At 43.7% G+C, this 72,089-nt stretch overlaps 3 protein-coding genes across 3 annotated transcripts in view; 1 reads left to right on the top strand and 2 right to left on the bottom strand.

Moving 5' to 3' along the window:
* LOC138592585 (protein FAM124A) overlaps positions 1-2,644 on the bottom strand; it is an 8,928-nt gene extending 6,284 nt beyond the window's left edge. Inside the window, exons 1-3 of the mRNA XM_069663416.1 lie at positions 2,616-2,644; positions 2,350-2,510; positions 1,120-1,886 (exon numbers count right to left, since the gene is read on the bottom strand). Of these exons, the coding sequence (XP_069519517.1) occupies positions 1,120-1,886; positions 2,350-2,510; positions 2,616-2,644 (957 nt within the window). The remainder of the gene's footprint in view (positions 1-1,119; positions 1,887-2,349; positions 2,511-2,615) is intronic.
* Positions 2,645-24,009: 21,365 nt separating this feature from the next.
* tsn (translin) lies at positions 24,010-27,527 on the top strand. The gene is made up of 6 exons (XM_069663811.1): positions 24,010-24,163; positions 24,910-25,003; positions 25,106-25,202; positions 25,332-25,447; positions 25,535-25,614; positions 25,927-27,527. The coding sequence occupies exons 1-6, from the start codon at positions 24,098-24,100 to the stop codon at positions 26,155-26,157; spliced, it is 684 nt and encodes a 227-aa protein (XP_069519912.1). The 5' UTR covers positions 24,010-24,097; the 3' UTR covers positions 26,158-27,527.
* A 3,859-nt stretch (positions 27,528-31,386) lies between these two features.
* On the bottom strand, positions 31,387-51,805 carry arhgef49 (Rho guanine nucleotide exchange factor 49). Its single transcript, XM_069663415.1, has 7 exons — positions 50,707-51,805; positions 50,151-50,604; positions 38,841-39,033; positions 37,276-37,483; positions 34,157-34,737; positions 32,912-33,057; positions 31,387-32,611 (listed from the first exon to the last, which is right to left on the bottom strand). Exons 1-7 carry the CDS (start codon positions 51,803-51,805, stop codon positions 31,777-31,779), a joined length of 3,516 nt encoding a protein of 1,171 aa, XP_069519516.1. The 3' UTR covers positions 31,387-31,776.
* Positions 51,806-72,089: the final 20,284 nt, after the last annotated feature.

The following is a 72,089-nucleotide window of genomic DNA, read 5'->3' as shown; positions in this document are numbered from 1 at the left end:
ATAATAGAACTTAAAGTACTTCCAGTATTTTTAAAACACTAGTTTGACATTTTTGGAAATAGCTTACTTGCTTTCTGGCAAACAGTTGCATGAGAAGATTTACACCGCTTTGATATTTGGCCGAAGCTCCATGTTTCCTCCTGTTTCCAGTCTGTGGGTTAAGACAGACTTGCAGCAGATCAGGGATTTCTGGCACAACTTAACCTACTTCCAAGGTGCATTAAGTAGCCTGTAGATGTCAGAACTCTTCGTATACAGGGAACTTTTCTTGTTATTGCTAAGCTCAGGGGCTGGCTGTGGCTTTAAATGAACCGTACAGACTTTTTATTGAAAGCTTTATTGACAGAAACGAACAGGAAGCCAATTTAAATTTCTCAACATGAGAGAAAACGATTCTCCTCCTGTAAACCACCGTGCATTACGTCTGTGTAATGCAGTGTGTCGCGGTGCTAAAGAGCACATGACCTCAGGCCAGGTGGCAGTTTAGCATCATGCATATGTTCCATTGTCATGACAGATTAGCTCATTGTTTCCCTCAGTGCTGTTCCAATCCCAGTAATGGACTGCTGCTTAATCTGCTTTAATCTGCCACGGCCTGGACACATATCGGCTCTGAAAGTGATACCCTCCACACGAGAATACGTGTGTGTGTGTGTGTGTGTGTGTGTCCTGATTTTAGTGTTCATTCTCACTCGTTTTCTAGCAGCGTACATCTTCAGGTTCTCATTGCAGAACAGATGTGGTCATGCTAACCTCTTACAGTCTGGATGAAGGATAAATGTGAGCTGATGGACACATTTATGATTGTAGGGATTGATTTAAGGGGGCTACAAATTAAGGGGGCTTATTGCTTCTATGTCTGCCGTATGAGTTTGTTATTTCTGGCTGAAGAATCTGTTTTACATCCCTCTCTGAAGCACTTTTTTTCTTTGCTTCTGTTATTCCAACACCCAAGACACTCTTCCCTCTGCTTTTCTTATACACAATTACAAATCCAATTATAGACTGAAACGTCCTTCATTCTGGGGGTAATCGTCCTGCAATTTAGTGGCTGCAGCTTCACAGATATATCTTGTTAAAGTGCACCTTAGCAAAGGTACCAACAGAAAGCTCTCTCACCTGCAGTAGGATCTTATTCCCATCGTAGTCCTCCGTCTGCCAGCGAACCTCGCTGATCGGGCTGCAGGTGTGAGGCAGCAGAGGCACCAGCGCCCCCACATCTCGTACTCTCACCTCCATCACCGCTGACTCCATCACCACCGGACTCTCGCCTCTCGGCAGCCTCTTAAACGACAGCTGGATCTCCATCTCCGGGTTGGAATAGATCACGAAGAAGCAAAAGTCCTCCTTCTTCTGCGCCACCCTCCGTTGGAGCAGCAGCCTGTAAAGCCGCACCATGTCCACATAGTTTTCATGTCTGCAGTAAACGGTAAATCGCACGATTTCTTTCCCATAATGGACCTGACGCACGGCCCAGAGTGGCGTCCCAGGAGACAGAGTGAAGAAGTCCTGACTGCATGGCGTCAGCGGTAGCATCCGGCGGCCATTGCTGACTCTTTCGGTGTGGTGGTAGCGCCACGGCGGCTTCTGCAGAGCGCGGTGCAGCATGAGAATCTGCTCCTCCCCTCCGTACCCCTCCTGGAGGAAGAGGATGACCGCTAGAGCCGGCTGGCAGACGTCACTCTCAAAGCCGTTTTGGTGATGCTTCGGCCGGGGCCGTTGTGAGACGGAGGCCCGCTCTGAGACCCGGAAGAGCTGCAGCTCAGGATGAACCCACGCCAGCACGGCATCTGCAGCACGTTGCAGGAACTTGCCTTGGCCGGGGTCGGCGATGAGGTGGACGCTGACGAGGAAGGGATCCTGGAGCTCGCCCATGGATAAGTCACCTCCACATACAGCAGAAGCAAGACAAGAGAGAGCAAGAGGGGAAAGGGGAGAAGACATGGAGAGGAAGGTATAAAATTACAAATATATATAAAAATACACCATTTTTCCTGTCAAGAAAAAATGTAAATTAGGTTAAAAGACAACTAGAGCTTTATCCGTTCCACGCCACACTACACTCCTATATCAGCGAACATGAGTCTCATGTTTTACCATGCATGCCAGCTGTCGACAATACCTTCTAACATTGCCAGCAGACTACTTTCGTAGTGTAAATCAAACGTCAAAGATTCGTCCAAAATTAACATGATTACGAGGCATAGTTTCTAAAACATTTCCCCCTTTTTTTACCTCTTTGTTCAAGTTTTCCTATCCGTTCTCCTTCCCACATATCTCCCACTCCCATCCCTCTCCATTTCACTCATCCAGATCTAACTCCATCTTTCCCCCAGTTTCTCTGTTTACTTTTCTCCCCCCTCTTCTCTGCGTCGGACCCATGTGGAGCCGAGGCTCCTCTGTGCAGGCTCATTAGAGCCATTAGGAGGTCATTACTGAAGCCCAGAGGAATGTTCCAGACCACAGCAGGAGCGATGCATTCAGGTGTAACCTCCCCCTGAACCCCTGACCTGGAAACACGGGCACAGGTACGACAAAAACAACCACTGAAATGTCTCCAAACCACATATTAGCCAGTGTTTATACTCCTTCATGTAACATATACACACTCCTACTGTATCTCTTCATCTCCATGTTCCCCCATTTGTATTTTGGAGTGCTTTTCTTAGAGGCGTTATGTGACGTCTCGGGGGACTTGTCCCATTTTGTCTCTTGTTTTCTGCCACTTTGGGAAAGGGCACACAGTCGGGCACACAGTCTACTTGTCTCTGGCACAGCAGAACCTTTAGTTGGTGCCAGATTCCCTCCGTGGAACAGAGGGGCCAAACAGGGACAGGTTCACTCTCATGTGTCCCACTGGCCTTTTGCTAAAGGACAGATTCATTTGACCAAAGAGGTGACATTTTGTAAATGTTAAGATCCGTTTACAAGGAAACATTGCTTAAAGGTGGCTGTTAGAGGTGGACTGACTCAGGCACCTCAGGGACACACAGGGCAGACTGCATGGTTTGATCAAATTATAGTTTAAATTAAGCTGTGTGTTAGAAAGTATACATCTGCAGAGAACATTCAACATTCCCCAAATTGTATTCCTTAAGGTTTAATTGACATGATTAAAAAGTCCTAAGGATATTCTTGTATCCAAATCTACTGACGGTGACAAAACAAATATCGTCATCGGCTTTCGAGGGACTCCCTGACAAAGGCTTGATGCAGAGACGTGCAAGTTTGTTATAAGGTCTACCATTAACAGTGTTGTGACCAAGTCATCTTAGCTGAAGTCTCAAGCAAGTCTCGAGTCATTTTTTCTTGGGCAAGTCAGGTCATTTTTTTCCACCCAAGATGCAGCACTCTTACCTGTAGTGTCCGGTCTTTATAATGAGAAGAGACAAGGTGTTAGCAGCTCGTCTAATAATGATATTATTGGCCAATGTATATAACCTGTTCAAAAAGTATGACAATGAATTGTATCTGTGTTATCTTGGCACAGACGCAGCCATGATGATGGTCTGCTCTGAGACCGTATTGAGTAGTAACGAGTACGACTGATGAGAGTTCTCTTTGGGGGCTTTGATGTTGCCATAGTGAGGAGTTTGACTGACAGCCAGTCCTACAATCATGACAATCACATACCGGGGAGCTTTTTGAGTCGTCCAATCATGACTCCCAGTTTGCGCTGTGTACATACTTGATAGTTAGACAGAAACTTGACAACATTGAATTTTATCATTTTATATTTAACAGCTAACATTCAAACTTATGAACACACGCAAGTCATCCCAGTCATCATGCCTCAAGTCAAGTCGAGTCTCAAGTCATTTATTTTTTGTCAAGTCAAGTCGCAAGTCATCAAAACAGTGACTCGAGTCGACTCGAAGCCGGAGTTGACAGTTGACTTCAGTTGACATCAGCGTACTGCTGATGTACAACATCCTTGCATGTAAACCTAACTAGATTCGATAAGGTTATTTGATTGGGATCAGATTCATTAGACTGATATAGATTCTCCTTCGATAAAATGCCATCAAACTGCAGCCCTGACCTGAAGTGTCCTCATGTGGCTCAGTTTGTCTAATGGGATAAATAAAGCAGGCTCAGGACAGATCCACAGCAGGTTTAAGATTGATGCCAAGCAGCGGACGTCCTTACAAACACAAACACACACACACACTCGCGCAGCCTGATCCCATTAGATTCAGCGTCTGTCTCCCTGATATGTAGTTGCCATACATGACGGCAAACAAAGGGATGAGAGGGATCTCAAAGGGATTTGACTCTCAAGCCCATTGTGCTGCATACAACCAGCTTGATTTCTCTGCAGGAACTCCTACGTACTTCTCACAGTGTCCTTTTTCAGGAGTCAGAGCCTGAAATGAGCCCAACAGGAGCAGAGACCTTCACCACGAACTGTCCGACTTACGTCTCATTATAATTGATGATAAACAATAAAGCCTGTTTTGTCTTACTTTTCCATGTCCTTCTCTTACCTGCCCTCCGTCTCCTCTCTAAAGTTTTTGGATCAAATTCAAAGATGAAAGAGGATTTTAAGTTTTGGCAGGGATCAAAACCACAGACACAGAGGGCCTCACATCCATTCTGTCTGATTGCATTAGAATCAGTATGTATCTCCTGGGCATCTAACTGAGGTCAAGAACAAAACCAAAGTTTCAAACACGTAGATGATTGGTATCCACTAGGGCTGCACAATAAATCGCAATTTCATCGCTATCGCAGATTAAGTAGTTACAATGTTGGATGTCCAGACTTAACGTGGGTGAAGTTTCAAATCTGTAGGTAAAAGTATGTTGGAGTAACTCCAGGCTTCTCAGCTCAGTCTGCAGGCTGCTGTGAATGCCAGGTTTCACTTTGTGATGTCACAATGTGCAGCCTCAGCAAGCTTCAGAGAGCTGGCCAATCAGAAAAAAGCAGGCTTGTAGGGGCGGGGTTTCTTAAAGGGACAGAGCTGACTGAGTCGTTTCAGGCGGAGGCTGTATGAGGGCCTGCACAGAGCACCAGTGTGCTGTAAATTATGCTAAGCTACTCCACAGGAATCACTGTATGAGGGCACTGCACTTTGTGAGCTGGCCAAATAGAAGAAAGCGCTCTTGTAGGGGCGGGGTTTCTTAAAGGGACAGAGCCGACTGAGTCGTTTCAGGCGGAGGCTGTATGAGGGCCTGCACAGAGCACCAGCGTGAGTTTGTTTAACAGTAAATTATGCTAAGCTACTCCAGAGGTATCAGAGTGAAATGTGAAGCTTGAAATTAGCATAATACCCCCCTTTAATATTGGTTGATTTATCGCACCTCATATCATTATCACAATATAGAACATAATCTACATATTGAGCAGGCGTAAGGAGGCGTTCATTTAACTTTATATTAATTGTGATAGACTAAGTTTGTGATGCATCTTACAAGGAGATGTTTCTGTTACTCAGCTTCCCCTCATTGATATATTTGGGCTGAACAAAGCACTTGGAACTGAAACATTATATTCTTTGCAAGAGACAGAATTTATTGAAGAAATGTCAGATTCGTTTTGGCTCCATTTTTATTTATTTGGTCTTTCCCCAAACCTCTGCTTTCTTGGCCTGTCAGTTATTTCCATGCACTTTAACTTGGAGGCCTTTAGATCTTTGCCAGACCTTTTGCAGGAAAGAATGTATTTCTAGTGGAGCTACCCTCGGTAGATAAAAGGTTAAACAACAAACGCAGGAATCTTTTTAAAGGTCAAAAACCTCAAGTCTCGTAAGTCATGCAGTATGGGTTATGTGTGAGACATACAGAAGGCTGAGTAGCTCACTATCTGCTTTTATGAAATCTAAATCCAGGGGCGCCGGTTTAGCTCAGTCGGTAGTGCAGGTGCCCCATGTACAGAGCCCTCTGATTCACGGCTCTTTGGTGAATGTCTACCCCGCTCTGTCCTCCCCATGTGTCCTGTCAATCTTCAGTTATCCTATCAATAAAGGCAAAAATACCCCCAAAATTTAAGAGGATTCAAAGATGCATCTGCCACAAATTCAGCATAAAATTCACCCAGGAGCCACATACATTTAAGGTGATGCTTTCCTCTTGCAATAATGACTAATGTGAATCTGTCACAGAGCAGAATAAATTAGAGATTAAGTCACCCCAATCCTGTGAGGGGAACGAAGGGGGTTTGTGTGTAAGGCTCTGAGGAGTGTGTCTCTAAGCTCTTAATCCACTCGAGGCTTCAGGCTGAAGCTGATGTTCTGACTCGACTGCCTACATCGACGCTTCAGCGATCCTCAACGCACACAAAATCAATTTGCACATTTATAGACAGGCCCGTCTTTTCTAATAAACCCAGACTTTTACCTTAACTCTGTGCTTAAGTGCTAACCGGCAGCACATGCTCGCATGCAGCCATATGCACCGATGACGACGTGAGATAAAACAACACGCCTTATAGCGGCCCCTGCACATATGAGAGCGATTAGCAGCAAACTCAACTAAGGTCTTTGGGTGTGTTTGCTGTATATGTGTGTGTATAAGTACTGCAGTCACAGCTTTAGCTAGCTTGGCCCTCAGTGTGAGTCAAAACAACTGAAGGAGGAAATTCAAGACAGGGGCCCCTTTTTGTCGTCTGGTAAAAAGAAAGATGTAAGTTCCAACCTCCGTACGTCAGGTTGACTGGTGCCAAGGAAATTAAAATGTAAAGTCATGACTGCAATATTTATGTTCTGCATGTTCAGTAAAACCATAACTACTTACATTAACTTAAGAGGTCAAACACAGGACTTTTACTCTGAGTCGGATGGTGCACATTACCTTTGTTACCTGAATTTATACGCAAACAGTACATGGGACCTGTTGCTTTGTTAAAGCAGAGTGTTATATCTACAACTTCTTGGCCACTTGGGGCAGCAGTTTACAGTTAGAGAAGGAAACTTGTTTGGATTAATGTTTACGACCACCTGGTGAATTTAAATCCAGTATTCTCCTTTTGCTCTGTTTTTGGTCTCCACCAACTTCTGAGGGAATTATCTCGCTTTATATCTAAACGCTCCGCTATGTTCACAAGCTGGTCCCTAAGTGTGTCTAGCGGCTCGTTGGTGCAGAGCAGATTGATCACAGGAGGTCTGTATATAAGGTTACCACGAGGTCTGTCAGCCATTTTTCACAAGTTAGTTAGTTAGCTAGCTACTTAGCAGCTACATGCCATTCTAAAGCCAACTGAATCAGACAATAGAATAATAGAAACCAGCGACCTCCCAACTATGATGTAATCCTGCTGGTTTAAAAGGCTTTCAACCACAATTGGTATCATTGCAGCATTGTCTCTAACAGGCAGCTTTCTTTATGTGGGCCTTTATTAGATAGGACAGCTGAAGAGAGACAGAAAATATTGGGAGAAGAGAGAGATGACATGCAGCACAGGGTAGAGTTTGCAGCTGCTGCATCAAAGACTATAGCCTCTGTATATGCGATGCCTGCTCTACCCACTGAGCTAAACCAGCGCCCACATTATCGAGGTTTTGTATATCTCTGTAATGCCGCACAGTGTTAAAGCCCCCCTCCAGTGAAAATGTTTAACCTTGTAAACACCTCCATGTGGTGTCAAGACATATCAGGGACAACATCAGCAGTCATCTCCACAGCTGGGCCTGTCTGCTTTTAAACTGCAGTGTACCGAGGACAGGCTACATTTTTTCAGATTGGCAGGTTTGTGATGTCACAAACCTAAGGAGCCAATCCCGTTAATGGACGGGGTGATGCATATCATTATGTGTAACCTATGGCAACCACTTTAGCTATGCGCGAGCCAGCTGTAACTTTCATCGTAATTTTTGCAAACTCACTACTGACTACTAACGTTAACGTTACTACTACTGATTACTACATTTCAAGCTAGCTAAGTTTAACAAGTTGCCACTAAACGATGGCAGAGATGTGTTTTGTTTTCACAACAGAGGGGGCGGTTGTAAATTTGCATAGTGGGCGGGGCCTATGCAGGTTCAGGAATTTTTAACGAGGGAGAAGGAGGAGATGCCTCAGGAGGATTTTTACAAGGTGTTTTTTTTTTTTACAAATGTATTTTACAGAAAAAAGTCACAATTTATTATTTCAAGCAGAACATTTTATATGTCTTAAAACATGACTGGAGCTGCTCTTTAAGAATGTTATTGATAACATTTTGTCTGGCCTTGAAATGAAAACCATTTTCTGATGCATCAAAAAATATGATAGATGATAGATAGATAATAGATATTTAAATCACTACGACAAATGTGCACCAACAACATGACTAACAGCTTTAACGACTGACTACTAGTTCTCTCAGGAAACGTCAGGGGCAGCCTTTGTTTGGTCTTTTCACTGTATTTAGTGACAAGAAAAATGTAGACTGACTCAGTGATGTCCTTTAAGCAGTTTTCATGACACACTCTGACACATACACTGCCAACACTCAGGTCACACAGATGACAAAAGCGACTCGGTCAAAACTCCGGGCCAGTATTTTCTGGCTACAAACTGCTGCTGCTTTCAAACATCAACATTAGATAGATTACGGCAGATTGTTGTAGGGAAAGATTAGAAGGGAAGGCTTAGCGAGGAGACCAAAGCAAGTCCACAGAGCTGGTCCAAGTTCAAGCACGTCATGTGACCTTAACGTCCGAACAGACTTTAGACGAGGCTGCTCGGCTTAGCAGAGGGCAAGAGGCTGAAAAAGTGCTGATGCTGTTACCCTATTTAACTCGAATACAGACCCATGAGCAGCAGCAACACAACAGAACAGATTATTAATTACCGGGAACCAAGTGGAACCTCTAACTTCAACCCCACAGTCTTTGTTTCTTTAAAACCGAAGGCGCTGGAGAGCAGGGAAGTATTTCACAGACTGCACTTCATGTGAACTCAGTAAGCACTCCCTCAAAAACTCATTACAATAAAGGACCAACAACAAGACTGACAAATGACTTCAATTAAACCATTTACAAACAGCTGACGGCAGCATATTCAACTGCGATCGCAGATTGTATTCCAACGTTCGTTCTATAGACGCACATGTGGTAATACTTAACCCAAGCTGCCTTATGGGACAGCCTGAATCTCATAGCCCACGTTCAACCAGGGAGAAAGCAACAGTAGTGTGTGTGTCTTTGTGTGTGTGAAAGTGCAGTTACGGGTGGTCCCCGTTCCTTCAGGTGCTATTCAAACTGAGTTTGCTGAAAGTGCCTTGGCTGACATCACTGCGAGTGGTCTGGCATGGGAAAGGACACTCAGCACTCAGGAGACGGGTGCGTCATCCTCTTACAGAGCGTCTGAGTGTGAAAGTGCTGATGAAAGGCAAAGAGGTTGTAAACACTCAGATCTCACTTTAACAGGTAATGTACAAAACATACTCAAGATGCAGTAGAAATATAAGGCAGAACTAAATCTGACACCGACATTTAAAATTTGACTGTAAAAAATACACACTGTCCAACTTGCAGAAAATATTTATTTGCTTGCTCATTCTAGTTTAGTTATGTTGTTGATTTGTATTTTGATATGTTGTATATCTTGTTTCCATGAGTTCTTATTGTTTAGTTTGTATATTGTGTTCCTGTCTTGGTTAGTTGTGCATTTCATTTAGAGAATTTCCTGTTTTATTTTATTTTATTCTTGTCTTGTTTTACTTACTTCCTTTGTTCTGCTTCCCGCCTTTTAGATTGTGTGCCCTGCCCTCACCTGTGTTAATTAGTCTCACCTGTCCCTGATTACCCTGTGTGTATTTAGTCTCTGTGTTCCTACCCTTCTGTGCCAGTTCACTGTCGTCCTTCCTGTGGAGTCTACGTCTGTGACCTGTACTTTGTTCCTTGTGTTTCTACTCTGGATATTCTTCGTGCTTTCCCTGACTCCTCGTGTTCCCTTAGATTACCTGTTCCCTGGTTTTGTATTTTTTGCCTTTTGTTTATTAAATCACATCTAAGTCTGCATCTGGGTCCTCAACCTTCTTGTTTAAAATCCAAACCTTGACATGACCTTCATCAGGCAAACCTGAAGATCGAGCACCGAAACGTTGCAAGCAAATAAATGTATTTTCTGCAAGTTGGACAGTGATTTATGTTCTAAAACTGAATTTACAACTGTGTTTTAACGGATACTTTAAAAGCCTGTTAGCCAGAGTTTACCCATCATGCCTCAGTACCTCAGTACCCATCAGTATGATTTCACTTGACCGAGAACCAATGGTATATTTTAAAGGTAAACTCAAAGCACTTTTACATGTCACAGTCACCCATTCACACACTGATAGAAAAGGCTGCTAAAGGCTGCCAATCAATCAGGATCTAATCATTAATGCACATTCATTAATGATTAGTGAATTAGGACGGCTTTGGCTCGGTGGTAGAGTCGGTCGTCTTTCAATTGGAAGGTTGGTGGTTCGATCCCCAGCTCCCTCAGTATACATGTCGATGTAGGGACCCCAAATTGGTCCCAGTGGCATAAGACAACAGTGTATGACTGTGATGGACAGTCGGGCACTCTACGTAGCAGCCTCTGCCATCAGAGAGTGAACGTGTGAATGTGACATGTAGTGTAAAAGCGCTTGGACTAGAACAAGCACAGCCCATTTACCATTCATACACTGATGGCTCTGCCTTCGGGAGCAATTTGGGTTCAGTGTCTTGCCAAAGGACACTTTGACATGTGGACTGTAGCGGTCAGGGATTGAACCACCAACCTTCCGATTGGGAGACGACCAACTCTACCAATGAGCCACAGCTGTCCCATTAGCATCCAGCAACTACCAATGCTAATCAATTAACCAAACAGTAATGTAAAAATAACTGGGTTAAAACACCCTTAGCACTTGTTTAAGTTGACCCAGTATTGTGCCACTGCTATACTGACCTACATTAAGCTGGAAAATCTCTGGAACGGGTGCTATCAACGGGTGCAGGCTACAACATACCAGATCATTAAACATCAGATAAACCTCTGTGATTGGCCTGCCCTGAATACGGACGGATGTAATTATGAACAGGACAGTGACCAGACACGTCTGCTAAAGAGGAAGTAAAACACAAGCTCAAACTTTTGAACACTGGATTGATTTTTTTAACCTAATTATTTTTAGTGAGCAGCTGTTGGGTGCTTTCTAAAAAAAAAGTACATACATGTTGATGCTACTGTACGATGAGGGCTAGCCACCACCTAAGAAACAGATTGTGATTCGCCATTTGAGAATCGGAATCAGACTTTATTAAAGTCGAGCTGAAACGGCATTTCGAGAGTATCTAGCTTCCGTATCGTGACGTATTTCCGAGTGAAACAGGACGTGCAGGCGGGACATATCATTAGAGGGATTTGATTTGATCGTTGAGAAGTGGGCGTAGACAGACGTTCTCCACAGCGCAGTAGCTAGCTAACTGACCGAGCGTTCTTGGTGCTCTTCGGCTAAATGTTGCAGATTGATTGGTTGAAATTGTTTGGTGCTAACTTACGTAAGCATGCGTGAAATTTAGTTTTACCGGACGAACAAATGATTGGATTTTGATATAAGAATACGAAGAAATTAATTTTCTGTAATTTTTTTGGCCTATATTGTCAAATAGATGCACAATATTATCGGGGATGTGATCTAAAAGGATTAAAAAGACATTTTTCATTTCACCTCGACTTTAACACCCAAGGGAGAAATAATGTCAGAGATTTTTTACAGGAGGACAAGACATCACATCACATACCAAACTGTTTAATTGTTTGAGTTGCCAGGATGCTATTAAAAGGTGAAATCCAGCAAGTAATGCTAAATCAATAAAACAAATCTATAACACCTAAATGTTTGTCAGTTTCTACTTGTCTGTCTATCTGTCTGGCTGCAGATATAAGAGTCTGCATGATTTTCAGCAGCTCTGAGCGCCGCATGAAACCACATCACACCTCAAACGATTTCAGGGAAGGAAGTGAAACTTTACAGGCTCCTGCGCTGTCACCGGTAAGTATTTAATCCACTGCCAGATGAAGAACAGCCATGGACACATTTTGGAGAGTAGGTTCAGAGTGGCTTGTATACACACGTGCTCCTGGTTCTGCTAATCTGCTGCCCGTCTGAGCTGAAATAACAAGAGCAGAGGCCTCAGGCAGGACTGCATGACCGGGCGGTATGAGGGTTTCACTTTGTGGTAAAGACTCATCATTAGGTCGCTGATGGTTTGAACACACTACAACAAGCAGGCACAGATGTACGACAAAAGGCCCAGTCTACTCTAGTGTACTTAAACTTTCATGATGCTGGTGGTCGACGGTCAACTATGATGAATGGTGTCACTCTGCTTACTGAGGGATTAAATTCAGAGTTCCTGTTGGTTATTCTATCTAATTGATATTTGTGATGTCACAAAGTGCAGCCTCAGCAGGCTGTGGAGAGCTGGCCAATCAGAAGAAAGTGCGCTTATAGGGGCGGGGTTTCTTAAAGGGACAGAGCTAACTGAGTCGTATGAGGGCCTGCACAGAGCACCAGTGTGAGAAAAAGTTTTTTTAACTGTAAATTATGCTAAGCTACTCCACAGGTATCACAGGGTGAAATATGACGCTTTAAATTAGCATAATACCCCCCCTTTAAAATGACTCCAAATAAGTCTGATCAGACAAAAAGTAAACATGACTATTAATCCAACAAAGCATACCTTTTTGAAACTCTATGCCTCTGACTCAAATGGATCGATACACAAAAAGTATTTAGGTTGGATCACCTGGCAAAGCTTAGGCACACATGTAGGTAAACACGTGTACAAATACGTTTTCTCAGAGCGGAAACATCTGCTGGTGACAGACTGATCAACCTGCTCCTCTCAGGCTTTTGTTAGACAACAATCAATCCTGTGTGGACGTCTGTGGTATAAAAGACCCACTGAGCTGTTCAATATTCTGATGCAAGTTTATTTTATTCACCGTCTTGGAAACCTTCCCTTCATTCCTGATGTCTTTCTCAGGAAGAAACGATTTCACGGGCTTTGTTTTGCTTACCATTACATTAAAATTTGGACGTCCTGAAACCGTCTCGTGTTTTCTTTTCATCTTTCATCCAAGGTTTTCTCTCTTTGGATTCTAGCAGCGGTGTAAATTTTCAAGAGTCCACATCTGCAAGTAATAAATTCATCTATAGTATTTTTTTTCCCCTGCCAATTATGTGTGACAAGTCATGCATGAGTGTTTACGTCTCTGACGGTATATTTGTGTCTGTGCTCGGCGTCTTTCTGTTGTTACAGTCTGACCTCTGTGTAGTTTACACTCCCCCCCTTCTGGCCCCAAAACATTCATTTCTGTGGCAGCCGACCCCCTCTGTGTTACATACATGTACACACATGCAGAATAGCATTGGGGGCAGGGTCACGGGTCACTCAGCCTCAATGGACACTCATCTGCTGTGACCAATAGAGAGTGAGGTCATGTGATTAAGTGTTTTGGGCGGGACTCAGCCGAAGCCTCTTGAATCAAAACCTATTTACCTTCTATTGAACTCTCAGAGACGCTGCCGACAGCAGCTGCAGACGGAATAAAAGACACATTATCGTATAGTTTCTCATCAGTGTGGCACTCTCCATTTCCTAACTCGAGCTCTGGGTGATTAAAAATGTTGGAACCATGTTTCTTGCACTTGTTTTTAAAGTTCCTTGTCTGTACTTTAAATAAGTGAGTTGCTCTAATAAACCTAAATGTATTCATGTTTTAATTGGGTTTTCAGTAATATGGTTATGGGCTTACAAAAGCCTTGAAACAAGAAATAATCACCTTAAAGTGCACCAGTGGAGGTCCACGGTAGCAAACAGTAACAGACTCACCATCATAAACAACTGGCATATTTATACCTCTGGTTTCTGTTACACAGGACCGACAGCAGAGTATGACTTAGGTCAGACTGACGTTGGTGGTTAAGCCCAATATCAGTCTGTCTGCAGGGGGCTTAAGGCTGGTCTGAGCTGAGGTCAAAGGGCAGTCGTTGAGACCACCTGTATAAACATGAGTATAACATTACCAAGGCCCTTATGCTTTTCTTCTAGAGTTTTGAAATTATTATGGTGCTGCACAATTGCTGCACTGGAAAGGGTAACACTATCGACGGTCTGGGAGAGTTAGGAATTGAACCAGCAATCCCCGATGCAAGGCACAGGTGCTCTGTCCATTGAGCTAACTGGATACACTTCCTTAAAGCTCCTGTGAGGACTTTTTCACTGCTTATGAAACGGTCTGAAGTTAATACTGATGCCTCTATATGAGCTACACAAGCAAACCAGACCATCAGCGACAACAGTGATTATTTCTATATAGTTATTTTTAATGCCTGAAACCGCTGGCAGGGGGGGGTAGGTGTCAGATGAAGGGATTAACTTCCAGGGAAAACTTTAAAGTAAGTGATACATATGACTGTTTGTTAAAAAACACCACTTAAGCATGTACAGGACAAAATCAGCAAAGCGATAAGAGGTACGGCTTTGTCCACAGGGGGCGCCAAAATCAACACAAACAGAAAGTTCCTCACAGCAGCTTTAAAGTGTTTGTTTTATGAGTGTTAGTATCTGACGTTAACTTTTCCATAAAATTTGAAAATATTAGGAGCAAAAAAATCCAATAAAATTAGGTGTTTCTTATTCGTCCAGGTGAGTATTAATATCTGGACTTGATTTGAGAACGATAGGTCACATGACATGGATATATATATATGCATGCACACACACGCACACTGTGAACAGAAAACAGCAGCCACACACGGCGCTGAGATGGATGACTTCTCTGTATTGTCCGTGAACATCTTGGGATAATCTGTCACCAAAGCAGTTAGCATCCATCTGTCGGTCTGATCATTAGTGTGAGACTCGCTTTGACAAATTAACGGAGGCTGTTTCTTTCTTTTTTTTTACTAGTCGGTGTCTAAGAACTAGTTTAAAGATCTAGCACATCTTGGAGACTGATTTTCAATCATTTCAGAGACCCCGAGTATCCTGCCATGACCTCAAACTTTTACACTAAACTTTTGTTTATTTCTGTAGATCTTTAATGGGTAATAAAGGTTTGGCTTACAGCAAGTCCCTTAGCGTTCTCAGTAAATTAGAGTCTCTTCTCTTTTCTCTTCTGCTGCAGCAGAAAGCCATTAACGAAAGCTTTGAAGGCATTTTAGAAGCAGATTTGAGCGACTCAGCGTTGGCAACGCTTTTGCAGACGCAGCAAAATGCAGCAATATCTAATCGTGAAATATAATAATGATATACATGTGCATGGCAGCATTATGATAAGACGTTTTTAACAGGTGTGGGAACAAGTGACTTCAAAGAGATAATACATGACAAGAGGTGCTACACCAGAAAAGAGTATTATTGCACTCACAACTGGAAAAAGAGTTACTTCTCAAAGGCTGTATTTAAAATGTTTCTCTCAGCATCCTTAAATCACCAAAGTTGCTGTTGTGTTTGTTGTGCTTACAGTGTTTAAAAATCACATTTTAAATAAGACTAGGTCAAAACCTCGTATGTGGCTGACCGCATCAGGTCAATGTGCGCTTTTGTGGGCGATGTGTTACAAGGACTGTCCTTATGAGGCCGATGACAACGTGTTTGAAAGCAGGTGCACGCTGCGGACGTAGGTGAGGACAGTGGACGAGCAGCGGAGAAGCAGCCCCTCCTACACTCTGAACACAGTATCCAGAGCTGTATAGACAGAGAGTTGCGTCAGTGGAGGTTCAATATGCTCCATGAGCCGCGCAACTCTCTCTCTCTCTACAGCTCTGAAAGTACCGTCACTCACTCACTCATTCACTCACTCACATACAGACCCATGTGTTGGGCTGACCCCGGCGGTCTTGACTGCACTGTGTCGTTCCCAACACAGCGACCCAGTAGCTCTGTTATAATCCACAGACTACACAGCGAGCCGTTTTCATTGAAACACATTAACAAAAGAAGATGTTGACAGTGTGTAGTGTAATTTTATCCCAGTTAATCTATATCCTGGGATATGGATTAACTGGGATTAACTGGAAAGTTCAGACAGATATTCCAAAACCATGACAGAAAACAAGCATCTGAATTACTAGATAGCATTAAAAGTGAAAAAATACAGGCCACCGTTGAGCTCAATCGTGTCCGACATACAGAGAATACAGTAGTCGATGGCCACGTGTCATCCCCACTCTCTCTTCCCCTGCCTCTGACACTATCCACTGTCCTCTCTCTCTAAATAAAAGACCAATAAATTAAATGAAAACATACATCATATGTATATTGTTTAAGTGTGAAACATTCCTTTAAATCACAATCACAAAAAGGCTTTAATGTGGTCAAATTTCAAAGTGTTACGTTAGACATTAACTGCTAAAGTCGCATAACACAGAAAGGTTGTTGCAATGGTTTCCAGTATAGGGCATGGTTAACTGTTTAGCTACATTCAGGTTTTTGTTATACCAGCAGACAGGCAGGCAGATGCAGGCAGCACACATTTCTAACTCCTATGAAGTACCCAAGTACCGTGATTCTATTCCAGTTGTGTCTTTGTAACTGTCGTCACACTTTCCCTTGTTTTTAAAGTTTTCGTTTGTGTCTGTGCACGTTTTCTCCCTACCCTGACCTCCAGTTGTGACAGAGACAATAGTGGGCAGAAGTTCCTCTGATACCGGAAAGACACAGGAAACATGATGGGAAAAATCAAACCAGACTGTGCAGGATCACCGTGCGTGCATTTTGTGTGAGCATGTGGTCCGACAGTCCCTGACTTTCGGGGTGAGGTGATGGTGGGATAACGCAGCTTCCTGCAGACGAGATTAATGGGCTAATAATGGATATAATCCTCCCATTGTGAAAGGCCTGGCAGGCAGACTGGAGAGAGGTCGTGACCTCTGCAAACATGTTTCTAGCTACTCAGACGCTGTGTTTACAAGAGCACAAGATGGGGTTACTCAGCAGCAAGTGGCGACCTCCTAGTTCAAGCACTTTTGGCACTGATGTCGTAGCTGATGTGTGGCTCATAACGTGTATTTAGGAAGCTGTTTTCCAGGGGCTAGTACTGCCCCAACAAGAGGGATGTTTCTTTGTTTGAGCAGGGACGATGCGCAAAGAACATTAACCTTAATAAAACAAGGAAAGATGTATTGCATCGGGTTTTAGGAAATTGCTATTTTCCGCTCGTAGTCCCTGGGCAGGTAAGTAAAATAATAGTGCACAGTGTCAGAGTAAATGTATGCTAAAGTGGAAGGAAGAAGAATAGCTGTGAAAAATCTGCTGTAGGCCATATGGACCACTGAATAAACAGAAACAGACACACGCCTCCCCTGAGACTGGATTTCTTTTGTCAGTGTGTATAAACGAGATAACCTCTGGGCCTGAGCTGTGTGTGTTTAAGTCACTGTTAGCAAAGTGTCACGTCAGAATTGGTTTACTTACTGCTCGTTGAAGATAAGGGACTGTAATCAGACCTGCAGAGGATGAGAAAGAGGGAGAGGAGTGATGAGGATGGGAGCGAGGGGGGAAGAGAAACAGAGACAGGAGTTTATGTTACAGTATGAAAAACAATCGACATGATTTGGACGAGGACACGCTCCTATTTCAAATAAAGCGCTGACATCTGGCTGAACAGCAGGAGAGGTCTAAATGGAAAGGTCACAGACATTTCATAGGTTTCTGCACACAGGGGACATTTACTCATGTACTTGTTCAAAATATATTTATAGAGGAAAATCAGGTTGTTTCACTTTTTTAAAATAGAATAAGACTGCCCAAGAATATGTAAAGACCTTAAAATTGGCCCCATTTACCAACAATGATATTAAATACATTTCTGAATGCAGGACATTAAAATCACGCACAGCAGGGAGGTGATTAGCCTAGCTTAGCAGAAAGACTGGAATGGTTGAAGCAGTTAGCCTGGCTACTTTTAGAGACATAAAAAAAGGCCCCTTCCAATAACCTGCGAGGCTCACACGTTCACATGATGCATCTTGTTTTGTTTAATCGGTTTAAAAAGAGAAGCAGGATGACTATTGTGGGGTTAAATGGAGAGGTACATGTTGTAACTTCTTGAATGTAGCATAACCTAATCTGCTGTTTGTTATGTGAAAGCTAAGGCACAAAACCATTAAACATGTTAGCATTCCTGTAAGTGTAGGTCAAACAAACAAGATAAAGTAAATCACGTAGGTGTTGGTAAATATATTTGTGGTCTAAGGACAGAATAAAACAAGATGTTTGCCTGCTTCTAAACTGTATGCTAAGCTAGGCTAATCACGGTAGTGGTTGTCGCCATATATATTGTAGGTATAAGTTTTATTCATGTTATTTCTAAGAATTCGTTTTAGTCATTTCATGCTAATGAAATATCCACAAGTAACTTAAGCTAACGTAACGTTTACTTGCTAACTTATATTAGATTTGCAGACTACTTGCACAGCTGCTGTAGCTAACGTTTGTGGAGCTAATTCAGTTGTTAGCTAGCCCGGCTAGCTGTTGTCGTGGTCAAAACTTACAAGGAAAAACTTGTCAAACTATTTCTCAAAGTAAAGGGATCTTACTTTTTCCTCTTCTGGCATCACACACACACGGACACGCAGAAAATCTCCTTCAGGAAATGAACGTGTCCTATCTTACACTCCCATCTTTCCGCTCTGACAGAAGCACAATTAGATTTCCGCTAATCAGATCTCCTTGGATTAGAGAAAATGTCTGACATTTCGCGTAATTAAACTAAAATTTGCGTGTGAACAAACAAGAGGCATGTGTGTTCCCATACAAGAAGCCTGATTTAGGAGGGAACCTTCATCCTACACATGCTAGTCCCTTAACAGTCCATGAAAACTTCATACCTCATGTCTACTACATCACCTGAGATTATTAGTCCCACAGGAGTCAGCTGACAACCAGAGAACACTGTTCCTCCTCACATACCCTCCTGTCTGTAAACTAATAAGGCCTCTGGAGCTGCAGGACAGCAGGAAGCAGAGGAGCGAGTCTGTTTCCTGCAGCAGGACGTTATTAATCTAACTAACGGGCATTAGCGGTGTACAGAAAGGAATGGATGGGAAGCAGAGAAAGGTAGAAGATGATGGGGTACTGCAGAGGGGAAAATGTTGGCGTAGGAAGCGAGAGACAAGAGAAATATACAGAGATTATAAACGACAGAAGGTTCAAGACAAAGGACACAGAGAGAAAGTTATAGACTTGTCCCTGCATGAAGAGAAAAATGACAAAATGTGGAAAAAGGATGAGAAAAACTTTCTCTTAATGGCTCTATAGAGAAGAGCTGGAGGCAGTTGCAAGTCTGTTTTGATGGCTCCCTAAGGGTGTGTGTGTGTGTGTGTGTGTATTTGGCAGCAGCAGTGCCGGTTAGCATCTCGTCTGGCGTTCCCAGTCTGGCCACGCTGCCTCGCTTCATCTCCGTCCAGAGACAATAAACAGAAAGCGAAGCGAAGACAGGCAGCAGCCCCGGTCATGCACACAAGGTCTGACTGAAGAGCGACCTGATGTGCTTTAAAGTAACTCTACAGAGCTCGTTGGACATTAACAGATTCAGGGGTCTCTTATTTGATAGTGTTGGGAAGAGGGATGCATGGAGGAAGAAAACAGGGAGAGGAGAGAGAAAACCGAGCCAAAACTCTTACGGCGATAAATCCTGAAAGTTATGACTCTTCCAAACAATGATTCATACGAGCATTTTATGGCCTGTCACCTCCAGAGCTAAGGTCTCATTATGTTGGGGTCACAGTTTAAGAAACCAATGCTGACTGATTGTAGGAGATAAAACGTGAACTACAGTTTTTCCCGTTGAAATCAGAATCTTTGCATGCCTAACCAAATACCATCCAACCCGACCTCCTCCATCCTTTGTAAGACTATTTCACCCTCATGCTACTTCCACTTGGACAGCCATTATTTACACAACCACAAAAAGAGTTTATCATCAGGAATACTTAACGCTGTATTGAAGGGCTATTCAATTACAAATTCAATTGGGCCAGATTTTAAAACCAGACATTTTCAGCATTTCAGCAGCTTATTTAAAGGCCTTTTATTTTAGCAAACACAAAGGAATGTAGTAAATAAAAACAGTTTATTTTTACACTTTTGAAAAGAAAAAAATGTAATTAGTTAGTTGCCTCAATGTGGTGCCTCCGAATAGTATGTTCTTTAACTACTGCAACGCACTCATTGCAAATAAAACACATCGGTTTGGCGTTTGAAGATGGCGGTAAAGTATTTTCCCGTCCAGGCTGGGTTAAAGCGACGGTTTTCATTTGTTGACAGGGACATGTTTTCATCAGCAAACTTGCCTGTACCTGTCAATAGCCAAATGTTTTGAACAGCTACTATTGGGAGCGAATCGTGTCACATGAGAAAGTGTTGATTTGTGAAAGATATCCTGATTGGCAGACACTGACAGCGTCCTGACAGCTACGGATTTTAGACCGCGCTTGCAGTGCTGTAACTTTTTCAGCTACACAATAACAAAGATATTGACAAATCAGTTTTATATCAGCGGGACTGTTGTTAAGGGACTGTTGTTAAGGCAACCACCGAATCATTAGCTGTCATTAACCTAACCGTTATTTTGTAAACTGACAGAAGGCCCGCCTCTTCTTTTATCTGATTGGACAATGAGAAAAAACACCCAAATAATGTTGGGCGCTTTTTTCAACTTGAGGCACTCAAAGCGTTTCTTCAAAAACGCAAGGCGCACAGAGCGGAAAAATGCGTCCCTCTCATGGAAAACAATGACAAAAAAGTTGCTCCCAGCTGCTACAATGCCTTCTGTCTGATCGGGCCCTTACTCAGGTTGTGTACGGAGGGTTGATCAAAGCATGTCTGCTGAAAAACAGCTTTCCCTGTGAATGGGGATATATTTCAAAGCTTCTGTTTTTGCCTCTTTGTGGAAAAAACAAATCTGCTCACACGATCCAAACCACAAACCGATATCAAGCCCTCAAAGAAATTCTGCAAGGCCTTCAGGGGGCGATAAAGTGTTCGTTAACAATGCGTCAAAGGGAAAGTCTTCAAAAGTATAAATATTTATGATGTAAAACTTGCATTGTAATAAAAGCAGAAGGAGGAAAGTATCTGTTTTGGGAAAGCCTTAGCAAAACATTTTATATACAGATGCCAAAAAGTCAACTGCAGTTGCAGTTTGTGGTGGCAGGCAGATTCTAAATGGCTTTAAAAACACTACAACAAAACTATTCTACACATCCTTGTCCTTACAGTAGAGTAACGCCACTATGAAGTCTGATAATTGTGACTGGAGCACAGATGATAACGGATGTTAGATGCAGAGAGCAGAATGAAAAACACACAGTGGATGTGGGAGCAGGACAGGAAGCGGAGTGAGGCAGAAGAGGTGGAGGACGTGACCTGATGGAGGCGGTGGCTCTCTGGTTATCAGCTCCCTGCTTTTCCTCTCACAGCAGAGTTTTAGACGGGGGTCTCTGCTGCTTTTCCCATGACACACACGCTCTCTCTCTCTCACACACACATTACGTTGTTTGGTTCCAGTTCACGGCTAATGAAACAGCACGGCCGCAGGTGACTCTGACAAGACAGGCATTGTTGTACCGTTGTCAGGTTACTTTTCCCAGCTTACAAAATGTCAAGATAAGACCGGAGGACTTATGTTTTTCTTTTTAATGATTAGTCTACTCTGTAAAATTACCTGTCTGTGTTTGCTCTATCTAATGATACTGTTTTAATATTATATGCTCCAATATGAAATTGAAATCTAAAAGCACAAAAAGATGTATATGTGCATTTAGATCTGGGCCATTTAGACTTTTCTTTACTGAACAATTTGTTAAAATAAAAAAGGCTCATATCTAAATTGTTGCCCGTCCTGCAGCTGACCAGATTTGTCATGAGATAAAGGATTGTCACTAAAACACACACAAGCACAGGTCCATCACTACTACACAGCACAACATCCAGCAGTGACGTACCGCAGGAGAAACTGAGGCTCATCGTTGTCTAATGGCTGAAAACAGAGGGAACAATACATTCATTTAACTCCCTGTTGTCAAAACATTCTTGAATTAAGCTCCAGCTACAGTCCAGCTGCACTCTCATCAGGGTTAGTGATTAAGATTAACTTTCCACTAAAGAATTAGGATCACACCTCCTACATTTGTCCTCAAGGCATTATTAAATACTGACAACAAGGATGCAGTCCAAGAGTATCAGCATGAATAAATAATAATGAAAATAATATACTTATTATAACAAAATATATTACCTCCAATGTTTGACTGAAATAAATAAGCCTTGATGTTTAACCTTACGTCCATCAAATAAAAAAAAAAGTATAATAGAGCTTCCACTATTCCTTAAATATAGATTACATAACGCCCTGTTGTCTGTTTTGTTTTACGCGAGTTCACAGAAGTTTGGTTTCGTTAAGATTTGTTGCACCAAACTTCATCTAAAAAACGTCAATTTATAGCTGTCTTGCCTATTTGACAAGGTACGATTCTTGTAACACAACGTATTACATTAACCAACGTTTGCTATAATTCGGCACATCTGTTTGAGGATTTTAGTGTCTGATGTGATTTTCCATCCAAAAAATGCAATTATTCGAAATTAAATTACCTTATTTCTCCTAATGCTTCATCAAACACAGAAACATCCATGGATAGCTTTTGCAAATACTCTTCATTTTCAAAAGTTAAATTTCATGAAAAGTAGCCTTACAGTCACATTTAAGGAGGTTTTCAGGACCAGCCACATCTCAGTATGATTTCTGCTACACTCACCCTCCGGTCTCGGCTCCTGAATCCACACAGTCATCTTCTGCTGAGGTTTTCTCCATCTCACAGTATTAGAAGCACAGCAGTTAGCAGCATTGTTTCAAAGTCCCAGTGTCACGAATAAAACAGGGCATTCATAAACGGTACGGTTTAGTTAAGAAAGCCAAAGCTGTATGAACGAGCAGACAGTTTGTACGACTCGGCTCGTACCTCCTGACTTGCAATGAGAAGTCTGGTTGGAGCAACAAGCGGCTGACTGACTGTTTTACTGCGTCAGTTGCGCTCCATGGTGATGCCTTCTAAAACCGTCGGAATTCTGAGAACTACTGTGGAGCGAACATGGACTGGAAAGGTAAATCAGACTTTGGTTGTTTGATTTGGATTGTAAAAAGGAAAAAACAAACTGTATTTCACAAACTATGGATGATAATATAAATGATGAGTTTATAAGCCGAGAAAGCAAGAGCAGGCCTACTAGAATTAATACTCTAGTAAAACACGGTTGTTGTAAAAAATAATACCTAGTTTAAAGTAAAATTACTTTTCCTTTCTGTGGTTTCATTCTAAACCTTTGTAACTATGTAACAGATGGAACTTGAAATGCAGTGAAGTACCATTTTTAAATGTTTCTTATGCAATCGTAACATTCGGGATTGTAAAACATATCCTCAAATAACTATTTTTGGATATACGGTTTTATTTTTGGCATGGCTATTTTCGAGCAGCACTTGAAGGTAACATTACCAACTATTCTGTTTTGCCTCCATCAACAGGGTAAATGAGATAATGCAGGACGTCTGTTCTCGAGAATAAACAAGGCAGGCAAAAGGATCATCAAATGTAATTAAAAAAATGTTTCACGACTATTGGCCTTTTTTTTTTTACATGTTTAAAACATAAAAATAACCCTTCTTTAAAGAGGTAGCCATAAGTTGTACATACGTATTTATACAACACGTTTGTTATAAATGAAAATGAGAAATAATGCATTATTTTAGGGATAACAGACTTAAAGGTACAGCAAAGCTGTGTTATAAAAAAAAGTTATTTGACGATTTATGGAAATTCTTTTGGATTTGTTTTAGATATACAGCTGTAATTATCTACAATGTATTAATATTAGTAGAAGAAGTAGTAGAAGTACTTGTTCATGATGAATACATTATGTTTATCTTTCACTTTTAGAGTTTAAGCAACCTTTTTAGCAGAAAGTTAGAAATGACAACATAACGGCTACTTGATGACGTCAACTCACCGCGCCACCCAGAGCACGGAGAGGCGGAGGGGACGGTTCTCGTGCACGTTGGTGTTTTTATGAATTAGCAGCGTACGGTTCATCATCAGTATCATCCGGATAGCTCAACTCTGATCAGAAATGTCAGTCACCGAAATGTTCAGTTATATTCAGGGCTTCCTGAGCGCCGACCAGGATGTCCGAGAGGTATGAATGAAGATCCCGCTACACAGCTGCAAGCCTGCTACCAGCATTAGCTCATAGACAGTAGCTTGTAGCTAACCAGAGCCGAAATCTTGTCATCACATTTAATATTTTTAGGCCATAAACCAAGCTGTAATGACAGAACTCTGGTTAATGAAGCGACGGTTTGTCCAATAAATGTCAACGATAACTACCTGTCTTGCAGTAGTTTACTCTGGGTGATAATAATGCATAAATGATTTGTCACTTTTAATAATATATAAAGTACTTTTCACTGTGCTGTCCGTTATTTTTGATCTACGCGCTTTACGTGAACGCGGCGTTCGGATTCCTGCTACACCAAACTTCATATAAAAAATGACACATTTTACGCTGTCTTTCTAATATGATAAACTGAAGCTTAATTTTTGCTAAATTTCTTACCTTACGTACACTCACTTAAATTTGGCATACAAAGATATCAAGATCCCTTCACATGTATTGTTAGCCATCAGAAAACAACTACTTCTACTCTGATGTACTGTATTGGTGATACTACTTAAGCAATTCAATGCAATATAAAATAACTAAATTGCATTGGCTTCATTTGAACTCAATAGGGCAGGCGTAACTAATCTATTAAAATTGTGGCGTTATAAGTGGCTTGTAAAGCTTATTTTTATATGTTTACAGTTTTGAAGGTATTTCTGTTTTTTTAAATAAAGGTTATTGAATGAAGTTCTTGTACTAAGAGAACACTTTGTTTCCAGGACATCCGTAAAGTGGTCCAGACATTGGAGCAGACAGCCAGAGAAATACTAACAGTTCTCCAAAGTGTCCACCAACCATCTGGATTCAAAGAAAGTGAGTGTGTTACTCATTACGCACTTTTTGGACGGCTGCTGAAAGACGTTTTCTCTCCATATTTAGACTTTTCTCCTAAATAATGCATTCCTCTTCCTTTAGTTCCCAGCAAATGTGCAAAGGCGCGCGAGTTGTTCTGCACAGTCAGGACACAATTAGCAGACCTCAAAACTAAATTTCCTGTGGAGCAGTATTACAGGTAGGAGCCACGTTTCATGTCATATCACGTCATTTAAACTGTTTTAATTGTTAATGCTGAGAATAGATCAAGCCTGTAAGTAAGTCGATTGATCTCTTATTTGATCTGTTTGATCTTTGTTAATCTTAGGTTCCATGAACACTGGAGGTTTGTCCTGCAGCGCCTGGCTTTCTTAGCAGCCTTTGTTGTCTACCTGGAGAGTGAAGCTCTTGTGACTCGGGAGGAAGTGGCCCAAATACTCGGAAGTAGGTATCAGTTTGTATATGACTGTTACTTAAGAAAACCACTTTAATTCCTTTTTTTTTACCCCCTCTTCCCTCTTCAACCTACAGTTGAGGTGGTGCGAGAGAAAGGCTTTCACCTGGATGTAGAGGACTACCTGGCAGGTGTGCTGATCATGGCGAGTGAACTGGTGAGTCTGTTGTATGATACAGTGATACATCAACGCTATACTAAGGCTAGAACATTACCTACGTTTATATGGAGCCTACTTTCTCAGTTATTATTCTTTTAAAAACACGATCGGAATTAAGAAAATACGGCTCACACAGCTAGTAATTTTTCCTCTGATGCCTATAATAATCAATATAGGGCCTCTTAAATGCTCTTATCACCTATGTTATTTAACATATCAAGTTTAGGTTCGGCTGTTATGCATTTTCAAAAATGAGGACCATGCAGGCTGAGTACGTTGTTTGATTCATGCTGTTGTTTCTTCCCAAAGTCACGGCTGGCAGTAAACAGCGTCACAGCGGGAGACTACACCCGGCCACTCCGCATCTCCAACTTCATCAACGAGCTGGACTCGGGCTTCCGCCTGCTCAACCTGAAGAACGACCCGCTGCGGAAGCGCTACGACGGCCTCAAATACGACGTTAAGAAGATCGAGGAGGTGGTGTACGACCTGTCCATCCGCGGGCTGGCCAAGGAGCAAGAGTCTGCAGTGGAGAAATAGAGCTTGAAGGTGGTGATTGGCTGTGGGAGACGGAGGAGGATGCGGTAGCTACCCCCAGGCTGGGACCTCTCCATGGCTGCTGCCCCCTACCCCACCTGGAAGCCAAGACCCAGGGATGCACCCGAGGCCTAGCAGCTGAAAACAGACTGTATGAGTGTGTGCGCGTATGAGTGAGTGTTTGTGCGAAGGCATGCATTAGAAGCGCTTTGGATGGATGGTCTGTCAGAAAGGTGTCGGAGGAGACGGTGGCCATGTTTGGCACCATTGTTTGGAGGCTAAAAATTGTTGCCGGTTTTTGAAAATCTGTGTTTCCGTTTCATCCGTGTTATTTTTTCACTGAGTTGATTTTGCAACGTTTTCATCTTATTTGCAACAGTCAACGTTACATTTTATTGATGTTTAATTCATTCAAGAGAGATCGCTCGAGGGGAGTGTTCATGCCATGCAGAGCACATCTTTGTGGATATTTGTGTTGCTAAAACAAAAAAAGGTGAAATGTGTTGAGTTGAAGCCTGCTGGTATTTCTAAGGACTCTGACTTGCTGTCAAAAACGTTATGCATCCAAACAGAGATCCAGGAGCCTCATTTATGGAGTAAATATGATGCAAAAATCAAAGGACTTAATCTTGAATCCAAAAGTAGAAAGGCAGCAACGAATAATTCTTACAATATTCAATCAGTTCTGACTTTAATAAAGAAGCCTTGGATAGGATTTTGCTTATCACCTTATTTGCATGTATCTAATCTTTGTAAATGAGGCTCCAGGAGAGGTACAGCCAAAGAAATGACCAAGATGCACTGCACATGATATAAAGCTACCCTGTGATAAGTTAGATTCCATTGTTTTGTCTAGGGATGCACGATATTATCATATGACATAATGACATATCTGCATCGGCAGATATACAGGGGAGACTTGTGTTCTCTGCAATTAGGTGGAAAAAAACATCAACAGCAAAAAGGATTGGAAAATATCGGCGAATATCGTGCATCCCTAGTTTTGTCTTTTTTTTCTAACAGAAAGAAACTTGTGTCAAACAGTGCCAATGATTGTTTGTTCAGACATTTTATTGCTATGGTTGTTGAGTGGTTAAGGTCAGGCAAAAACAGAATAGTCATGATGTCATGTACTGCATGTGTTTTCTTGTTTTCTCCACATAAGGTTTTTCTATTTTCAGCGTCCATGCTTCTGTTACTTTCTGCCGTAGTGAAGCGGGATTGTATTTTCTAGAAATATTTCACGTTCACTCTCTCGCCGTTTTTGTGCTTTTGTTTCCTGGAGTGAGAAGTGCATTCCACTTGTACTGTGTAACGAATCAGTTGTCCTTATAATGCTTCAAATTACTGTAAATATATTTCTACATTCTGCATTCCTGGCTTCGTAAGTTTGGCATACTGCGTGAAAAATACAACGAGCGAGGTTGTGTTTAAAATCTTTTAATATAATTCACAATATATTACATTGGGGAAATAATACATCAGGTCTTTCAGAATGCAAATGAGGAAAACAAAAGAAACCGTATTCAACTCGGCAGGCTTGTTTTTTTTTACATTTTGAATCTGAAACAGCGTTTTCCGACGGCACAGGAGTATTGGTGTGGAGCTGAGCATCCCCGCCCTCCAAACACAGTGATTCGCTACCTGTTCTAGTGCTACTTCAAAGCAAATATAAAACAGTGTCAGTCTTAGACAGTAGTTTTGGTTTGATGGTAGTATTTTCATAACCTGCTTCGATCAGCTTCAGGCAGATAAGATTTCTTCTTACGTGAAGAATTATGAACAAACAAGACTGCGTAACATGTTCTATTACTGAATCATAATAAAGTGCATTAAACAAAATAAAGCCTTCATAAATAAAAACACACTTAAATAAAGGAGAGTATCAGCAGCCAGAGACGGTCGGAGGAATAATTATATTGCCTGTAAATTGATCTTACTCGAGCGCCACCAGAGGGCAGTCTTGTCCGTATCTCCCATAAATGCTACTGTGACAGTCTGTAAATATTTCAGTACCTTTCAGTATAACAGTAATCAGAAACCAAGGCACAACAGCTCATTGCTAGGTCACGTAATAACACACAGTTAGGACCATGTCAGGACATTTTTCTGCAGAGAGTCGAGTAACAACCTTATTAAGCAAAATCATCTGGACACCAGCAGCCGCACAGATGTCATGTTATCCCTCTGATTAAAAGAAGTGATGGGGTCATATACTAATAGTGACACATTTTAAACATCCTGGAATTCTCAGTAACAACTATACAGAGCTGAAATGATATGTCAATAATGATAACGCTATTTTGATTATCAATTGTTTGTTAAAGGGGGGGTATTATGCTCATTTCAAGCTTAATTTTTAATCATTTTTCTCACACTGGTGCTCTGTGCAGGCCCTCATACAGCCTCTGCCTGAAATGACTCAGTCAGCTCTGTGCCTTTAAGAAACCCCGCCCCTACAAGCCCACTTTCTTCTGATTGGCCTGCTGAGGCTGCACTTTGTGATGTCACATAGTGTGTAGAAAAAACTATGTGAAACCTGACGTTCACAGCAGCCTGCAGACTGAGCGGAGAAGCCTGGGGATTACTCCGACATACTTTTACCTACAGATTTAAACTTCACCCATGTTTAGTCAGGACATCCAACATTGTAACATTATATATATGTCTTAAAATGTGAAACAGCATAATACCCCCTCTTTAAGATAATTATCTTAGTCTGGAAATCATTTTCTGGACCAAAACCATTACTCACAATAACTAAGATAAGACAAACCATTTGCTCTCACTACAGAAAGATGTGTCCAATTGCCTGGTTGGTGTGACGTTACATGATGTCCTGAACCCATGGTTGAAAAACTCTGCACACAGTGGGGGAAACGGTAGTGTCAGACGTGATCTTTTTAACAGGATGTTTAAGTAATAATCTCGAAGTCTGTTAAGTCTCTATCTATCGCCACATGAGGTAACACAATGGTGATTAAGCCTATGGCCCGGTGATGAAAGCCTTTGCATTTGCAGTATTACAAAATCACAAGAAGCGCCCAGTTAGTGACGCGTTTTCCATCAGCCAGCAGTGGTTGGTCTGCCAGAGAGGGTAGGCGGAGCTAAGCTGCTGCTTTTTTCCGCTCTCTGCAAGTGTTGCGAGTAAACAGTAATCTACTATGGCTGAACAAACAAAGAAAAGATGGATGACTACAGATACAACTTCAACAATAAGTGAAAATCCAAAGAAGAAGAAACAAACTTGACGCTCAGATGAAGCAAACAGTCTGAAAAGGAAAGCGACCGTCAGCCAGGAAAATCAAGAGTTACAACCGGAGCCAACCGTGGACGTCACACATGCAGCACTGTCTGGATATCTGAGAAGTGTGCTCCTGCAGTTACCGTTTATCACCATAGGTGGCGCCAAAGAGAACAAAACTGAGATCTTTGAGATTACCGCTTTAACAAAAAAAGACTGACTTGCCAATGACCAGAACAGAGACTTCCTCAGTATTCGAGCTTTCTTGAGGCCAACAAACAGGACCAGATTTCAGACTTCAGTTAAACCTGTCACATGAAAACACATAGAGCATTACAGCAGGACAGACCTGAACGGCAAACAAAACTGCTGGGTAATAAAATGCATAAAAAGTAGCTACTTGTTTTGAAACTTGTTGATTATTGCTGTTCTGTGAGTTCTCATTTAAGAATTTCAAACACAGTGATACAGGAGGTCTGCTCAGCCTGTTAAGAGAGGCTCTGCTCAACTGCATCTCTGGCAGTGAAAGTTGCTCTACCGCCGGCGTCCAGCAGAGGGCGGCACACAGACAGGAGAGGGCAGTGACAACAAACAGAAAACCATTGAACAAAGCTTCTTGACCACATCTTCTTCTCTTCACACCGAAAACAAAATGTTCACCCCCGACTTGTCTTGTATTAAAAAAATGACGTTACACTTTTGCTTTTAGCAGTCAGTCATGATCAGTCATGCTTTTCAACAGACACACAGCTCGTTTTCTCCAAGAGCAAACAGTCTTTACAATCAAGGCTGACAAGCACAGCCCAGGATTTTTGGTTGTCCAGGAATTCTTTCAACGTTAATGACTTAAGTCTTCATACGTAGCTTCATGTCAGTATGGCGCACTTCTTGATCTGTAGAAAAAAGTGCTTTATTTTCTCTCAGGCTTACCATAGACTGTATACAGGAAGTGGATGTTGAAGAAAGAAGTCTGATTGTATGAAACCAGAGGGGAAATTGACTTTCCCCTTAGTAAACATTTTGGTAACCACTTTTTGGACTCAACTGCTAGTTTTAAGTCGTCTTTAATAAGATTCTGATAGTAAGCTATCGTCCTATTTAGAGTAGGGATGGGGACGAGTACTCGAGTCCTCGTTGTTGACATCATTATTCCAGTAACGTTACACTACTCGCGCACCTGCGCATGCATTGTTTTCGGCTAAAGTAGTTTAACTTCTTCCTAACGTCTGGAAGTACTTCGACAAAAAAGACGACGATAACGTGCTGTGCAAGACATGTGATGTTAAACTTGTATATCGTAGAAATACTAGTTCGATGCTTCACCACACACGCTTAAAGAACAAGGAGAAGCCGGCGGAGACAGACAACAGGCAGTCTCGCATCACGTCCTTTGCTAGCCCTGTTAGCACACATCTTTGTGATCATACCAGGGCGGAGAAGATTAGCCTGCTAATAACGAAAACGGTGAATGGAGATATGCTCCCATTAAGTGTTGTGGAAGGAGAAGGCTTTTGTGGAGCCGGAGTACAAGCCACCATCTCGCCGGACAACAGCTACGAGAGTGTGACACTTTACTGTGCTCAGTAAGTCTATTTTTATTATCATCATCATTAAGTTGAACGTATTATGCTCCGCTCATCATTGAGTGATGTTATTTCTTTTATTTATCAAGGGAAACTGCAGCTAAAACTGCTGTAAATTAATTTCATATTTATTTTAATTTGGAAATGTTTGACTAGGCTGTTGATTTAGAGTTATGTGTTAAGCAACACAAACAGAAGTCCATACAGTCCGCTACCGCCGTGACGTTTGACATCAGAATGTTAGAACAACGTTAGTTGAAGGGCCTGTTAAGGGTGTTCAATAAATGGTAAAAAAATATATATAATTTGCGAGTACTCGATTACTCGTTCATAAGATAATTAATTAGATTACTCGAATATTGAGACTACTGGAAATGCCCATCCCTAGTTTAGACTGCAACTGGATAAAGCAAGGTGTGTTTTAGGGCGTGGGTACCTGTATTCAACAAGTCTCTACAACGGCAGCCTGTCAACCAGGATAGTGTAACAAAGCATAACCACCTTGGCGTCCAAATATGGTCACTTCTGGTTCCAAAAAACCAAGATGGCGCCGGTGAAATGCCGTTCTTGAGGCTTTAAATGTTCACAGACCAATGGGTGATGTAGTAGTGGCTACGTCCACTTCTTTTATACAGTCTATGACCCTAACGAGACTTTGAGAATGTTTTTTTTTTTACTGAAATCTAAGCTATAACAGTGGTTTCACTCAGAAATGCTTCTTGTTGTCAGTTTGTTTTTGCAGAAGAAGGATTCAGGTTATTTACAGTGTAACAAAGGCGGAGGGGATGCTTAGTCTCAGGAGCGGGCCTGGTTCGTGTTGATCATGATGTTGGGCAGAGCGTTGCGTCTTTTCCTCCAGGATCCCAAGTCTCGAGCGTATCTCTTAATCTGATGGAACCACTGCTGGGTGCGGGATTTGTCCGAGGCACGGAAAACGAAAGACTCCTTTCGAATATCGAGCACCTCGAATGTGTCCTCGCTGTCCGGGTCTGTCGACACCACGCAGTTTCCCAGACGGATGGGCTCTCTCAGCACCGTGAACTTGCCGCTGCTCTTGTCCTTGATTAGAACCAGAACCCCGTCTCGAATGCCGTCTCCGACTCCCTCCACCTGATCCCCTCGTGCCCCAGAGTCAGTGCCCTGTCCTGGGGTTTCCCCGGCCCGCTGCGTCCTCACCATCAGCAGACTCTGGACGTTTTGGAACTTTAGGGCCTTGCTTCCCTTCTTCACCCACTGACCATCTGCTGGCTGGGACAACTGAAGAGGTCCTTCCATGACGAATCTCGTGTTCTCTCTCGCCCAGCCCACTGTCTTCATCGACACTTCACGCATCTCGATGTTGATGACCTCCCGGTTTTTGCGGCTGTCGCGGCGGAACGAGCGGAGCGACCACGTGACGCCGTTTCCTTCCTGCTTCGTCTTCATGTTGATGTGCTCCAGATGGGATTCCACACGACTCTTGGCCTCGCGGAGACGCGAATAGTCGGGATGACATTCTGAAGTGACCTTAATGATGCGACTCAGTAGAAGCGGATATTTAGTGACGCGCTGGAGGGGCGCCATGAGGAAGGAGCGCAAGTTCATACGGCGCAAGGCTGTGTTGTCATTCTGGGAAACATCCAGGAAGATTCTGAAAGATAAACAAGAGGAAATTAAGTTAGAAACTGAAGGATCCGAGGAACGTCTTCGGAAACCTCTTTAAAATTGATTAACAGGAATCACAGGACAGCCTGACTCATGGGTGCTCTGCAGTTCTGTCTAAAAATATAAATCATTGCAGCTCTACTCTCAAAATAGAACTTCTGCTGAATAAGTAATAACCTGCTGTCTTCTCCATTTAGGATTACACTCAACAGCCTTGGCAAGAACCAGAGGAAGCTCCCGGAACAACTTTCCCATCAAGCAAAGAATCATGGTACTCCTTTTGTACCTGAGCAGTTCTTTCTCCTTCTCCAGCGTGTTGAGCATGTTGACCGAGGTGGACTGCTGCAGGCAGTAGGTCTGGAAGGCGGGAAGCATGTTGACGAACTCCAGAAAGATCTCTCCTATGTACACCGTCAGCAGGTCTTCATCTCCCTGAGGTCAGCCAAAGAGAGGGAAAAAATGGTCGAGTTAATGTTCAGCTAATTTAGCACTGGGAAGATTTACCTTAAGTCAGTGACAAGTGGAGCCACATGTCCATTATTGTGTCTCGCTAGCTCACCAATAGGTTCACAGACTCTGTCCAAAAAATCCTACGACAACAAATGCACCTTGAAAGCCTCTTCCCACTTCAATTCACGGATGTCCCACCCCCTCCAATACAAAGTAATAGGATATGCCGATCAGCTGTCAATAAAAACAGTGATGCTCCTTGCAAGTTTGTCAACGTCTGGACCTAACCAATCAAAGCAATGTTGCAGCAACCTCCATCGATAGGTCGGGTCAGTTATGCTGGACGCTAGTTGAGCTAAAGAGAGGAGTTTGGTGCTGTTAGCCTGTTTGGACAGCGAAGGCGGCCACGGCAAGAAAAAGCTTAAAACATACTATTTCCACGGGGAGCGAGTTTTTATTCATGAAAGTGAAGGACAAGTGTGTGTGCCTCAACGTTTCAGTCGACAAAAGTATCAACATGGGGCACCAGCAGCAATCACAGCGATGTAATGCAAGTAGCTCTCGGCCACTTTCATTTTTTCAAATAACTCTCAGAAGAAAAAAGTTGGAGGCCCCTGGTTTAGAAGAATGACCTCCTCCCCAAATGAATTTAGCGTCAGATGCGGCAGGTTAATTCTGGGAAGGAGGTCTGCCGCTCCACAAGCTGTCATACAACAATACAACTAAAGTCTCTGGTCATCAAATAGAAGTAACGTTTACCCCAGCAGTGAAAAAGAAGACGAGTTTAAAATTTTAGTAGGTGCTCAAAACTTAAGAGTATTACAATCTAACCATCTTTGGGCGCTGCTGTTGCTCACCTGGCAGAGTGAGTACGACTAAGGCCTAACATCTGAGTCCTTGTTGCCTCACCCTTTGCAGCACGTCATCCCCTCTCTTTTTCCCGACCTTCTCTGTCTCTCTTCAGCGTTTGCTCTCAAATAAAGGCAAAAAACTACCCAAAAAGTAACTGACCATCTTGTTTAAGCCCTGTTGGTTTATTTATGCATGTGTGTGTGTGTGTATGAGGGAGAGTGTGTATTACCTGGTCAAAGGCCTGGTCGATGCTGTCCTGCAGGTGCTCAGTGAAGCGGTCATTGACGTCTATCAGCTCCTGGACGTTACCGAACACCACAGTGAGCTGCTCGGCTGTCAGCAGCCCGGCGCTCTGCATGGGGCAGTAAAACTCCTCCTTGATGATCCGCAGGTCCTCGCCGTAGCTCGACTCTGTGTTCAGAAACTCCAGGATGGCCTCCTTGCGCTCGGTGCGCAGCTTGGAGCAGCGCTCACACATGCGCTCTCCTCGCTCTTTCGACGCCCCGTCCCTCATTCCGCAGTCTGGACAGGGTCTCTGCGCCTCCCAGGCTCTGAGGGAGGCAGACGGTCTCTTCCAGGTGCGGGACAGACCCGGGCCGATGCCGCTGTCCACCCGCTCCACCTCATTTCCTCGGGTTCTGCGGTGACGGCGGGGCTCGCTGTCCTCCTCCTCCCGCTCATCGCTGAGGCCCACCACGCCGCTGTCGGCGCTCAGGCTGCTGATGGTGCTCCACCGATGCTGCCCGGACCGAGTCACGCCCAGACCCGCCTGGCGCTCCTCGCCAGGGGGCTCAGAGCGGCCGCGAAGAGCTGCAGGAGCTGAGGAGAGGTAGTGGAGGAGGTCAGATTCATTATAGCCCATGATGTTTATGGATTTACTCTCCACATTCACACACACACTTACACACACACAGCATTAATAGCAGCCTTTCTAATGAACGGCCACTTAATCTGGAGCAAGAAACTATAATAGAGATCATCTTTGTCCAATAATTAGATCTCTAACCCTTCACTCAAGGACTTAACCTTTGTCCACATGCATGTCAATACTATTTTCAGCCTGTATAAGTGTGTGTGTGTGTGTGTGTGTGTGTGTGTGTGTTTGCTGAGCTGCAAAGACGAGCCCTTTTTTGTTACACAGGTGGTGTGTTTTTTTTAGGTATTAAAATGAAGCCTCTGAATGAAAAAAACTGTTTCCTGTCACTTTCACTTTCATACACAGAAAAGATCAACAAGGTCATCATTAGCATATGCCATATTGACTGACATGCTGTGGCCAGCGTCCAGTGTCAAAGAGCTTCCTTTGACAGGGTGGAGAGCTGTATTAGCAGGGGAACTGTGTGCGAGCCCGTGTGTGCGTGTTTGGTGGGGGAGGTGAAGCCTGGGTGCAAAGGCCAAAATATTCGGAGACGAGCGTGACAAGAAGTTGCATAAGGGATGTTAGAATGAACCAAATGCAGCTCTGAATAGCGTTAATGTGGACTGTATAATGTCAGACGTAGTTGGAAGTTTATTCAAAATTTCAGGGTGATTCACCTTCCCTGATGAGGTGAGGGAGATGTAATGAGGACAGGAAGTTCTGTAATTACTTTAATTAGAATTATATTAAAGAGCAGAGTGGGCCGGTTGACGTTCTCTGCGGGTCGGAAGCATCGAGTCACAACCTCCTGATTAGAAAGTTGGGGTGAAATCCTTTTTTATTTGAGTAGCTCATTTTATTATTAAACACTACATTAACAGCAGGAGTGTGTTAGCGTAGTTTGTTTAGAAAATCTAAGACTTATCCGGGAAATTAAAGGAGTATTCCACCAATTTAACAACTCAAAGTCAGATTACTAGTCAGATAGTGTTAAAAGTTGTACAACATTTTGAAGAAAAAGGAGCTTTCCAGTGTGGAAAAAAAACCTGATGATGTCATAGTGATGTCATGAGGGTGATCACAACTGAAGAATCTCTAACCAGGAAGTGAAATACGAAGGAACCAGAGGTGTGGAGTTTGAAAGATGTAGGTGTGTCATGTAGGAAGGAGACTCCAAGAAAACAATGCAACTGAGTTGGATTATGGGAAATGTAGTATCCAGTGATTTAGCAGCTTGGGCCATGCTAGCGACTTGAAGTCAAAAAATATCTCTCTTTGCTGTCTACCTGCTTAAATATCAATGGTGTTTATATTTCTTTTGCAAGTCACTGGAGAACTTTGAAATCTGCAGAAAAGGTCAAAGTTCAGGGAATGGTTGATGGCCTAATGAATCATGTGATGAGCATGGTACCATTTACATTGATTGTAATCGTGTACCACTTCTAAGCCCTGAGGAAATCAAACTCCTTTTTTGTCCTGGATGTCAAAGTTCAAGACAAATAGTTCAATGTGTGCCACGCTCAGCAAAAAATCTTTATCAGATTTGGGACATAAAACAAACTATCTTCCAGATAATAGACAGGTTCCACATTCTTTTCGGATACCTGCTTGATCCATCCATCCATCCATCCATCCATTATCTACACCACTAATCCTTTTCAGAGTCGCGGGGGGCTGGAGCCTATCCCAGCTGTCATAGGGCGGGAGGCTGGACTGATCACCAGTCAATCACAGGGCTGACACACAGAGACAGACAACCTTTTACACTCACACCTACGGGCAATTTGGAGTCACCACTTAACTTAACGAGCATGTTTTTGGACCCCTGGACTACCCAGAGGAAACCCACGCATGCACGGGGAAAACATGCAAACTCCACACAGAAAGGCCCACTTCTCACGAACCAGGGTTCAAACTAGGGACTTTCTAGCTGTGAGGCGACACCGTGCAGCCCTACCTGCTTGATGTAAACTTAAAAAAAATTCTAAACTTTAATTACTTTGCAGCCTGCCAGGGACTGCGGATGAAAATTAGCTTTAAGCAAACTCTGGTACAATGCATCGCATGGTAACATTTATGTTTAATATTGTACATGCTCCCTTTTAGAATAAATAAAATAATAATATTAATACCCAAATGTTGACATATGAACACACAAACTAACGCCAAAACATTTTACAAAAATGTCAAAAATGTTGACTCACTTTAAATCATAGTCATCCTTATTCATGGGAAGGAGTTTCATTACGTTTAACCATCAGCCAATAACTGCCAAAAGGTTTTGATGCAGATTTGAATCCAGAAAAAATTTCAATTCTTATGTAGTAGTATGTTTCAAGTAGAGCCTTCAATAATATGCTAACTAAATGCTAAAGCTAGTTTCTATAATAAAACATTATATTTATGTTCACAAACTGCCATGGATTAGAGAAAACAGGTCAAACCCTGTGATAAGATGTGTCACAGCTATCACACATGTCACTCACCACTGTCTCTGTCCCTGTCTCGGTCTCTGCGATGGCCGTGGAGTCTGGCGGCGGCAGCGATCTTCATCTCCAGCTGTTTGCGCTTGGAGGCGTCTGCTGGCATGGGGTCGCTGTAGTGGGGCCGGAGACGACACTCGCGCTGAGCCCTCACCGTCTCAGCCAGCTCATAGGCTGCGTCCGAGCTGGAGCGCCTGCAGCCCAGACCGGTGTGCTGCCAGTTGGAAGGACACGTGTGTCAATCAAACGGTCACGTTGCTATGGCAACAGATGTAAAGGGTACAACTCTCGGAGGAGATACGGTGAGAACGATGACAAGGGAGAGATCGGAGCTTGTGTGTATGTCTGTGTGAGGAATTTTCATGAGCAATGTCACCGTGTTTGCTGTCATGACATCGTTACATAACAGCTCTCGGTTATCTCTCTGATCCCAGCCTGCAGAACTGCCAAGAATCCCAATTTCATACTGAGATGCAGCACTAATCGTCTGCCAAGTCTTGTAACAGACGCTAAACACAACAAGGCCGCACATCCAAAATCCTGCTCTGATCACATCTTGAAACAGCCCAGCCTTGAAGATGAGAGATGTCCTGCGTGTGACAAAGCAGCTCCTGGATTTTCTGGAGGTAAAGCGAGGAATTCCCCGACACGCTGCAGCATCCTGCACGGACAGACACTCCACACGTGGCTTTTAAAATCCTTTTAGGAGTCTATAAAGCCCCTGAGAGACGACCTTACGTGGAGAGTTCAAAGGTCATCGCTTTGACATGCAATTCCTAACCCTAGAGACGTCACCTTTGATGGTATTGGCTTTACTTCAAAGATTGGCTCCCCAAATGTTGACAGAGCTCTGACAGCTAACAGCTACAACACAGGACTGAAAGGAACAGAAAGGCTCTCATCCCTCCCTAACAGAGAACAACATGATATACAGCTTGCAGCTATCAGCTAAAATGAAGGAGAATAATTCATGTCCCTCTGAAATATCAAATTGCAGCTCGCACTGTGGGAATGCAGAAGCAGGCTCCATTGTGAATTCACAGGCAGAAATGTGAGAAACGAAAGAAATAAACGCACCTCGACATCTGTTTCTCTAAACTACCTGCAGCCTTGCAGCATGCGAGCAGGACTCCATGTCAGTCCGGCTCTTCTGTTCTGCAGATGCACAGAGAGGAAGGCACAATGCTAGCTGCAGCTGAGGCGAAGAGGAGCCATGCAGAGAGAGGAGGAGGAAGGAAGGAAGGAAGCGCTGAGTTACCAGCATCCAGCTGCTGATCCTCTTTTTACTGCATCGTCAGACGTCGAGCTGTCGCTGGAAGACAGAGCGCTGCATGCTCGTTCTTGTCTCAACAAATACCTCTGCATCAGGATGTGTGAGGGATGTGCATCTGTGTGTGTGTGTGTGTGTGTGTCGCAGTCCCCTTGCTTGTCCCAGTCATCCTTGAATACCAATAGATTTATGTGTTTTTGCACGATACGAAGCGACAATGAAAAGCGGCGCGACAACGCGAGAAAAGACGACAACGTTTAAGACGTTTAGAAGAAAGAAGAATCAGAGAAAGAATACTTACGCATTCTGCTGCTTCCTCTCCTCCTCCTCCTGCAGGCGTCTTGTCGCCAGCCTCGGCTCTGCAGGCCGTTGCCGACGTTGCCATGGCAACGGCGGAGGGCTGACAGTCGGTCGAGGGGGCGATGATGTCACAGCCTCCGTCCCGGTCACCTGACAGCCTGACGGGGGCCTCGGCAGAGATCTCTGCACTGCAGCTGGTGGAGAGAAGAGGAGATGGCGGTACAGAAAGAGGGGGAGAGAGAGAGAGATAGATGAGAGGAAAGGAGGGAGAGTGCAAGGGAGGGACATGGGGGAGAAGGAAAGGAAGAGGATGGGAGGAAAAGGAAGGAGGATAGAAGCAGAATGTTGAAAAAAGAGGGAAGTCGAGGAGGAAGAGAGGAGGAGGGAGAGTGAACGGTAGGAACAAGGGAAGAAAAGAAGCCAAGCAGAGGGAGAGGGATAGAATTGGAGGAAGAGCAGGGGGAAAGGGAAGGAGGATAGAAGCAGGATGTTGGAGGAAGAGGGAAGTCAAAGGAGGGAGAGAGAAAAGGAGGAGAAAAAAGGGGTTGAAATTGTTATTCTGACAGAGCTGTCGTCTCCTTACAGCATCTCTGTCATTCATTCTTCTTCTCCCGCTCACATGCTTCCTGCTGTCTTCTCCTCTCCTCCCCACCCTCCTTTCTCCTCATCTTCCATCATCTTTCACCCCCCCTAAATCCCCAAATCAATGCCTCTCCTCTCTTCTTCACCCCCCTCCTCAGGAGGACAGCAATTAGACACATCATTGGACATTAACACCTGAACCCCGGGACCACTGGGACACTGTCGGCACACAAACACATTATTTTCCTTCATTCCTTTGTCTGTTAGCTGGGGATCCATTCTTGCAGCACACAGCAGCCAACATGCAGAGACGAACACGCTGTAGAGTGCTACCTCTCTGAAACAGCACGATTCTGAAATACACATATCCACGGATGCATGCCTGCAGGGGCGTGTGCATGCTTTTGTAAGAGCGCATGAAAAACACACACAACGGAGTCTGAGAAAACTGTGGGCCCGAGGAGTCAGACAGCATGGACCACAGTCACAATGTGGAGCTTTGTTTCATGTGTTTATCGCTCTCTTTCTCTTCCCTCTGCTCACTTCCTGTCCTGTCTATTGTTGACTGCCCCAAAAAACATCAACGTCATGATTGTATCTAAAAGTGTTTGGCCATTTTGGGTGAAGACAAATACCACAACACGCACTTCTGAGAAAGTAAAGCCTCGTCAACTTATAAAGAAGATAAAGAAGACATAAAACATTTCTTTTAATATCTCTGTTCTCTAGATTCTGACAGTATGAAGATGCTGTCAAAGAGAATTTAATGAGTAAATAAAACTGTAACTTTAATGCAGGGTGCCACAAAAGTGTGTGGGATAATTCCCCATGAATACTTCACTGCCAGCGACTCCTTCCTCATTACATGTGGTCGTATTGATTAGAGCTTTAATAAAATGCACAAATCTTTATATTTTGCTGACAGACATTATTAACAGGAACTACCACCTACGCACGCTGTATTGATTTTGCTTTTCAGACACTGTTGAGCTTCACAGTTCAGCAGGCACCGGTGTGAAATATAATATCACAGCAGAAGAAAAAAACCCTCTGCAGCAGCATTTTTACAGATGATTATTTTTACTCATATTAAACGTGTTTGTGGTTCTTTACGGGCTCAGCGGGTTTAAAAGGCCAACGGGTCAAACCCTGTGACAGAGTCTCGACGACGTCTGCGTCTCAGAGTGAAAGAAAGAAAGGCTGTAAATTCCTGAAATATTGACTCTTACTTTCAAAGGGGTGTTTGTTTACAAGAGGGGGATGGTTGGTCTGAGGGGCAGGTTAGTGTTGATCATGGCTGTGCTTCATGCTTTAACAGCAGCATACATTTAAGATGACATTGGCTCCTGAGTGTGATTGCGCATGTATCTCCTCTTTTATCTTGTCTCTCTTTCATGTCCAGCTTTTTATCATCAGTTAAACTACTGCAGTTACTGTTGCTACAGTCCTTGTCTTTCTTGTCTTAACCTAATCTATGTTACTGTTCTTAATGTAACTACTAATTATTTCCATGTTGACTAGTTTGCAAAATTACCTACGAGTCAGCGTTTAGATTTCCCTACTTCCTCGAACGCATCAGAAACGATCGATCCGACCTCCGTTCAACAATGAGCATTTTAAAAGTAGTTTCTTCTCCTCTTTAGGACAGACCTGACAAAGATTCATTTTGACTTGTTACTAATCTGCATGATGTTGAAATTTCAGCACACGTAAGAGCCGTTAATTAAAGTCAATCACAAGAAAAACCGAGAAATGACTGCGTTTATTTTGCTGATTCTCAGGTTGCTAACTGGACTGTAAACAGAGCAGCGCTAACTGCTGGCTACCTGCCCGACACGTTTACTTTTGTCCCCAGAGGCCACATCGTCGTCAGATTGAGCATTTCTAAAGTAAAAATAAACCTTTACTATTAGAAAAAAAAACTCCTTTTGCTGTTGAGACCATTTCTGAAGACTGTGGAGGCGTGGATGAGCATGTTTTGACATCTGCCTGGGTCATGCTAAGTGCTACTCGTGGTGATTCATGTTGGGCCTCTCTTTAAATAACATAACAAAGAGTCCGTCTAGACCTGCTCTGTTTGTAAAGTGTCTCGAGATAACTCTGGATATGGCGCTATACAAATAAAATTTGATTGATTGATTGATTGATTGATTGATGTGTACAGCAATGATGCATGTGACAATCAGTGTGGTCTAGCCCTGTTCAGTATGTCTGAGCCGTCTTCGTCAGATGAAGAGGAGTCAGAAGCCCTGCCATCTGGAAATTAATATTCCATATCATACTACATTATGTACATATACATACATACTGTATTTCATTGGCACTTTTATATTATATATCTTATATTGTACTATATCTTATACCTCATATCATACTGCATTATTTCATACTGCTAAATGCTGATGCTATTACCCATACCATGTCACTTTTGTATAACAGCTGTATATACCTCTTATTGTATTTGATCTGTTCTTGTTTCTATTTGTATTTACCTTCTTTGTCTTGTGCTGTTGCCACACCAGAAGTTCCCTTTTGGGGATTAATAAAGTTAGCAACGTTAGCTAAGATGCCCCTTTTAGTTCTCAAAGCTATGAATGCAGTTAGCACTGTACTATTGTGAAGCTAAACTCCCCTGCTGACACTCGTGGTAAAAGGTCATCAAGAGCCTGTGATAAAGTCTCAAAGTCGAATAAAGACGACTGCGGTCAACACTCAACACCCGCAGACATCAATAACCGTATGTGTCGAATCTCATGCCTTCTGTAAAAAGCTAAATATGTTCCAATATTCCAATTTCATTTAGCAGACGCTTTTGTGCAGAGCGACGTACATCTGAGAGTTATTACAACACAAGCAGCGATCAAGACAGGAGGAGAGAAGGCAGGAAGAGCCAACAAGTGCGATCGGACACTGGTGCTAACAGGCAGTGGATAGGGCGTTTTTAGGCCTGCCAGCAGGGATGCATGAGATCACGAGAGCCTGTACCAGGAGTTGTATTGCGTGCTATGAAAACTATAGGGTCTGATCTTCCCGATGTCGTACAGGGCAAATCGACATGACCGAGAAATCGAGGCCACATGAACCTTAAAAGGCTGGTCGTCAACTATGACGATTCCGGGCAGACTTAGTGGGTATGAGTTCAGCTGGATGTTGATCTGTGGTTGCACAGACGGACTGGCTGGGATGACGAGGAGCTCAGTCTCGGATAGGTTGAGCTGAAGGTGGCGTTCTTTCAAATATCTGTTGTGTGTCTGTTCTTTTGATTTGTTTCAGAAGCAAAAGACAACATTACATATTTGTATAAAACTAATTCATAATACTTTGTAGATGCTTACTATCACGTACTTCAGACCTGATATTACACAGTTAGAAGGCTGATGTGGATTTGGGTTTCCAGAGAAGCAGAAACCAGAGTGAGTTTGCATATTTGCTCACTCAAAGATCCACTTTTCAATTGTCCCAGCTTAACCCCTGCTATGATACGCACTTCACTTTGCCCTGCAATGTATCCTCAAATATCCCCGAGGCGACTTAACAAGAGGTCTCATTATTCTAATGCTTCTTACATAACGCTGCCTTTTCTGAGCCGTCTCCCTCTGAACCGGTAAACCTGCTGAACCTCTTCTCAGCCTCCCTCTGATGCTCGGTGGCACTTTAACACACACACACTTTAATCATATTTAACTACAGCAAGAACCTGGCAGCATCGGCTGATCTGCGTTACACATGTAATCGAAGCCAACAAACAAAGCCGTGGCAGCAGATTAAAGGTGTCCACATGTCCAAATTAAACTTGCGCCGCTGTGCTGAAAAGGCAGATTTAATTAATGCAGTTTGGAAGCATCTAATCGGTTCTCCCCTCGGACAAACTGTCATTAAAAGCCTTTCCTTCACAGTAGAAGCTGTCACACAGCGGATGATGCATGGGAAGTAATAACCTGCAGCTTAATTTATCAGGAAACACTGTATGTGATGTATCATCGCTCGCTACGACACCGTGGGACACTGAAATTAGCCCGCCTGTCGTTTTCGCTGATGCATACATCCCTGCAATATATTTCAATGTATATTTATTACTGCATGCTTCTAATAGAGACAAATAAAAGTGTTAGAAACAGTGGACACAAGCCTCCATTATCATCAAGCTATACACAATGACTGCGGTATACTGCTTCACTGCATTCCTATAAAAGCCTCCCAGGTGTAATAATGTGAATACCACTCTAATAATACTACCAGGGCTGTTTTATGCTCCGCGTGCATCTTCTGCAGCGTGAAACACTTAAACAAAGAGACGTACTGGTGGAAGTCAAATACCTCAGGGTGCAGAGATCACACAGAATACCGCCATGTTTAATTAATAAATCTCCAAGTATTAAAACATTCACAGAGCCTCCGGTCACATTTAAATCACAGGGGGGGAGCCGCAGTGCGCTGCATTCTGGGTGCTTTCTCAACGTAAAAGATTAATTCAGTCGGAATAAACAATGTTGAATGTGAGCTTGTGGAGCCGCCGGCGGGCTCTACGAGACGGCTGCAGGAGAGGGTGACTAATCGATGGGGGGCAATCCTTGTAATCAATAGTTTCAGGGATTCAAAGTAAAACGCAGCTTTTTAAATGTGAGAATTTGCAGTTTTTCTATTATTGCAAACTGAGAATATTTTAGTTCTTAGCCGTGCCAGAGGCATTACCTTGTAGATGGCAATTTCAGATTTCAGATTTCACCATTTTGGTCCAGACAGTAATCTCACCTATTCGCCTTATTGACTATTTGATGGACTACCGTGAAATTGTTTACAGACTTTCATACTAACTTACTGACTTTTGGGGGAGACAGAGTTTTCTCCATTGCTGCCCCTAAAACCTCAGAAACTCTCCCTAAACTCCCCTTTTTAAAAACTGCACTCAAAAGCCACCGATTTAAATCTGCTTTTAATCTGTGATCTGTCATTATTGTAACTTTTTCTGTTCTTTTTATTCATATATATATATATATATATATATATATATATATATGTGGTTGGTTAGTTACTTAGTTAGTTTATTTCATTGTGTCTTGCACAAAAAGGTGCCCAGCCCACACGGGCTTACACGACACTACAACAAAACAAAGAAGAGCAAAGACAGAACGAGAACAAAGGAACAGTTACACCTCAACATATAGAGAACAATGTCTAAGAAGTATGAAAAACAATCTTTTTCCTTGAACATAACTTCAGCACATATACATATATATATATTTAACTGTAATTTCTGTACTTTGATCATTTTTTCATCATATAAAGTGCCTTTGAGCACCTTTTAAAGCGCTATACAAATAAAAGGTATTATTATTACTTTCCCTCTAGCGCCGTCATGACGCTCACAGTTTAGATTTTTATAGAAATGTTTCAACAACAAATGTTTGTCTCACTCAGGATGATTAGAGCTTTAGTGGGGCTGGTTTAGCTCACTTGGTAGAGCAGACGCTCCGTACACGGAGGCTACAGCTCTCGGCGCACTGATTACAGGTTCGACTCCCGGTCTGTGACCATTTGGTGCATGTCGATCCCCCCGCTCTCTCCTCCCCACATTTCCTGTCTCTCTTCAGCTGTTCTATCACATAAAGGCAAAAGCCCAAAAAAAGATCTTTAAAAAAGAAATAACTTTTAATACTTTGGTTAGTAAAGATATCCCCATCAGCCTCAGCTACATGCTACATGCTTAGTAGCAGAAGTTAGCATGATAACACACGTTTCGCGTTATATCTGGTTAGCAGCAGTTTTCTGAGCATGATTATTGCCGGCATGTTGTATGTTCCCCAGCTGAACATACTCTTTACATTAAACACAAGTGTTATACAGAGACCTGCTCCTGAAGCTGGAGGTCGTCATATGAACTTAAAGAAAAGGACAACATGATTATAAAGGTTTGAATGTTGGCTCTATTTATTAGTTGCTGTAATTGCGATATCTTATAGACAATTAGGGTCTGGAATCTTAGAGCCATTTTGTGTTTACAAATTATATATTTATGTATTTACCAGGGCAATGTCATTCCTTTGTATTTCTCATGAATTGTTTTCAATTATTGTTCTAAACAATTCATTTTGTTGTGATTAATCAGCTGACATTTTGCCACGGCGAGGCAGGGGGGCGGGACTGAGTCTCGGTGTTCTTTTGTTTGAGCAGACACGTGAGATGTGTGGAAGTGGACGGGGCACCGGCACAGTCTTTTGACCTCCAACCTTTGTTTTGTGTTAATAAATTGGTCAACAGGACAACACAATAAGCGGCTGCAGTTGTGAGTCAAGAAGAGGAGCCCTGTTAAGGAGGTATAGGCGAGTTTATAACTTTGGAACAAAAAGCATTTTTTAGTTTCCCAGCGATTTTCTTCCCTTTGTCAGATTTATAAAGTACGTTTTCCCGGGGTTAGTTTGCTGAAATCACCGACCTTATTTTTCTATATTAATCTTATTATTAAATCTTAGCGTTGCTGTTCGCTTGAGGGATCAATAAAGTTTATCTTTCCTTACTCCTGGCTCCTGGCTTCATGGATAAATAGTAAATATAACCTTAAGTTGCAGCCAGTACTGCAGCTCTGCACTTTCACATGTGTGCTGTACATACACACAAAGACACACACAGCAGATATTTTTCTGCTGCCTTTATGCAGTACAGCTTCAGACATCCATCATTCCTTCCAGCAGTGCAGACAAAGGAGCGACAGTCAGAGGAGGGTCCTGACAGGCGGGGAGAGATACTGACTATATCGCCCATCTATCACAGCGTGCAGCCTGCAGGGGGGGGTGGAGTTTATATCCTTCACTAGGCGTTATCAAGCAGCTCCTCTGTGTTCGGGGTCCAATATTTACATTGCAACGAGGCCTGGACCCGATTGGCACCATAGAGCTGTAAAACACACCCTCTTCTTGTTTGTCCTTGATCAGCATGAACCTCGACGGAGTGAAAACTGCATTTATTCAGCCAGCAGCTGACAGAGAGAGAGAGAGAGGGAGACAGCAGGTCTGTGGGGACGCTGCCAGTCTCTCAGTCTGACATGCTTCATGCCAGCCTCCCGCCCACAGTCTCGTCTGAAGAGCCAACACTGTTACCCCGGACAGCTGTTAGCACAAAAACTGAGATAAATCGATAACACAACAACACGTTAGGGCTTAAACAGATGGACTCACACATACAGATACAACACTGTGGCACTGCCAAGCACACATGCATTTCCCCGGTAAAAACCCACACACACACCTCGACCACAGGGCTCAGATGTGATGTGCACTACAGGATCTCATTTCACCTTTCAATGGATTAACTGGACTTAAAAACAACATGCTAATTAGAAAAATACTCTGGTCTCATAAGTACAAAGAGGCACAAACAGAGAGAAGAAATAAATCAGAGGTCCTTTGTTCTCACTTTGTGTGCCTGGAGCTGGTTTGTATTCAAAGGTGGAGTCAAACAAAGGACGTTCACTGCTACGTTTTGATCTGGGAAGTGGTGGGAGAAGTATTCAGATACTTTGAATAAGTAACATCGGCAATACTACTGAGCAAAACTACAAGTAGGAGTCCTGCATTCAAAGATGTTGATGCTAGCCAACAACTAACAAAGGTACGTTTCAGGAGATTTAGAAATAGTGATGTCCTTCAAACTGCACTGATATGTTTTTGTAACTATAAAACATCCCAGCCAGTATATATGGAAGCTCGTTTCCGCCACTTGGATGAAAAAGAAACTATCCTGTAAGTCATTATACTGAGAAACTTCTCAATATTTGCTGCGACCCTCCGTGTGCGAGCCGGTCCAGCAAAAATACACCCTGCGCGTAATGATAGTGTAAACGGGCGAGAGACCCACCGCTCATGGACCCGTTGGCACATGCTGGTTATATAAAATCACCCATTCCTACCGAAATCAGTGCGTTGACGCGGGTTTTGCCAGTGGAGTACACTGCTTTCTGTCTCTTTTCTGCTGCGGTCTGTTTATCAAACTCAGCGCCGACAAATTTGAAATGATGTTCGAGCTCTGCTCGGACGGACACGGGCGGGTCGTAGCATCGCGCCAGAAAAGGGAGGGGAGCTTAGCGTGTCGACCGGGGTTTTGTGTTCTCATCATTGCCGATAGGAGCCGAGGTGATAATTACCTGGGTCTACTGCAGAGTCATTTGAGCCGGGTCTGAATGCCGATTGTAACCTTTCCCACTAAGCAAAAAAGCCGGGTGTTAGCGGGTGTTAGCGGGTTTTTTGACTAGTGGGAAAGAGGCTGAAGACTGGCCAGTCGCCCATATGCTCTTACTGTAATGTTCTGGTCAGCATCTGAAACAAGTGGATTCACGATACCTTTATGAAACACACCTGAGTTTAGCTTTTGTTGAGAGCACAACAATATACAGGGGTAGCTTGCTCTTCATCCGCCTGATGACAGCAACAGAATGCAAGCTAGTGCACACAAGTCGAAACACTGAGATAGTTTCTCAACATAGTGACTTACAGTATTGTTTTTTTGGCAGAAACAGGCTTCCATAAGTATAAATGAAGGGCCTTCTACTTCCATCCATCCATCATCTATACCGCTTATCCTGTTCAGGGTCGCGGGGGGCTGGAGCCTATCCCAGCTGTCATTGGGTGAAGGGCAGGGTACCCTGGACTGGTCGCCAGTCAATCACAGGGCTGACACATAGAGTCAGACAACCTTTCGCACTCACACCCACACCTATGGGCAATTTAGAGTCACCAATTAACTTTACAAGCATGTCTTTGGACTGTGGGAGGAAGCCGGAGACCCCGGAAGGAACCCACGGATGCACGAGGAGAACATGCAAACTCCGCACAGAAAGGCCCACCTTGCCCAAACCGGGTTTGAAATGATGACCTTCTAGCTGTGAGGCAACAGCGCTAACCACAGCCCAGGCCTTCTACTTAAATGACAAAATTATATATTATATATATATTAAAACTCCAAGCAGCTCACATATGGCATTAGATATTTAAAAACTTGCTACAGTAATGTTTTGTCAGCACTGGGATAGAAAAGCCAGCGTTAGTTTGGCTTTACTTAAAGTACAGACGTTCTATCAGTAAATCATACTTAAGTAGTATCCAGCTAAATGGCCCCTTTCAGAGTGATAGTTATTATACACATAATAAATAATTGTTTTTTTGGGGGGGCCAATGTGTGTGTTTTAATTGATTAGTCCAGTCTGCATCTGGACAGCTGCCCGGCGATGCTTTAGCAGCATAAAAACATATCGATGTGCGTCCTGACTGTGTGTAACTGTGTGTATGTGTCAGGACTGTGTTTGGAGTACGTCCAAACTAAAGTCTCAACCCCACAGCTCAGGTTTAGATGCTTCACAGTAAATCAAAGGCAAAACGATGTGTATGAAACTGGAGCTGCTTTCACAATAAGAGCTGAAGAGCTTTACTTACTTCTTTGATATAAACGTTAGCAGTGTAGGAAATTATCGATACACCAAATCAATCTTATAACTGATAGTTTACATGCAAAGATTTTATTCTTTTAACCGCTACAGATAATACGTCTGTTGCTCAGATTGCACAAAAACAGGAGCGCTATTAAAATGGGTTTTACAGGGAATGTGATGCATACAAAGCACTTCCTGCTATTACACTACTAAAATATCACAACATGTTGCTGTGCAGTATATCAGTATATCAGTATCTCAATATATCGTAATATATACTGATCGTAACCCCTGTACTGTGATATATATTGTCATGCCAACTTCTGGCCGTTATAGAGCCCCTATTAATATGAAATAGTCTACAAAGTCAACTGGTAGTTACGATTACTACAGCCTTTATCATTACTCTGCTTCTCGCGCTAATTTAATCTTCACACTAGTGATCCACTATTATTGGCATTGTAACCATAAGTATGTATTACCTGTTGTTGTTCATGTAACAAGGTCATATGTTGTTGTTGCTCTCTTTGCCTGTCTCTATCCTGCATCTCCTTCTATCCCATGTTCGGCCCATCCAGTCGAGGCAGATGGCTGTTCAACATGAGCCTGGTTCTGCTCGAGGTTTCTGCCTGTTAAAAGGACGTTTTTCTGCCAATGTGCTGAATATTGCTAAGTGCTACTCATGGTGATTCATGTTGTGCCTCTCTTTAAATAACACAACAAAGAGTCGGTCTAGACCTGCTCTTTCTGTAAAGTGTCTTGAGATAACTCTGGTTATGATTTGGCGCTATACAAATAAAATTTGATTGATTTGATTTTGATTTGAAGTGAGTGTGATTAGAAAAGTGCACTTTTTGAATGCAGGTTTTCACGTGATGGACTTTGTTGTATATTTAGGTCTACTTAAAGCTAGGGTAGGCAACTTGGGAGAAACTAGCAAGAGTAAACTCGATTTTGGAAGCATCCAATCCTACAAAATAACTTGTGACAGGTGCGTCGGAGCGAGGTGCAGTCTTGTAGGTGAAAAACTCCTGACAAACGGCAACAAGTGAGACAGTGTGCGGGAGTTTTTCACCGATTGTTTCAAGCATCCAATTCTAAAAATGCCAAAGACACAGCAAACACACGAGAGCTCATTCTAACATCTAAATGAAATGATTTCATTGGCTTATTACGACCTGCATCAGCCATACATACAAGATTGATCAGAGCATGTCACATACTGATTAAATGTTCCCATACCCCAGCTTCAAGTAAAGAATACTTCTGCAATAGTAAACACATGAAACCCTGCCCCCCGACGACACCAACCTCTTCTTGATGAGGTCCAGCGCGGAGCCGATGAGGCCGTCCTTCATCTTGTAGATCTTGGCCCCGTAGCTCGACAGGTCCGTCCCCTCCAGAAGGAGCGCCGGGCAGCAGCTGGAGGGCCGTTCCCAGTTCTCCCTGCAGGGCGGGAAGGGAACCGACCCGGCCGGTTCCAGACTGCTCCTCCTACGCCGGGTGCTCCCATCTTCCCCCCATGCAGCGGCCGTGGCTTTCTCCTGGGCTGAGCTTGCCAGGGGCTGCAGGGGTGGACGTGGAGTGGGAACTGTGCGGATGGGGGAGTAAGTGCTGGTAACGGAGGTGGAGATAGGAGCACTGCTGATACTGCTCACAGTGTTACAGGTAGGCGAGTCTGAGGAGGTGACAGTCTGCAGGGCTTCACCAGTGTTGCGTGTCCTTTCAGCTTTGCAAATGTCTCCCCCAAACCTCTCAGAGTTTCCTCCATTAGACTGAGGGACAGTCCGATCAGAAGGAGGTATTTTACTGTCTGGCGTTCCTGCTTCTTGCAGGCCAGAATCAGGTTTTCTCGGCACCACAGAACCCGCTGTGGACTCTTTCCCCTGCTCTCCCTCCTTCTGTCTCATCCTCTTAAACTCCTCGAACGTAGGAATATGAAGGCGCCCCACAGGAGGTCTGCTGCGCTCGGATGCAGAGTCTGCTCCACTCCCGTTACCTGCAATGTTGTCTGTCGTGTAGGACGTCTTCACCACCTTTGGGCTGGATGGGGAGCTTTGGAGAGCCAGGTTCGGGCTGCTGTTCTGTCGCCGGAGCTGTAAGCGCCTTAGGACTTCCTGCTTGATCTCCTCGGGGTTTGTGATGCGCATCGCGCACGGCGGCCTCGACCCAGCATGTGAATTCACTTGATGCACGCCATCCCGGTCAATCTGTGAAACACCTGGGGACAACTGAGGCCGCAAGGGGAGGGACTTCAGAGGCTCACCTGGAGACCTCGCACTCTGGAGGCGAAGTTTCTCCCTCAGGCCCTTCCTCGCATCCCATTCGTCGACGCCACCAGGAAACAGCAACTGAGGGAAAAGCGGTAGGTCCTTCCTGGGCAGCCCATGTCGAGGGTAAAACGCTAAGCTCTCTGGGTTAGGTACAAGTCCATGGGCCCCAACCATGGATCCATCTGGAGACCCGCCGCACCAGTGACTGGTGGAGGTGTAGCGCATAATAAACTCACTGTCCATGCTCCTGTAGGGGGCAGCACTGAATGCACACAGGCCAGAATCTGCCACATTGTTCCAGTTCAGGTTCTCCATACTCCTGTAAGGTCTGCTGCCGTTGCTTCCTGTGTGGCCGCAAGAGCCTGGAATCGGTCCCTGACCTGGCCCCACCCCCACAGGGCCCTGCCTGCTGCTGCAGTACCTCAGCCCCAGGTTAGTGAGCAGGGTGCTGCTGTTGCACCGGGCCATGAGCGGGTAGGGAGGCCCCTGGACGCCCGAGTAGTGAGAGAGGTTGGGTCTGTGCCGGGGGAAGGAGTTCAAGGGGTCGGGGGACAGGGGGAGGTTGGCGATGCAGGGCTCCATGTCTATGAGGAGGTCGAGCGGAGAGGCACAGCCAGCAGGAGAGCCGGCGGAGGCTGCGACGGAGGAGGTGCAGGGGTAGTCACATGGTGGAGGAGGCTTTACGTCTGGCATGGCTGCGGGCTGAGCGAGTGGCCCTCAGACACACAGACAGCAGGTATGAAGATCTGCAGCCTGCAGGGACAAAGACAGAACATATGATGATGAGACACAAACACAGCTGACTCTATCTTGCATTGTTTGAATTTGTGGCCTGGTTGTGATCTGTTCTTTTAGTATCAGTGTGTGCACAGAAAACTGTGTAAGCTGTCCTCATGTTTGCACCGATATCCATCCATTCATCCAACGAGCAAGTCTTTGGACTGTGGGAGGAAGCCGGAGTACCCGGAGGGAACCCACGCATGCACAGGGAGAACATGCAAACACTCAGAAAGGCCTACTTCATCCGACCTAAGGGTTCGAACCAGGCGACAGTGCTAACCACAGCACCACCGTGCAGCCCTGCACCAATATCATCATGACATTTTTATATACTCTAACCCTTCAAACTGCCAGAAAGACCAAAATACTTCACTCCAGGTCACTTTACATCACAACCAACCACTTCTTATCTTGTTCCCCCGTGTCCAGGCTGCAGATATTCTCCATAAATGTTTGCATTGCATGAAAATGAACCTGTTACTAGCTTGGGTTGAGCTGTGAAATCTGTCAAGGGCGAAGTCTTCTTTAATTGTAGTCAATATTACATTATTAAGGCATGGCAGATTGTGGATGATTTAATGTCCTCCTCCTAACAAACCTTAACCAGATAGTATATTGAGCAGCAGTGATCAGTAGACAACACACACAGCAAGACAACTCAGATGCACGGCAAGGCACTCTAATAGCCGTCAACATATGACTGCCTGTGCACCCAAACACACTCGTGGTAACCCCTCCATACGGAAATAACTGCATGTTAAAACTGCATGCCAACTATTCTAACAATAACAGAACACGTCATTTTAACACGACAACTCAATAACTTCTGCAGGAATATTCCGTTTAATTCCAAAACTCCCAGAGGCTGACTCAACCTGCCCACCTGCCAGGACGCTACATTATTTTATGCACATCATGCAGATAGACACTCTGATTATTTTGGGGTCCCTGTTTGTATCTATTTTAGAATGTGACCCAGGTAAGATATCAACGTGAACAGAAAATGATTTTAAAAAGTCACGCATGCACAAACAACAAAAAACAAAAGACGTCACATCCGCTGAGTCGTGTTGGGACTCTGGATGTGCATCAACTTTTGTGCAAGTAAGCGACATCTCCATCAGAGACGGGCAAAACGGACAAGAGCGGTTGCTGTATGAGCCCTCTAGTTGTTTTTTTTTAAGATTATTTTTTTGGCCTTTGGCTTTATTTACAGGACAGCTGAAGATAGACAGGAAATGTTGGGGGTAGAGAGTGGGGGATGACATGCACCAAATGATCGGCAGACCGGGAGTGGAGCCTGCGATCAGTGCGACGAGGACTGTAGCCTCTGTACACGGGGCGCCTGCTCTACCAACTGAGCTAAACAGCCCCTGAGCCCTCTAGTTTTGATTGGATTGAGGCATCTCCCCAATCAGCAATTAAATCTTTAAAGCTATTTTGCTGTCTGTCCACTGCTGCGCGTCAAATATAAGTCGCGTGCAGGTCGCATGTCTTGGATTCCACTTAGGCACCACATATTCAAGTAGTTCTGAACAGAGACAAAGAAAAAAACGACTGTCCAGCTCTCTGACGGTAAATTAATCCAAGGTGTGGAGAGGCAGTCAACAGGCATCCCAGGTACTCTGCCTGTGTAGGATAAAAATCCTTTATTATAACACGGATTAAGTCAACACGTTTCCACTCAGCAGAGTCGTCATCAGGACATCAAGCCCACAATGATTTAAAAAACAAATCTGATCAGTGTCACAGAGGACGATCAGAAGTGGGACACTTTTAGCTGCAGCCTTAGATAAGTATGTTTGCTGCTCTGGAAACATTCAGATGTGTATGAGACTTTAATCTAAAACTTTGCGCTTTGATTCTGAACAATAATCGGCTGCATTTAGTCACCTATTTTACCTGATACTGACTCTAAAGTTGAGCTTCTGCTGCTTTCCAAAGGCGGGAAATTATCCAGAATGTTCCGTGGAATCTTTTCGTGATGATGCGATCATATCAAGTTACAAAATAGACAATAGTTGTCTAAATTAATTCTTACAAGCAAATTATGATTAAAAACTGAGACTTCACACTCTGTGGATTTGACAGAAAGTTCACTAAACTAATTTAATTTTGTGCACAACTGCCGCGATATTGATTTCAACAATACCCTTGCTTTTCTGTAGACCCTCGTGCCCGATAGTACGGCTCAGCTCTTATATCACGGCATCCACAGTTCAGACTTTGTCACTGGTTCGGGCCATGTGACAGAGATTTGTTAGAGGTCTGCGGCCACGGGGACGACAGCTCGCTCCACTCACATATTGGAATATTGGATAACCGCGGCTGTGGACGCAGAGACAGCGCCTCTGAAGCGTGGTTCCTTCACCAGAATAATCACATTCATTTTGTATAAATGGCTCCCTGTCTTCTCCCTCTGGGTTTTTCTTTTTTCTTTCTCTGCAGCAAGAATAATAATAGAGGGATTATTGCCTTGCTTGTCAGGCTATTAAAACACGAGATTGAGAGGAGGATACAGAGAGACAGACAGTGCAGGAGGGAGAACGAGAGAGCTGGTGAAAGAGACAAAGATGAGACAGAGAGAGAGGAAATGAGTGTGACGCTGAGAGAAAGCTGTAAGCCGAGGGGACAGTAATGAAGATAACTGCTCGGCTGTCCGCTGGCAGCCCGCTCTGCTCTTTCCTTCTGACTAATCAGACAGCAGTTGTAGATAAGCCGAGAGCCAAGAGAGCTGGCAAGACGATGCCGGGTTGAACCGCGGCTCGTTCTCTCCCTCTCTCTGTGATGAGTACAAACAGCATGTCGACCGCCCCTCATCCGTTCCTCATGTTCTGTCTACATCACAGTCGGCAGCGCGGGGTTACAGCTGTGATTATGATTATGAAACAGGGACTCAGAGGGCTCATCCCCGATGCATTATGTGAATAATAAAACCCAAATCATCTGTAGACTCAAACGCTCCCTAATGCCACAGCACGAACAGGCCGCCGCGCTTCTCTGCAGCTTTGCAGTAATAGATAAATCTCTATTCCTCGCATGCTTGGAGGCAGGCGCGGCTGCGATACGAGTTAATCAGTAGCCTCCACATAACAAGCACAGGCGGTTCGACTCAAATCTCATTTGTTGGCTGTTTATTAAATGAATATTTCTTCAAAACAAAAATTAGTCTGGTGATCTAAAGTGACTCCTTCCAACACAGAGGACTGGTACTCAGAGGAAGTCGATCCACATGCATTCCTGGAAACATCTTATTTCATAAACAGCAGCCTTCAAGGAAAATATATTTCATGTTTAACAGAACATAAATAAGTGCAGTCTGTGAAGCCAGACTAAGAGCAGCTCTGAGACATCGCTCTTCAACACGATGGTGCTTTAAACTTAATGCTAACATCAGTATGCTAACAGGCTCGCAGGGACCATCGACTGGTAACATGCTGATGCTCCGCAGGCAACACTTTATCAGCTTTTAGCATACTAGCATTTGCTAATAAGCACTTAATACTTGTGGGTGGGATGTGGGCGGCTCTGCAGGTATTTGATCACACACTAAACTACATTAACAAGTCAGAGGCTCACCAACGTTATTACAATGCAGCCTCAGGGAACATGAATGTCTTTTCCAAATTTCACAAAAATCCATATAAACGTTATAAACAGTATTTTTTATGCATTTCACTTCATACCACAAATGTCATCCTGCCAAGGCACAGGAAGATTTACTTAAGTCAGTGGGTTTACTTAAGTCTTCCTCTTCTGGTGACCATGAAGATTTGCACCAAATGTATGACCTGTTCATGCCAGTAGTTGGCTAAAAATGTGACATTACCCCGAAGCAGACCTGATTACCCAGAATATGATACAACAACAAACAATAGATGAACAATGATATCAATGACTTGTGCTAAGACTATCATTATGCACGACTTCATACTGGAAATTAATGTTCTTTTCCCCCTTTTCTCTACTAAAATGTGCCTGAAAAATGTTTTCTACGGTGGCCCTGAGAGCTCAGCGCAGAGCATACTAAATGCTGCAAATACAGCACATTAGCACATTTGCCAAGACCGCTGATGAAGTAGCCGAAATGAGTCACAAACCACAGCAACAACAAACACATCCCAGCTGTTTCCAGTCGGGTTCAGTTCCTGCAGCTTCCGTCGTCGTCTGGGCCACTTGTGGCGTTTTTTTTCTAAATGCTGCAGGTGTTACAAAATTCATGAAGATTTTTTTCTTAATTTGCTTGTGTGTTGTGTATTTGCATGTCTGTTGAGCTCTCAGGGCCACCGTAGTTTTCGTTCCAATTATCAGATTTCCTCTAGCCCTACCAACGTAGGTCAATATAGCATAAAAATAAACCTTTTCTATGTATGGCTGTGCACTAATTGATTATTTAAAGGTACTCGGAGGGTTACATTTTAAACAAATAACTTAATTGGAGAATATTTAAAGTTATTATACATCTAGTGAAGACAATGCTGGTTAGATTTGCTTTGACAGTGCTGAGAGCATTGTAAACAATGATCACAGGACGCTCTCTGTGATGACACCACTTCTGAATAACCCAAAGGTTTCTTCGGTGTTATTATTCCTGTAAAAAACGTGACATACAGCTCAGCGGTTAAACTGAGCATCTCATATACAGAGGCCACAGTCCTCGATGCGGCGACCCCGGGCTCGACTCCCAGCTTCGGCCCTTTGCCGCGTGTCATCCCCACTCTCTCTTCCTGTGTTTGGACACTATCCTCTGTCCTCTCTCTCTGAATAAAGGCAATTTACATATCAGTGCATACGGGAAAACACATATGCTAATACTGATATCTGTGTGCTATCAGCCAACCTAAGAATCTGCCCGGCTCCAGGCTCCTTGAAACTTGGGCGCTTGGCCTCTGCATCCTTTCACAGATTTTCTTGTTATCATGTTTGGCAGACACAAATATGTGTGTGCATATTTTTTGATTAGAGAAAAAATGCTGATATGTGGAATTTGACTTTAATTAGCTCGACTGTGTGTGTGTGTGTGTGTGTGTGTGGGCAGCATGCAGCCCAGCGTGCCTCTGCCTCCCTCTCTCTCGCTCTGCCTTTCTCTGGTTGAATTACTGCCAGGATAAAGGCTCTCTGGAGGGCCGCACTCTCTCTGCTCTCTCTGTCACTGGAGCTAACTGAGGAATAACTCATCCCAACCAGTAGGACACTAAATCAGCCACCATGTCCCAGCATGCACGGAGGCTGGTTTCTCCAGATATGATGGCACGAGCGTGAAGAGGACAGGCTCAGAATGAGGATATAAATCATTGATGTGATCGGATTCACTGTCCGTCTCTGCAATATTAAACACACTTACAAACCTCCATCCACCAAGTCTGTGTATTATTGAGTCCTTAAATCTTAAACTGTGAACCCAACAGTGTGGACACGTTTGCTGTGTGTGTTTGTGGGCTGGACAGATTTTGTTGTTTAGTTTTGTCCCTTTAGCTCCAATTAAAAGAACTCTTAATGCACCAGCACACAGTGATCTTTATAACGTGATAGCAGGCGTCCAACTTTGTGGTCACAGTTTCTGTCCGTCTCTTTCATGTTTCATTATCAAACTGCGCCTGTGCTTCAATCCAGATCCAGTTTGGTGAGGCAGAATTCGACCATCCTTCACCAGGCTCCCACCAAAACCCCATTTAACATCTTAGCAATTATTCCAGTCATACTAGAATAAAATCAAGTTAACATAACACATAAACCTCCTCTTAGAATGACTGGAAATCTAGCAGAATAAAAGACAAATGCTGAAGTTATTGTTTAGACAAAGAAGTCTAATTTCAGGTTTTGTCACCACTGTGATGCAGTAATGAATAAATCTGGATATTTAACTGAACTAATTCAGACTAAAAATGTACTTTAAATGCTGAAATCATGACGTTTTGGTTTTGCTCACTGGCCTCATAAATCTGCTGCATCGGATGATTAACAAAAACGGCAGAAATCAAACTGCTGAACTGTTTCCTTTAAAGTGGACACATTTTAGCCATGCAATCAATTTTCTTTTATTCTAATGTGTTTTTGAATCACGTTTGTTTAATTTAATTATTTTTCAGAGCCTCTCCTTCCTCCTGAAGCGAACAAGCCGTTTTGCCATTCAAAGCTCAGACCTTAGCCACGATTGGCTGACAGTATTTGGAGTGACTGCGTAGCCCCTCCCCTATGTGTGCGATCCCATGTGGGGGAGCGCCCACACTGCACTGTCACTCTGTTGTAGAAAACATGGCTGCTCTAGGATCGGTTATTCGTCCTTATATGTACGAGCCAGAATCGCCATGAGGTATCAGAATGGTAAGTTGAAATCTTGACAACGACTTGACTACAAGCTCGTGCTGTAGAAACCTGCAGCTGTTCTGAACGGATCATTTCAGAGGCGACCTTTTTAAAAATGTACTTCTGGCATTATGCAGTTTTCACTTTTCTTTTTTTCTTTTTACAGATCTATAAGTGGAAAAAGAAGAGACCCAGGGCCGGCTCAAGGTATAGGCGATATAGGCGGTCTCCTATGGCGCCACATTCTGGGGGGCGCTGGCTTGAGCCTGAAGCGTTTTGAATGTAGCCGCGTGTTTGATGTTGAATATAAGCCTACTGCCAGATTGACAGCTTTACTCCCTTTCATGTACCGTCACTCTGCCACTCTCTCTCTCTTACTTGCTTGACCACTCATTCACTACAAACTTCCTGACACAAGCTACAATGAGAGGAGAGGAGAGGAGAGATGCGTTCAGGTCCAGGTGGAAAAACAACATTTTTCAGATTGATTGATTTATGAGTTGATGTATAAACAGTATATTGTATGTTCTGTGGGAGAATCCTGCACAGCCCCCTGAGGCCCCACAATATCCTCATATCCTGACACATACCTCGGTCTTTATTAAAATATCAAATCTAATAATCGGGTCTCTTCTGGAGAACTGTGTTGCAAAATGGCATGAAATATATATATATATAAAAACACACTGTGTGGCAGAAAAACTGACTTAACATTTGCAGTGTGGGCGCCTAATCCTAAACTCGCCTAGGGCACCAAACCGGCCCTGAAGAGACCGCTACTTAAACTCAACTGCTTTCTTTCTTTTAATTAACTTAAATTCACCTGCAATACTTAAGCCAACCACTGCTGAGATCTCCTTCGCTTTGGCTTAACAATCAGAACATCGCATTACAGCAAGAAACCCTCAAAAAGACAGGATGTTTTTGGACTTTCTCTGGATGGATTCAGATCATAATCCCATAAGCCTGCACTGTTAGTGTGTAATTCTGTCTGTGCATGTGTTCATCACTGTGTTGTATGTGAGTCAGTGTTTATTTCGCTATCGGCTCATCTCCCTCCTCTCTGACTGTGTGAGGTTACCTAACAGCGAGCATCGCGTTGCAGAGATCAGGTTTGAAATGAGTCCTTGTGTTGCAGGCGAGCAGTTCCTGCAGCTGCCGGCAGCGTGCAGTCTGATCTTCTAAACTTACCCCATTTTAATCAAAGCCTCCGCGCTGCTCCTCGCCTCGCACAGGTCATCGGCTCAGATCCCAAAGTGCCCGGCTTCCTCTCCTCGGTCTCCTCTCGGTTCAGCAGCCAGTCTGGAGTTTTCCAGCCGAGCCAGACAGACGTTGCCGCGAGCTACGAGTAAAGAGAGAGAAAAAGAAGCAAAAAGAGCAGATCAATCAATGAGCTGCTTTTTTCTAAAAATAACAACAAAGTGGAGACGAAGTGCTGCTGCCTCTCACTCTGCAGGACAAGCAGAGACGCACACAGCAACAGAGACGCGGGCTTGGATAGCAGACGTATCCTGATACTGTAAAACAAACCGTGTCCTCCTTTTACAGATTGAATTAGATGTTGAGTCAATTACATAATTAGTGTTTCTCTGTCAGCAGAGAGATTACAGGGAGTCAAACAGCATGTGTGTGTGATGCAAACAGCCTGCGGATAATTATGCAATGCTATTATTCAATTATTATCATTACACACTATTAAATGTTGCATTATTTACATGCAAGGACACACCAGGTTACTTTGACATTAAATATGATAATGATGTTACGTTAACAGCAGAGGAAATGAATACAGGTGGTGATGCATGCATCTTTTATTTAATGCAATTTCAGCTGTCTTATAAGCACTAAATAAAACAACAAATTAATTAAGCAAGACATAAATCCTTATCAAACACTTAATAACACAAAATAACATTAAAATAAACCAAAATTAATCACAAAAAAACTCCCAAAATGTAAAAAATATATAATTTAAAAAAGAATTTGCCTTGTAAAATAAACATAACAATAAAATAGGGATGCATGATATTATCGGCACGTTATCGGTATCTGCTGATTATGGCTTGAAAATTGTTCTGCAGATAAAACAACGCTTTAATTTTGCCTAAATGCTCGATGATTCCATAAAAAAGCTTTACGTAATGCTACGACATTAACTCGGCGCAAGTGTGCGCGCGCACTCCCTGCACCACGCCTCCTCCATCAAGCGTGAAGAAGGGTGCAAGGTGTAAGAGTAGGCACGACATCAATGCCACTACAGGGGAGACTTGATGCTCTCTGCAATTAGGTGGAAAAAAACATTTGCAAAAAGGGTTGGAAAATATCGGCTTATCGGATATCAGCAAAGAATCCAATATCGTGCATCCCTACAATAAAACAATAAACAAATCTGTTGCAATATGTGTATTGTTGTTTGTCCTTGTCACATAAACAATATAATAATTAAATAATCAATCAATCAATCAACATTAAATAAAAAAATAAACACTTTGCTGTCTCTGCCGACAGTTTCTAAACTAATAAATAGATGTGGCACAACTATGTCTCTTGAATTGTCCCACATATTGTTCAGTTAAAGGATGGATTAAGTCATATAAATATACAGCAGCAGCAGTTAAATGCCTTGCCTATATTAAGAGAAATAAATAGCACTGTCCTCATAAAAAGTACAGGTTAGCACTGGAATAAGCATGTTAAGTTGCATTTTAAAATTAAGACCTTTAACACAACAGAGAAAGATTTAAAGCGATGAGAAAAACGACACAAATTCCACACATAACTCCACAGCAGACATGAATGTGATGTAGGCCAGCACGCCGCAAAGTAAAACAAAAGAGTCTAAAAATGTGCAAACGGACGCGACTCACACGCCTCTCTGCAGGAGGGACGAATAATCAGCCCCCCACCTCGTCAGCTGCTCCACTAAACTCTGCATCCAACACTTCCAGCACCTTCAGCCTCACTATGTGAACACCAAATGTTGTCATTCTAAGCTCAGGTCACATGGTCCGCGACGTCATCAGCCCCCCCCATCATCCGCCCCTCCCGTTTCCTCTCCATCCTTCTCCTCCCCCGCGGGATTCTGGGAGTGAGAGTGCTGTTGCTGCAGCATCCACAGCTTTGACAAGTGACTGTCACTTAGAAATGAGCCCCCCCTCTCTCTTCCACCCCCTCCTCCTCCATCCCACGAGGGCTGGATGATTGACAGCTGCTTCCCTTGGACCCTCCCTTTGTTTCCCATGCAGACTCCTACACTCTCTGCAAAACTTTCCCTGCTTCCACATTGTTTTCGTGCCCGGACGTGTTGATTTAAAACAGATTCAGACTTTGACTTAGCTCGGTTCGGCGTCTTCAGCTCCACTTATTCTGCACACTTGGGGGGCTCCTCTGTCTTCTTGCTCACAGAATAACCTCGCTCTGACAATCCCTCTGAAACTGATAGGCTTTTCAGAGAGGGAATGAGAAATTGGATATCGGCTCCGACTGAAGTGACCCATTTATTTATTTTATTTTTTCTCTCTTCTTTATCCGGCGAGCGTTTAAATCATTGAGCCAATTCCCTGCCGTTCCGGCCCGTTTCATTCATCCTCTCCTCATGGGCGCTCCACATCCTCCTAAACTATGCAGAAGTGTTTCTTAGCAGACTGTGCGGGCTGTCTTATTACTGCTGTGTGTGCGTGTGTGTGGGTGAGAGAGAGAGAGGGAGGCAGACTAAATGTCTTTCAGATCTTAGGCGGTGGTAGAGGAGGTGATAATAACGTGCTCCGTGGTTTTTGACACCTTCAGTGCTCCCTACAGACGTGAAGACTCACGCCTCCGTCTGTCTGGTCCAGCTGTGGTGTGTCTGTGTGCATGTGTGCATGTGCAAGTGTGAGAGAGGCAGAGAGAGAGCCTCACTTTCTCAACAACTGTATCACCTCATCTTCAAAAACATTTCAGTCTGGGGTTCGATAAAAGTAGATATATTAAAAGAAATAAACATAATCCGGTCTCAGTTCTGCGTCCTCAAACATCCTGACCCAGGAGGGAAAAAATAAAGCAAAATACACTGCACAAATACAAGTGTTAAATTAACAGTGTGCCTATCCTTATATAAAATATACTGGCATTAAAGGAGCAGTTCGCCCCTGGAAAAAGCCACCGTCAATCAAAGCTGGTGTTCTCTGTAATCGATAGAAGCAATAATATTTAAAATTGTCGCCATAGCTGTGGAGAAAGTTGTACAAACAGCTCGTGGTTTCACCCTTTCCACATTCCAACAACACCCAGCATGCATTGCACCCCTCCCTCTGAAAGGTGCGACCCAGCGAGAGACGCTGGAGTGAAATACTACCGTTTCGCTGCAGGCAACGACGCAGAGCGGGACAGAATCTGAAATATGACGAGAATAAACCGATGGATCTAAAACATCTTCAGGTCTGCAGTCTACATTTCAAACCTGACGATTTTGAACGAGACGTGACATCGGAGGCGGGCGTCCTCGATTGAGGAAGTCCAAAGGATGAAAGGGTGAAATTGCATTTTTAGCTTCCCATAATAGCATGACAGGACTGAGGTTGAAAATCGGCATACTGGCCCTTTAAACAAAAATATGTCATATCTTTACATGAACGTGCAGATTAACTCAAACTTTGCTGATATGATGCATTCAAATGCAAGCATATATATCGTAAAAAAAGACTTCCCTGGTCCCTGCTGCGTTTTTGATTACACTGCTGTTTTGCAGCCAAACCCCATGTATCAGTTTAAAGAGCTCAGACTTCAACTAAACAACAACATGCACAGCAAACACTGTGTGAATAAATAATATGAAAACTGTTTCACTTGAGGACAGAATAACAGCAGCAGGGAAAAATGCCAAACATTTTAATTCATTGTAATCGATATGAAAACTTCACAAAGTCCTCAGAAGTTAGAGCATTGAATGAACAGCTCTCTGACACAGCGTCGATAGAATCACCGCCTCTGGGTTTGTACGCTTCCGCCGACCAGTCAAGTTATAGTTTACATCCATCAGTGTTCGACAGAGTGCCAGTGTCACTGTGGCCTGGAAAGAGGACGGAGAGAAATGTAAGTACTGAAAATAAAATAACCTAAAACAGGATGCCTGCATTAAACAGGAGCAGCTGCAGGACAGTCGTGTACTGGAGGGACATAATGAGAGACTCTCAGTGGAGCCGCCTCGGACAGTAAATCGAACAGGTATGTGAAGGGAGGAGTGAGAGGAGATAAAAAATAATGTAATAATATTCTCTCCATGAGTTGCTGAGATATCGCGCTCAAGAGAATGTGAAGGATTTGAGGTTAGAGTGACCTTTGACCTTGATCATATCAGTTTATAATTGAGTCCAGATTTGAGCCAAAGCTACTTCTAGAAAAAATATTGAGCTCAAGCGAACAGGATTGGAATTAAGCCCAGAAAAGGGATTTTTCAGGACATTATAGTGTCAGAGTGAAGTTGACCTTTGACCTTTTGTATCAAAAAGCATCCAAACTTCATTATATTAAAGCATACAATCAGATACATGTGTTACAATTAGTTTAAAAGAGAAAATCTATATTTTTAAACCAATTGTACAAATGTGTGTGTCGAAATGACGCACAGGAACAAAAACGGTCCAGTAGATAGCCTCCGCCGTAGCCGCGATACGGCCGCAATGGCTGCAACATAATCCAGGGCAAGTGTGCCTGATCAAAGTACGTCCACTAAAAGTTCTTGTTTTTGCCACTGACAGGCTCAGAGTGTTACTCCAGGTGTCCGACAACATTATGGGAATGATCCCTACAAAGATCGTCCTTTGTTTAAAGAGTATGATCCTTTTTCTGTCACCAGAAACAGAACGCTCGCTCAAGGAGAAGTCTCGAACTGAAATCACGCGGGTGATGAGATGTTACCTGAACAGGACAGTGGAATGTTGCACCTGGAGTAACAATCTGAGCCTGTCAGTGGCAAACTTTTAGTAGACGCACTTTGTTCGGGCGCAGTTGCCCCAGGGGATAATGTTGCAGCCACTGCGGTCGTATCACGGCTACGGCGGAGGCTATCTACTGGACTGTTTTTGTTCCTATGAGTCATTTCGACACACACATTTGTACAAACAGGGCCCAGGTTTCAAAATACAGAACTTCTCCTTTAATATGCAAATTTCTCAGTTAAGTTAACAGTGACCTTTGACCTGGCAAAATCTAATCAGTTCATCCGCGAGTCCACTTGGAAGTCAAATTTAAAGACATTCGTTTGACTTTACGGCAGAGCTCTGTCAGGCAGCCTGGTGGTTAAAGAACATTTAAGCACCCTTTATGTTCGCCTCCCACCACCGTGTGCTGTGACTCAGCAGGTGTCTGAGTCTGAGGCTCTGTGCTGTGTGTGAGTGAAAGGAGGCTAACGCTAGCACAGCTGGAGGGCACAGCAGGGGGGTGACAGAGCTGACAGAGCTCACTGCAAGGCCAAGACGGGAGAGGACAAAGAGTCAGAGGAACTATGTCCACATACTGAGCTGAATACATGTAAAGTGGTGTGATATCCCCCTTTTGGCAACTTCATCTGTACATGTTTGTTGTTGTCCTGCAATTCCCGACTGAAAGTAAGCTAAGAAAAGCTTCCAAAAATATGCATAAATGTAGCTTTAATTTCATTTTAATGCATTGTGTGTCAAGTCAAAGGAAAGCCTCACGTTATAACAACAAATGTTTGGGTGTGTGCCCAGGCTTTAATGCACACACATGCTGTGCCGTCCACTCAGCAGGAGGCACAAAATGGCACACTGCTGCCCTCGCTGTGCGCTGGCGTGCAGTCTGGACTCGAACACGACTCGACCGCGACGGCTGCTGTGATATTTCTCCTCTCAAGGCAGCAAGCCTGAAGACTCCAGCCACCAGCGGACAATAAAACACACAGCAGACTGGTTTCTCTTTGTTCAGCCCCCTGAAGGAGCAATAACAACAGGCTGCAACAACAGCGACTTACAACAATGTGACCGAGGGAGCAAGCGCGTAAATGTGAGGGAGTCAGGTGAGGTGAGACGGCTCCACAGGTGATGCAACAGAAGTATAGAAGTCAAATCAAAGTCAAATGCAAAATGTACAGCACACTATCACTGCCTGTCAGGGCTGCACAATTAACTGAATAATAATCCTGATCATGATTTTGACTCCCATAAATTAATTAACATGATTGATGGAGAATCAAGCGCTCCCTTAAGTAACAGCTACTCCCACAGGGGGCGATCGGGAAGTGTTGGCTTCCCTTTTGGGGGAGCCGGCATGTCATGAGCGCGTACCTTGCAGCGGCAGTTTAGAGTGGAAGAGTAAACAACAGAGACGGTCCGGAGAAACAAAAATCAAATGTCTGGAACAGAAGACGACGAGCTGGTCCCCAGAAATGGCTCGTCGTCAGGTGTTTGGAGGTGTTTAGGGTTTATGGTAAGAGAAACTAATATGCAAAGAGCGCATGAAACCTGTGTCTGCGCTGCAAAGCAACACAACCAACTGAAAAAACAGCACAAAGTGCAGCATGATGAGAGTATGAAGGCCAAGAGGAATAATGTTGACACTCCCCGTCCATGTCCGGCATCAAGTCAGCGACGCTGTACAACGTGACACCCCGTCCACCCAAGTCCCACAATTCTATTTATATGTTACCCATAGATGAGTCACCAAATTCAGGTAACAAACCTCATTTTAAGTCTTAGTTTGATAGAAAATTTGTACATGAGCTGGAATGTTTCTCTGTATATTTAAATGTGAAAGAACAATAAAAAAAGTCCCATAAATTAATAAATCATTGTGATTAATAACCGTGATCTCAATATTGATCAAAATAATCATGATTATCATTTTGGCCATAATCGTGCAGCCTTACTGCCTGATTAACACTGAGCTGATGTTACACATCGAGGCTCTTAAATGGACTAAACAACCCTTTATGTTCCGCATCTGTTTTTGGTTCATAAGTAATTATACCTGGTAAGCTGGAGAGGTGGATGTGAACAGGTTCCCTCCTTCGCTTCACTTGGCAACAAGGAGCACAGAAACAAAGCAATCCAGCATAATCCACTCTTTGGCTGTCTCTCTGCATGTTGCAGTATTTAATGGAACATCCTGATTAAGCAAACAGACGGGGGGAAATGGATCATGATGCAGGAATCACTAAGAAAGAAAGAGAGTGCATGTGTGAACGACACTGCTAAAGTGTTTTCTAAATCTAAAGTTGAGAAAGTTCTGGTGCAGAAGCAGATAGATAGATAGAGGCGACCTGTCATGAGGTTAGAGACGTTGCATCGTCCAAATATGGTCACTTCTGGCTCTGAAAAAACAACATGGCGTCGGCCAAAGTGCTTCAAAGCTAAAAAGTGGTGTTCCATAAAGCAATGTATGATGTCACAGTAGCTACATCCACTATGATGGATGTTCAAGGAGGTGGAGTGTCACTTTAATTACCTTTTATAGGTGTGACCTGTGACTTAATGATTCTACATCTCCTTTTATGGACTCTGCTCTCACTCTGTACATGTCAGATTTCTGTCGGACATTTTTAAACGCATCTAAATCTTTAAGGAGAGCCTTCAATCACTTTCAATGCAGATTAACATCTTATATAAACATGCTGCAGTTTTGCATCAGTAATCTTCCTGTCTGACGTCTCACCTGTCCGCCCGCCTCTCAGCGAGTGACTCATGTGTTAATCCAGCACTTTGCATCATTATCTCAGTGAAAGTCTTTCCACATAAAGCTGCAGTCCTGCCAGCATAATCTGGGCGATCGATTGAGATCTGCAGTGTCTTACATAAGAACCCTGACCGCCATTATCATTATAGATTCCTGCAAACAAGCAGGAGTTTTGAGGGAAAGGAATTTCTGCAGCATGGAAAAAATATCGTCGATTTCCTGCATAGATAAAATCTAAATAAAGCTTTTGCTTCCTTTTCTTACTTTATAACAGTTTGCTTTGATTATTATCTGCCTGACACGGCAAAATATGCATCACTTTAAGCTCTGGAAATGTGACAACACTGCAGTTTTAGATCAAAACTATTCAAATAATGACATATGAATAATAACAGAATTCCTGCCTGATTTGTAACAAAGCATCTTGTGCCATCCAGCTGAATCCCTCTGCGCCTGAGACTCTGTGACTGACACAAACGCACAGTGACTTAAAGCCTGCACGGGGACAGGCAGGTAATAAGAAACTAGTAATGAAGTGAAGTGGCTCTCCTTCTCCTGTCAGGAGGAAGATGGACGGAGGTTAAAGCTCTGCAGGATCATTGGAGGCTGCACATTAACTGCTACCAGAAGGATTAGTTTACTAAAAGGCTGAGAGAGGATGCAAATTAAGGAGCAGCATCGAGGAGGGATGAGGATCAGGGCGGGCAGTTTTTTGGACGTGCACATGATGCGTCATGAGTGCTTGAAGGAGTCTGGATATCAGTGGCTTCTCGTCTTTGCTTTAAATGTCATCACAACATTCAACAATGATATATTTTAAATATCCTTCCAAATATGCCGTACATAAGTCCACTAAAGCTGCATTTTCAGCACAAGGAACCTTTCCATAGGACCAGGGACTTTTGGGAGAACTTTCCACTGCTAAATAAAGTCCAGGTGACTTTGGGGAACTCTGCAGCAGACCAAACCACCGCACCATGGTCCGCCAGAAAAGACGGGACTCGGTCCGTTTCCAAACGAACCACCTTCCGGTTTGATTCAGGTTAGAACATAATCGGACTTGAAGTAGGATCATTGTGGGTTGTTAACGGCTGTTGACACTTGCAGGGAGACACGCAGCCAGGCAGCAAGATGAGTAGAGGACAGACCAAACTATTTCACAAATGCTTGTGGAAACGCACAAGAACACAGAGGTATTCCAACTGTTCAGTGACAAACTAAAGGAGAATGGAACTGATCGATCTGGGGAGCAATGACGATGAAAAGTAAAATAAACTCTGACAGCAAAACATTAAAGTCCGCGATCGTGTTGACGAGTCTGCTCTCTGTCTTTATTTACTTCAGGGAGTTTCCCCGCGCATCAAAACTTTTGGTCTGCTGGTAAAAGCTGCCGTGTGAACACAAACCAAACTCGAGGCAAAATGCAACTTTGTAACAATTTGGTCTTTGATTCCGATCGCACAATCGGACTTTAGGTGTGAAAGCCAAAAAAGGTCGCTTGTCTGTGGGTAGTACTTCCCAAAAGTACACGGACTTTAGGGTGGATGCCTTGCATTGTAGAACATTTGTGATTGGTGGATGACAGGTGACGCTTTTCACATGTCAGCTGACTTTTATGGAAACTTGTCTTATGAAACTCAAATCGAGTAAAAGAAACTTTCATCTTTAACTTGATGGTGAACTCCTTTATGTTTGGGATTGCCTTGGAACGCCTCACAATCCCCCAGGAGGAGTTGAAAAATGTTGCTGGGGAGAGGGACGCCTGGGTCACCTTGCTTAGCCTGCTGCCACCGCGACCTGGATAACTGAAAGATAATGGATGGACGTTTGTGATGGTAAGGCATTGTTAAAAAAGTTGACTTTTGGGCGCCGGTTTAGCTCAGCGGTTAAATGGTCCTTGATGCGCCAGTCCCCGGTTTAGACTTCCACCCTCAGCCCTTTGCGGCGTGTCGTCCCCACTCTCTCTGCCCCCACTTGCCTTCTCTCTCATATAAAAGCCCCTTTTGTGGCTCTCGAGGGAGCTGCACAAGCATAACGCAACCAAATCTCTGACAAACAGACAGCAGTCAAGCGTCATTGTGGGCAGGAATAAAAAAAAGACGACCTTAACCTATTTATGGATTTTAAATCTGGTTTAAGGACAGTGCACCAATGCAATATTGTTGGTTGCTAAAATCAAATGTTTCTGGTGCTTGTGAGCAGCCAAACATGTTCCTGAATCCTGCATGTTTTCCACACTTCAGGAGCTTGAATGCTGCAGGGTGGAAATTCAGCCTATTCAAAATTAAAGCTGAAAATCTCAACCATAAATTACGACCCTATTAGCATTGAAAATCCCTGTAATACACGGGGAACTGGGAGATCTAAATCAGGGTAAGAGGTTGTAAAATAAAATAGAAACTGCTTCCAGCTTCTGCCGCATTCAAATGCTAAAGAGTTTCTTCAAAGGCAACATTCAGCATTACCATTTTCCCCTCTCAGACACATTCCCACATGCACACACACACCGACACATAAACCCCCCTCAGTGTTTCCCATCAGCCAGTGAAATGTGGGTTAATGAGGCACCACCCGGGGGCACTGTCAGCTACACCTACACTACCAGTCTCATCAGAGGGAGGGGAGGCAGGAGTGGGCGTGGGCCTGCGAGACGCCGCGCATGGGGCAACATCAAAGGTGGAAGTGTGGAAGAGTGCAGTTAATTAGACAGAATGAGTGTGGTACGAGCGCGAGGTACACGTCTCGGGGGGAGGAGTAGAGTTGTACAGTAGAGATGTTTTACTATAGCAGCATGAGATCGGCTCTGCAGGAGTCTGACGCTGCTGAGGTTCGATAACAGAAGCATTTTTACTATTAATAAAGGCTGGCTGTGTTGAGGAGTAGCAGGAAGCCCTTTTCACACATGTCCTTCACGGCGCCAGAGTTCCCCTGTAGGATGGGAGCGTCTCATGAGGAAGGACATGGCGTAAAAAGTACGCTGGGTCCCTGCAACTGGTGAACAACTTCCTGTTGGCCCTCACAGTCAGAAGCTCACGAATCTCTTCATCTCTCCAGTTTCCAGACATCTTTGCTTTTGTCGTCTTGTAAACGATCCTTCTTCTTCTTCTTCTATCATGCTATTATGGGGAGCTAATGCCATTATGGTAGGAAAGAAATGCAATTTTGCTCTGTGTCTTTGGAGGACGTTATCCTCTCCTCCAATGGGCCCTGGAAAACCTCCGCCAGACTACGTAAAACACGTCATCTGGTGGAGGCCAGGGAGCTCGCTTAACTACACTTCCTCAATCTAGGACGCCCGCCTCCGATGTCATGTCTCGTTCGAAATCGTCAGGTTTGACTGCAGACCTGAAGATTTTTTAGATGATCCATCGGTATATTCTCATATTTCGGATTCTGAACTGCTCTGAACCGTTGACTGGAAAACTGAAGAATTTCACTCCAGCGTCTCTCGCTGGGCCGTTCCTTTCAGACGGAGGGGCGCAATGCATGCTGGGTGTTGTAGGAATGTAGAATGGGCGAAACCACGAGCTGTTTGAACAACTTTCTCCACAGCTGTGGCGCCAATTTCAAATACTAGTGCGACTATCGATTACAGAGAACACCAGCTTTGACTGACAGAGGCGTTTTCCAGGGGCGAACTGCTCCTTTAAAGTTATTGCTCTGTAGTGCAACTAGTGGTAAAAGCTACACAGGTAAAAAACGCACTTCTAGCAAGAACAAACTGTAACACAAGAGCATCCACTACAGTAATGAGGCAAAATCAAAGAGTTCTGTAAGCATGTCTTGTTCCAACTGTTCAACCTAAATATAGACTCTTGAGTGGTTTCCTCTTTGCATCCAAAGCACAAAAGAACAAGACAAAGAAAATCAATGCACAACTTTCAACCTTTCTGCTGCAGCTTTTTGAGTGAGAACCTCTTTTGTGCCAGAACTGTGTTTCTGAATGAACGCCCAGCAGGGGTTTGCGGATTGATCCCCCGAGTATCCATACAACTGAGAGAAAGTGTGGTTTGAGCAATGATACTAACATCAGTGGAATCGATCCAACAAATGGATTCATCACATCTTAGAAAAGAACATGAAAACTCTTGCTATTGCTGAAAAAAGTGCAATCTTGAATGCTGCATGCGCAAAGTCACTTCTATAGTTCGCACAAGGAACATTTGAATAACATTGATTGTCTCATTACAATGGCCCCTGTCAGTGGGTGGAATATGTTGGGCAGCAAGTGAACATTTTGTCCTTGATGTTGATGTGTTGGAAGCAGGAGAAACGGGCGAGGGTAAGGATGTGAGCCACTTTGACAAGGGCCAAACCGTGATGGCTAGACGGCAGGGTCAGAGAGTCTCTAAGACTGCAGCTTCAGTGGGGTGTTCCCGCTCTGCAGTGGTCACCAAAAGTGGTCCAAGGAAGCAAAACAGGTGAATCGGCGGCAGGGTCATGGGTCGGCCAAGGCTCATTGATGCACTAGGTGCTCAGGGTGTCCATGCCATGACCCCTGTCAACTGCTGAAAGCGCACACAATGGGCTTGTGAGCATCAGAACTGGACCATGGAGCAATGGAAGAAGGTCTGGTCTGATGAATCATGTTTTCTTTTAAATCAAGTGGATGGCCTGGGGAAGACCAGGATACACTATGGGAAGAAGGCGAGCCGGCGGAGGCAGTGTGATGCTTTAGGCAATGCTCTGCTGGGAAACCTTGGGTCCTGCCATTCATGTGGATGTTACTTTGACACGTACCACCTACCTAAACGTTGTTGCAGACCAAGTACACCCCTTCACGGAAACAGTGGCCTCTCTCTGTATCAGCCCTGATGCATTGACTGGTGATCAGTCCAGGGTGTACCCCGCTGGTCGCTAAATGGGATCGCCTTCAACCAACCGTGACTCTGAAGAGGATAATCGGTGTAGGTAATGGATGGATGGATTTACATTCAAAAGGTCAATCTGATGACACATTTCCCTAATGGCAGTGGCCTCTTTCAGCAGGGATGCAACCCTGCCATGCTGCAGAAATGGTTCAGGAATGGTTCGAGGAACACAACGAGTTCAAGGTGTTGACTTGGCCTCCAAATTCCCCAGATCTCAAAGCAATCAAGAATCTGTGGGATGTGCTGGACAAACAAGATCCATGGAGGCCCCACCTCGCAACCTACAGGACTTACAGGATCTGCAGCTAACGTCTTGGTGCCAGATACCTCAGCTCACATTCAGAGGTCTAGTC

The sequence above is a fragment of the Semicossyphus pulcher genome, unplaced genomic scaffold, assembly GCF_022749685.1.
Source record: "Semicossyphus pulcher isolate SPU_LCO1_2020_fin unplaced genomic scaffold, fSemPul1.0.p SCAF_15, whole genome shotgun sequence".
In the NCBI taxonomy this organism is placed as follows: domain Eukaryota; kingdom Metazoa; phylum Chordata; class Actinopteri; order Labriformes; family Labridae; genus Semicossyphus; species Semicossyphus pulcher.
Note: the sequence above shows the minus strand (reverse complement) of the source record. Positions and strands in the feature narration are given on the sequence as shown.

Bases quoted from the DNA above. Each gene is read 5' to 3' on its own strand.
- tsn (XM_069663811.1), top strand. From the start codon at position 24,098: ATGTCAGTCACCGAAATGTTCAGTTATATTCAGGGCTTCCTGAGCGCC. The intron at 24,164-24,909 runs GTATGAATGAAG...CTTTGTTTCCAG, and splicing joins CCGACCAGGATGTCCGAGAG to GACATCCGTAAAGTGGTCCA. The intron at 25,615-25,926 runs GTGAGTCTGTTG...TTCTTCCCAAAG, and splicing joins TGATCATGGCGAGTGAACTG to TCACGGCTGGCAGTAAACAG.
- arhgef49 (XM_069663415.1), bottom strand. From the start codon at position 51,805: ATGCCAGACGTAAAGCCTCCTCCACCATGTGACTACCCCTGCACCTCC. The intron at 50,605-50,706 runs GTTCTGTGGTGC...AGTCTAATGGAG, and splicing joins GGGGAAAGAGTCCACAGCGG to GAAACTCTGAGAGGTTTGGG. The intron at 33,058-34,156 runs GTAATACACACT...GGCTGACCTCAG, and splicing joins TCGACCAGGCCTTTGACCAG to GGAGATGAAGACCTGCTGAC.